This window comes from Physeter macrocephalus, chromosome 8 (genome assembly GCF_002837175.3).
Source record: "Physeter macrocephalus isolate SW-GA chromosome 8, ASM283717v5, whole genome shotgun sequence".
In the NCBI taxonomy this organism is placed as follows: Eukaryota; Metazoa; Chordata; class Mammalia; order Artiodactyla; family Physeteridae; genus Physeter; species Physeter macrocephalus.
This window is the reverse complement of record NC_041221.1, coordinates 109,606,115-109,678,203: the sequence shown is the minus strand read 5'-3', so window position 1 is coordinate 109,678,203 and position 72,089 is coordinate 109,606,115.

Below are 72,089 nucleotides of genomic sequence, written 5' to 3'. Positions count from 1 at the left end.
GTATTGGTGAATTTCATCAATGGAATTAGGAAAACTGTCTTTGTCTGGAACCACTTCAGATGGTTTCCCTCTACTGTTCATGTTCTGCTGATCTTCTTCAGTCAGCCTGACCCAACACTTTTTTCATATAATGCTGTATAGCTGGGGTGACATGTCTTTGTACCAAAGCAGACAAATCTGTTGTTATGTTTGCAATTGCCCAAAGTTTATTTTAATATTAAAGTCTATCAACTGTATTGCAAGGGTGGCTTTGCTTTCCATATCAGCATAGACTCCAAAATGCCTGCCCTTCCTCCCCACTGCTCCTCTGAATGCTGTCTGCCTAGCTGCCACACATTCTCTGTCCTGGTCCCAGCAATGTGTGGCCAGAAGACTGATCGATCTTAGAGTTGAAAAATGGGTTGAATCATTGATGGCCTGATAGCTCATACATAAGGCAAAAAAGCATAGCGTTGGGCCCTTGCCTTTTATGTTTCACCACGGTATCCCCGGTACCTTGCACATAGCCTGCGACATATCAGGAATTTAACACACATTTATTGACTGGATTGCTGAATTATTCACAGCTGTAGTACCCCAGGGTTTCACTTCTTAACCAGGAAAAGCAACATGGAGATTAATTTTAAAAATCAAAATAAATTATACACTTAAACTTTTTCTTTATGCAAAGTTCTTTAAGAGAACTTCATTTCAAATAATAAATCACAACAGTTCTGGGATAAGACAGCCCAAGGAAGCTTCATTTGAATGTATTATGCTGTACTAACAGACCGAAACCCAGTTTCGGGCAGAGTTATATAATCAGGTTAGCCAAGCTCCATGTTAATCAGCAAGATCAAAAAGCCCTCACTCTATTACCATAACAATTTTTGCTGAAGCAATGCTGAGAACTCAGATCCTCTGCTAAGGAGCCAAGGCAATCATATTAGCATCCACATAAATGGACCACAAAAAAACAAAGTGTATTTTTTAAAAAATACAGTAGACGTGTATAACTGAGTCACTTTGCTGTACAGCAGAAATTAACATAACATTGTAAATCAACTATACTATACTTCAATTAAAAAAATACAGTAGACTATTCCCATTACTCTCTTTTAATCTGTCTTCACATTACATTTTTCTGGATAAAACCCAACATTCCTGAGGCAAAATTCGTCATTTAATTTGGAAGAGCTCACTGAAAAATTTCAAAAATGTAGGTCTAGTAACCATCTTCCTTTTGCCCCTTGAAGCATGATGGTACCTGAGGTTTACAGGCTCACTCTCAGCCTCATGCCAGTCTCTTTTCACTTCCTTGCTCACCTCAAAAGAAGCTTGTTGACCATAGGCAGACGGCCATGTTTTTTTTTCCTGAATATGGATACCATGTTCTATTGTCCCCCATGTTCACCAGGCTCTCTGATGTCTCTTTATATAAGGACACTAATCCCATCATGAGGGGCCCATCACCATGACCTCATCTAACTATTCCCCTCCCAAAAGCCCCATCTCCAACAACTATCACATTGGCGGTTAGGGCTTCAACATATGAATTTTGGGGGGACACAAATATTCAGTCCATAATAACCACTGAGCAACTGCTCTCCAGGCCAGTAAGGACAGTGACTGTACAGCATCCCTTTAAATACCAAAGGCCAAAGCACTCCCTGGGCCTAGAGGTCTCTGCATACACAGAACCAAAGGAGGTCATAATATCTGCCACCATAATCCTCTAGGGTGCTCTGAAGTAAGATGTATACTTTTAAAAATCTGAATATTTAGTGTTTAAAGGTGGCAGAGCACAGATTCCAAGTGCTTCTCTTATCAGAAAAGCACAGGAAACAAGTGGCAATTTGACATCTTTATAAAATACATCACTGGGAAAACCCTGCTTTCAGAGAGGATGCTGCAACAGAAAATCTACCAAACATCCTTGCTCTGCTGGGTACTTGGCTATAAGCTAGGGCTTTAATCCCATTTTCAAAGTGCCACCCAGGTTTGGTTCCAAAGCCTGCAATTAATGCACTTATTCACCAAAGGCACTATGCCACCTTCCCATGGGCCAAGCTCCCTGTGAGAATCAGGGAAACCAACATTTGGAACACCTGAAATTTACCTTAAAGATACTACAACAACCATGACAGCTAACATTTATTCAAAGCCAATAAGGGCCAGGCACTGTTCTAAGAACCTTACATATATTATCTAATATAGATCCACCCACAGTCTATGAATAGCAAAGTCATTTTTCCATTTTAAGAAAAAAGGTGGGGCTTCCCTGGTGGCGCAGTGGTTGCGCGTCCGCCTGCCGATGCAGGGGAACCGGGTTCGCGCCCCGGTCTGGGAGGATCCCACATGCCGCGGAGCGGCTGGGCCCGTGAGCCATGGCCGCTGGGCCTGCGCGTCCGGAGCCTGTGCTCCGCAACGGGAGAGGCCACAACAGAGGGAGGTCCGCATACCCCCCCAAAAAAAAAAAGAAAAGAAAAAAGGTATTTTCTCTCTTTTGGCTTCATTTTATTTTTTTTATTATTTTTTATTTAAAAATTTTTTTTTATTTTTCTTTTTTTCTTTTTTTTAGCTTCATTTTATAGACTTTGCTCATTTGCATAGAATAGTGGTTAAGAGCTGGGGTTTTGTGGTCAGATTCACTGAGGTCAAGTCAAGAGTCACCATGACCAGCTATGTGACCTCAAGCAAATTATTTAACCTAAGCTTCAGTTTTCTCATCTTTAAAATGGGGATAATAATATGTATCTCATAGAGGTGCTGTGAGAGTTAAATAAGATTAAAATATGTAGAATGTATGAGACAATCCCTGGTATATGACAAACTGATCAAGAAATGTGAGCAATTATCTGGTGACACCTCACAATTTTAGTCATTTGGAACCCATTTTGGACAATTTATTAGGGAACAAATATATGAGAGAAATGTGTACCTCTCGGGTTCTGAAAGGTACCTGTTAAAATTACCAATTCTTTTTTTTTTTAATTTATGAGCTGTTTTTTTTTTAATTTTTAAAAAATTTATTTATTGTTGGCTGTGTTGGGTCTTCGTTGCTGTGCACGGGCTTTCTCTAGTTGCAGTGAGGGGGGGCTACTCTTCGTTGTGGTGCGAGGGCTTCTCATTGCCGTGGTTTCTCTTGTTGCAGAGCACAGGCTTTAGGCGTACGGGCTTCAGTAGTTGCAGCAGGCGGACTCAGTAGTTGTGGCGCGTGGGCTCAGTACTTGCTCCGTGGCATGTGGGATCTTCCCAGACCAGGGATCGAACTCATGTCCCCTGCATTGGCAGGCGGATTCTTAACCACTGCTCCACCAGGGAAGTCCAAAATTACCAATTTTTAAAAAACAAACCTTTGGCACCTAACCAGTGGCTAAATTTTCATCGATAGTTTTGTACTTAATATCAGCATTACAGACAATAAAAATAGCCAATTAGGTCACGGCCAAAGTTATGTTTCTCTGAGTATGGAATATTCCATTAACAACTCACAGTCTTTGGTTATCAGGTTTGATAGACTTTGCTTCCCTATTCTACTTGGCCAACTCCTATGTCCAGAGGACACCTGGCCTTCCTAACACCTGTGGCTGGCACCGTAAGGAAATCTGCACAGCCTGCAAGTGGCGGCAGCAAGGGCTGAGTAGATATGATTTATTCATCAGACTTGTGCTCTGGCCACCCTAGACACCCCTGTTTTCTACATCCAGTTCTTTCTTTTCCATCCTTCATTTGAATGCCCGGGCCCTCTCATCACGTCACAGGTAGGTGATAATGCAGAGTGTTTAGGGGATCCTGAGACATGTATTAACAGTATTTTATGAGTGGTCATTAATCTTTCATTTATGTGGATTGTTTAGAGAACACTGCCTAATTTATTACCTTCAGTTGCGCGTCCGCCTGCCGATGCAGGGGAACCGGGTTCGCGCCCCGGTCTGGGAGGATCCCACATGCCGCGGAGCGGCTGGGCCCGTGAGCCATGGCCGCTGGGCCTGCGCGTCCGGAGCCTGTGCTCCGCAACGGGAGAGGCCACAACAGAGGGAGGTCCGCATACCCCCCCAAAAAAAAAAAAGAAAAGAAAAAAGGTATTTTCTCTCTTTTGGCTTCATTTTATTTTTTTTATTATTTTTTATTTAAAAATTTTTTTTTATTTTTCTTTTTTTCTTTTTTTTAGCTTCATTTTATAGACTTTGCTCATTTGCATAGAATAGTGGTTAAGAGCTGGGGTTTTGTGGTCAGATTCACTGAGGTCAAGTCAAGAGTCACCATGACCAGCTATGTGACCTCAAGCAAATTATTTAACCTAAGCTTCAGTTTTCTCATCTTTAAAATGGGGATAATAATATGTATCTCATAGAGGTGCTGTGAGAGTTAAATAAGATTAAAATATGTAGAATGTATGAGACAATCCCTGGTATATGACAAACTGATCAAGAAATGTGAGCAATTATCTGGTGACACCTCACAATTTTAGTCATTTGGAACCCATTTTGGACAATTTATTAGGGAACAAATATATGAGAGAAATGTGTACCTCTCGGGTTCTGAAAGGTACCTGTTAAAATTACCAATTCTTTTTTTTTTTAATTTATGAGCTGTTTTTTTTTTAATTTTTAAAAAATTTATTTATTGTTGGCTGTGTTGGGTCTTCGTTGCTGTGCACGGGCTTTCTCTAGTTGCAGTGAGGGGGGGCTACTCTTCGTTGTGGTGCGAGGGCTTCTCATTGCCGTGGTTTCTCTTGTTGCAGAGCACAGGCTCTAGGCGTACGGGCTTCAGTAGTTGCAGCAGGCGGACTCAGTAGTTGTGGCGCGTGGGCTCAGTACTTGCTCCGTGGCATGTGGGATCTTCCCAGACCAGGGATCGAACTCATGTCCCCTGCATTGGCAGGCGGATTCTTAACCACTGCTCCACCAGGGAAGTCCAAAATTACCAATTTTTAAAAAACAAACCTTTGGCACCTAACCAGTGGCTAAATTTTCATCGATAGTTTTGTACTTAATATCAGCATTACAGACAATAAAAATAGCCAATTAGGTCACGGCCAAAGTTATGTTTCTCTGAGTATGGAATATTCCATTAACAACTCACAGTCTTTGGTTATCAGGTTTGATAGACTTTGCTTCCCTATTCTACTTGGCCAACTCCTATGTCCAGAGGACACCTGGCCTTCCTAACACCTGTGGCTGGCACCGTAAGGAAATCTGCACAGCCTGCAAGTGGCGGCAGCAAGGGCTGAGTAGATATGATTTATTCATCAGACTTGTGCTCTGGCCACCCTAGACACCCCTGTTTTCTACATCCAGTTCTTTCTTTTCCATCCTTCATTTGAATGCCCGGGCCCTCTCATCACGTCACAGGTAGGTGATAATGCAGAGTGTTTAGGGGATCCTGAGACATGTATTAACAGTATTTTATGAGTGGTCATTAATCTTTCATTTATGTGGATTGTTTAGAGAACACTGCCTAATTTATTACCTTCAGTGGCAAGAGAGAAAATACTCCTTTCAAAACACTGGAAGCAGCTACCTTTCTGAATTCAGAACTACCACACCAACAGAAAGAAGCACAGGGGAATTTGAACAAATTGGCTGTCAGGTGTCAGCCTTCCCTGTCATAGCACATTTACTATTTCTAGATAATACTAACATAAACAGAAGCAGCAGTAAATCCTTTAGTCCAAAGGAGAATCACCATATGAATCTTTGGTCATTTATTAATGTCAATTCTTGGTACAAAATTCAGGAGCTCAATTCCCATGAGGGCCTCTAGCTTCCTACAGCACAAATTACATGCAAACACAGGCCAATTGTCTTAAAATCTGTGTCTGTGGTCTCCAGGAGAATTGGGTAGGAAAGGATAGTTTAAAAAACCTATGTATCCTTCTGAGAAAAAACAAAAAGTAATTCGAAGCACATATCCTACTAAGGGGAGGTGAACCTGCTGTATAGCGCAGGGAGCTCAGCTCAGTGCTCTGTGATGACCTAGATGGGTAGGATGGTGGGGGGAGTAGGAGGGAGGTCCAAGAGGGAGGAGATATATGTAAAATATAGCTGCTACACTTCGTTGTACAGCAGAAACTAACACAACATTGTAAAGCAATTATACTCCAATAAAAAAAAAGTCAGTTCTTTGGCCTTTGGCAATCTTTAGGAAGTGAGTCTATTAGCATCCTACTTTGAATACAGGTCACACGTGTCCTATCTGGGGACAATGCACTGAATTTCAATGGAACATTAGGAATAAAGTGGAAGATGCATTTTGAAATGTAACTCCCTCCCCCTCCCCTGACCCCAAGACTATTGATAGGTGACAAGAAAGAAAGAAATGAAGAAATGTATTTCTTATTGAAGTGCGCTTACCAACATCATCATCATTAGTGGATATTTCTTAATGTTCCACTCTGTACAAGTAAATTCAACAGTCCTTAATGTATTTAAGCACAGGCTTGAGAACACTAAATGGAAGATAGTTTAGAGACAACCAAAGGGATAGCTGGAACAAACAACCTCTAAAATTCTTCTCCAGCTTGAGAGTCTATTGTTCTGTTCTGTTCTTTACCAAATATAATATAAAAGGCAAAGTGTCTGCCCTTCAGCAGTTAATAAAGATGCGGTGGTAATCATCTTTAACCTTCTTAAAAAACTAAAAATAATATTTGGCAGCTTGTTATCTTGGTTTGTCTAAACTAGACATATGAAGGAGATAAGCAAGAAGGTTGATTCGGGGCTAAAGAATTCAAAGGAGAATTTAGGGAAAGTGTGTTAAAATGAGGAGGCACTGGAGTAAAGAAGGGTTAACTGAGTTTCACTTGACCCTGAGGCTGGCTCGGGGTTGGGGGGGTAACACCTATGGTCTACAAGACTTTAAGATTTTTTATAAAAGATTTGTTTCTCTTGGTATTTTGGATCAACTTATCCTTTTCTTACAAGGCACATTAATGGACCATGTATTCAGTAAGCCCTTGGTAGTCACTGATTTTTAAGTACCATAAGACTAAATGGGGATAATGCTAATCTGGACCTATTCTCTGTGATGAGAAGCATCATATACATCCTTTGGTTGGCATGCCCATAGGCATGGCCGTATTTCTTGGCTGAAAATTAGTCTAATCAAAATGCGAAAATGCTGGGGAAGGGTGGGGGGAGGAGGGGAATACACAAATAGGAATACAAAAATTGAATGCTGATTCCAGCTTCTTAGCAAAAAATAGAATTATTTTTTATTCCTGAAAAGTTGGCACTTTCGTTTAAGCTTTTAAAAGGTGGTAGGTTATACTAATTTTCCAATGTTAAACCAAGCTTGCATTCAAGAGACAAACCCAACATAGTCAAAGTATGTGATATCTTGTTTATATAGTATTGATTTTGGTTTGCTAGTATTTTGTTTATGATTTTTGCATCTCTGTTCAAAAGTAAAATTGGCCTATAATTTTTCTTTCTTACACTGTACCTGTCATGTTTTGGTATCAAGGTTATATGTGAGTCTATGTGAGACTGGAATTATTTGTTCTTCCAGTGTTAGGTAGACCTTGCTGGTGAAGTTGTCTGGGTCTTGAGTGTCCTTTGTGGAAAGATTTTTTTGAAATTACTGTTTTAATTTCATTCTTAGTTATAAAACTATTCAGATTTTATATTCCTTGAATCAGTTTTAGTAAGTTCTATTTTCTGGAAATTTCTTTATTTCTTCTAAACTTTTAATTATATCAGCAGAAAGCTGTTTATAATATCTTCTTTTTGTTTATGTTTGCAGCATCTCTAGCAATGTCTGCTTTTCACTCCTGATACTGGGTATAATAATCCCTTATTTGGCTTGACTGGGTGACATAATCTTGACTCAGTTGCTATATGTGCAAATTAGAGGCCTCTGGATGCCCTATTCCTGCTACAAACATGCTACGCCTACATAGCCTATGACCTCAGCCAACAAACCCAAATATTGCTAATCAACAGTGCCCAGGGGCTTTGCATTCCTAATACTGGACCAAGAGAGTTCATGGTCTTCTTTTCCCCTGACCTCAACCTGGAGAGCCTTCCTGGACTCCATGCTTGATTGGGTTGCCTGTTTAGCAGTAAAACTTTCCCACTCAGTATTCAATCCTTGCTCTCTAATGGTCTTTATTTATTTATTTTCCTTTAACAACTATTTGTTCCTTATCTTTTTTCACTTTAGCATTCTTGCCAGGAAGTTATCAATTTCATAAATCTTTTAGAAAAACCTATCTTTAGTCTATACTATGCCTCTATATTGTGTGCTTGTTTTCTATTTTATTGATTTTGGTTATCTTTATTATATCCTTTCTTCTCTTCTATTTGTGTTTATTTTGCTGTTCTCTTTCTAAATTCTTGGAATGGATGCTCAACTCAGCCCTTTTTCTTTTATCTTCTAATATATGCATAAAAAGATATAAAATTTCCTCTAAGTGCTGCATTTCAATTGATATTTTCATAATCTTTCAATTCAAATTATTTTGAATTTCAATTCAAATTATTTTCATAATTTTGTCTTAGATCGAGGAACTATTTCAAGGTATGCTCTTAATTTCCTATCATATGGGGTTTTGGTAGTGTTTTGATTTATAGATTCAGTGCATTATATTCAGAACACATGGTCTATGTTATTTCAGTCCTTTTAAATTTGTTGAGACTTGTTTTATGGCCTGTACATGATCAAATTTTACAAATGTTCCATGTACACTTGAAAAAGGAAGTATATCTCATAGTTGTTGGACAGAGTCTGCTTTATATGACCATTAGGTCAAGTTTATTAATTGGGTTGTTCAAATCTTACAGAGCCTTATTTATTTTGGCTTTTGTTTGTTTGTTTTGGTCTGCTTATTCCAGCAATTAATGAGAAATATTCTAATAATCCTTCGTAATGATTATGGATTGGTATATTTCTCTTATAGGTGTCAATTTTTACTTCATGTATTTTGAGACTTTCTTTATTGGGTAAATACAAATTTAAAATTGTTACATCTTTTTGGTGAATTTAATCCTTCACCATTTTGTAATTTTTGTGATATAATAAAAAATATGTATTGGCTTTTGCTCCCTTTTCCTGGCACAGAGCTCCTAAAATTCTTGGAATTTCCTGAATAAGAGTATCATTTGTATACTAATGAGATGACTCAAACGGACTGGAGAAGGGGAGTTATAGGGGCAAGAGACTGAGTTCAGCCATCAGCAGTTGATTTAATCAACCACGGCTACAAAATAAAATCTCAATAAAATCCCCTTAACAATGGGGTTCAGGAGCTTCCAAGTTGGTGAACACATCTACGTGCTGGGAAGGTGGTGCAACCCAACTCCATGGGGACAGAGGCTCCTATGTTTGGGATTCTCTGGGTCTTGCCCTATATACCTCTTTATCTGGCTGTTCAATTATTATACCTTTACTATAAACTGTAATAATAAGTATAGCACTTTACTGAGTTCTATTGTCATTCTAGAAGTTATATAACCTGAGAAGGGTGTTGTGGAAGCCCCTGAATTTGTAGTTGGCCAGGAAGAGGTACAGGTAGCCTGGGGATCCCCTTTGTGGGTGATGTCTGAAGTTGAGGCAGGGTTGTGGGATTGATGCCTTAACTTGTGGGGTCTGTGCTAACTCCAGGTAGCATCAGAGTTGAACTGAACTGTAGGACACCTGGTTGGGTCAGAGGATCAGAGACTTGGTATTGGAGTGATCTATTTGGTGTCAGGGAAAAAACCCACACCCTACTTTTGAACTTAAAGACAAGTTTGTTTCCTATTATTATATTCACTCCAGATTTCTTTTGTTGAGGAAGGCTTAACATACATTTTGCCATTGTTTTTCTTTCAAGCTTTTCATTGTTTTTTTAAAAAATATTTATTTATTTATTTATTTATTTAGGCTGTGCCAGGTCTTAGCTGTGGCACGTGGGATCTTCATTGCAGCATGTGGGATCTTTAGCTGCGGCCTGTGGACTTCTTAGTTGCGGCATGCACATGGGATCCAGTTCCCCGACCAGGGATCGAACCCGGGCCCCCTGCATCGGAAGTGTGGAATCTTACCCACTGGACCACCAGGGAAGTCCCTCATTGGTTTTTGATTTATCCCTTATAAACAGCCCATAAGCAGATTTTTACAATCCATTCTTACCACTTATGTCTTTAACTATAGAATTTAATCTATTTACATTTAATTGAAATACTAATACAAGGATTAATCTCTTTTCATCTTATTTTGTTATTCCTATATGTCTACTTGTTCTATATTTCTTTCTCTTTTCTTGTCTTTTGAAACATTTTCTCATTCTATATTTTATATCTATAGGTTTGAGAGTTAAATGCTTTCTATTTTACTGATTATGATAGACGTTACAACATACATCCTTAATTTATCAAAATCTAAAGTTTATCTATATCTTTACCTAGCTCTGGACAATATAAGAACCTTAGAAAACTTAAAATCTATTCATCCCACTCTCAACCTATATGCTTCTATTGTTGAATATTTATTTTCTCTTAAAACTCCAAGAAAAGTATTATTGTTTTTTACTGTTTATTTAAGTTTATTTACATATTTACCACTTTCTTTATTCTTCTTTCTCCCTTCCAACTCAGAACTTCTATCTGGAACCACTCTCATTTTGTTTTAAAGATATCCTTTAGAATTTATCTTAATGAAGGTCTTCTCTAGGTTCATGTTTGTCTTTAAATGTCTTTATTTCACCCTGATTCTTGGAAGATACTTTTGCTGGGTATGGTGTGTTAGCTTGTCAATTACCTTTCTCAATACATAGAGGACAGAGGAATGCCATTGTCTTCCATTATTCTTGAGAGTCTGCTCTCAGCCTAACTGTTGCTCCTTTGAAAGTAATCTGCCTCTTAAAAAAATACTTTCCTAGATTTTCTCTTTATCTTTGGTGTTCTACAGGCTCACAGTAATGTGTCTAATTATCTACTTATGTTACTTGATAGGTATATTTCTTGTAATTTTTCCTGCTCAGGACTCATTGGGATTTTGGAATCTACTGGTTAGCATCTAGTTTTCAAAAATTCTAAGCCATTACTTCAAATGCTTATTCTGCTTCATTCTCTTTCCTCTTCTTCTGAGAATCCAATTTTATGTTATGTCTCTCTTTCATATTTTACCTGTTACATGTGTTTCTTCCTCTGTGCTTTATAATGTCATCTAACCTTTTTCCTATTTCACTAATTCTCTCTTTATTTCTAACTAATTTGTTGTTAATTTTAATTGTTTTATTTCAACTATAACATTTCTCATTCCTAGATGTCCATTTGGTTCTTTTTCAAATCTGCTTGGTTTTTTGGTTTTCTTTTTCTACCTTAGATTTTCTTTCTGAACATAGTAAACATAATTACTTTATATTCTGAGTCTGATAATTCCAATAAATGAAATCTTGGTGGCTTTGTTTTTTATGTTAATTCCTGCTTGTGGTATGTAGTCTCCTGATATACTTAGTAATTTTAGATACTGAGTTGCCCGTATTCCTTGGAAAATTATTTGTGGAGATATTTTTAGAACTGCTTTACTCATCTCCAAGGCAACTTCTCTTAGAATACTCTGAGGGTTGTGGACTTCTGGTTCAACTTTACACAGAGGGTAGAGCCCTCTAATATTCTAGCACTTGAAATAAGGGTATATTTTATAAAATTCCCTACCTGATCAGTCCTTGGAATTTGTCTTCCGTTCCCAGAACCCACAAGGTCATGTAATCCAAAATTCAATTTTAGCAGGTTCAGACAATAATCTCAAGGTGAAAGTGGCTTGATGCTCCACGCTTCCTCATTGACATATTTTAGATTCACAAATTTTACTATTTCACTAGATATTCAGTGTGTTAAAGGAGGGCTTTAAAACTATAGTCATTTCAGCTTTACAACCCCTTTCAGCTGGAAGATACATCCTGATATCTAATCATGTTACTTGATATGGGAATCCATATTTGTTCTTTAAAATATGACTTGTGTGAATTATGATGATGTAAACTACATATTCACAAATGGGCCATGCCTACTTTTCTTTTCTTGAATAATCTTGTTTTCCCTAAAATTAATACTTTGTATCTTTGTTTAGTTTTCTATGTATCATGAATTCAGCCTCAGTTTCTTAGCTAATTATCTAAATCTCCTCTTAATAATTTAAGATGCAGAGATATTCCATCAAATTTAGTCAGAAAAACTTCTCCTGGAGCTTTTTGACCTCCTGTAGTCCAGACTGGTTCCAAAGACCATTATGCTTCACTTCTAACTTGTTTTCACTCTTTGTTTCATGGTTCCATGTATTTTTCTTCCTAGGTTAACTCCTTTTTTTTGGAGGTCTAGTAGATTTCTAAGAAATTAGGCATGGGAAATAAATTTTCTGAGACTTTGCATGCATGAAAACATTCACATTTTATACTTATACTTCATTAATAGTTGGTAAAGAATTCTAAGTTGGAAACAATTCTTCTTCAGACTTTTGAAGACAATGCTAATTTAATGTCTGTCATTGTTTTTGAGAAGTCAGAAGCCATTCTGCTTCCAAATCTTTTATATTTGTGCTCTTTTGTTTTTCCTCTGAAAGTTTGAAGAATATATATATATATTTTTGTCCCTAGTGTTATGAAATTTCACAATGATGTGTGTCTTAAAATTCTGTGGTAGGTGATGTTTGGTCAGCCCCTTCTATCAGGAAACACATTCTTCAGTTTGGAGGACAATGTCATGAACCATTTTGTTGATGATTTCTCCCCCTGTGTTTTCTTTACTCTTTTAAGAATGCCTGTTATTTGGGTGGTAAACAACCTGCATCAGCCCTCTAATTTTTCTTATCTTTTCTTTCCTATCTTAAATTTCTTTGTTTCTCTGTTTCTCTTTCTAGAAGATATTCTTATCTTTATTTCTCATTCTTTCTGTTGAGCTTATAATTTATGCTATGTTTTTTCCAGAGCAGGTTTTTTTAATGTTTCTCTTTATCCTGCTTTTTTTTTTATGGATACAATATTTTTTCCTGTATTTCACAGTATATTAAAGAGGGACTATTTTGAGTATTCTCCGTGCAGAGTCTCTGTTCCCTTTAAGTTTTTCTACTTGTTTTGGTCTCTATCTTTCATTTTAGAGGAATTCCTCAGATGTCTTGGTGCTCCTTGGTTGATTGCTCCTTTGGGCCATATGATCTGTTCCAGCTCTAAGATCTCAGTTCCCCATTCCCCAAATTATGGAAGCCTATCAGGCTTAGCTTAGGAAACACTGATCTGTGCCATACTGTATGAATTGGGACTTCATCAGACCAGGCATACACAGAAGTGAAAAAGACAAAATGTTTTTCCCCTGCCTTACCTCTTTCTTCCTTCCTCAGGTTTCTTCCACAACACTAATTCTCCCCCTTCCCACCTGTTCTTCAGAATCTCTCCCTTGGATTCCCCTCATTAGAGAGCCAGCTCAAGTAAAAAATCTGATCATTTTACTAACACACAGTATGAATGACTGATAATGCTAAATATATTCTCTGGTGTTTGCCTTTTAAAAAATGAGGACAAAAGCATTCCTTGGGATAAACCAAAGGAATAAACTCTAAGAGTACAGCTTAGTCAACAACAAAGCAAATCAGCAGAAATGTATAAGAAGATAGACAACTTGCTTAATAAAAACAAACCTGGCAATGGAGGGAAAATCTCCACAACAGATGATGTAACAGAAACTCATAATCTCAACTGTTATCATCCATAATTCACCTTCCCCTTCAGGATTTCCCTCTAACAACCCCTGCAACCATTCCCAGGCCATGAAGAGGCACAGTTGTTTCCCCTCCGACATTGTGGCCCAAGAATGGACAATTGTTCTTCCTTAATACCACAAACAAAGCAAAGTGGCAGCATTCATAAAAGATTTTATAAACATCAAAAGAGAAATTAACATAGAAATGGCATGAAACTCGATAATCAGGCATATCAGTGGAGATTTACTTTTTGTGGGTACTATCCCTATCCCATCCTAATTCCCGGTCCAGCCTATGTTATGATATTATCCCAATTCCCAGCATTTAAGAGCATAAAACTAGATAGTCAAATTCCTCTTATTCCAAAAGCAAGGGGCAAAGGCTCAAGAAGTCACCTCCTACTCTGTTGACTTAAGACTTTCTTCTGACAGAAGCTGCAGACTGGTGGGTATGAACTATATCTGGTCCACAGTTATATTTTGTTGATTCTACTCAAAAATCATTTTTTAAAAATTTAGTCATCAGTATTAAAAATTTGGAGAGATCATATTTTTAAAAAGTAAAAATATTTTCTGGTATTGAACACACACACATATATACACACACACAAACACACACACACACACAATGTCTGGAAACATTTGGCTCCCATTCCCACATTTGGCTGTAGTTGAGCATTGGCTGCCTCCTTGCAAATGGGCACGTGTCCTCCAGTTTGCTGCAGCCTCCATCTGGTCAACTTCACTCATATGTTGTCTACCTGCCCTCAGTAAGCATTTGCAACCCTTTCTTTTGAGCTACAGTTCTATATCTGAGGACTTACTCTTTCCCAGGTGATGGACTGGGAGGAACAATCAGAAATCACCTTCCTGTTCAGGGGAGACCCCACCCATCCCAGGGCTGTGGCCTTGTAGACCTAAGTATATATCATAAACTATAGTCTCAATTTCATACACGAGGTGGACACTAACAATGGGGTCCTTTTTTATCAGGGTTTTTGCCCAAGAACCAGTACCATCTAGTGGCAAGTCTGGAGATAGATGACATTTAAGTACTATGTTGACATACAAAGGGCAAGGTGAAAAGGTTAATGTTTACATCCATAGATTCTAGACCTAGTTACTGTTATCCAAATGAGATTAAGTGAAAAATCCCTTGAAGAATAGTATAACCTAAGTTTAAAAAAAAAAAAGGCAAAGTGTAAAGTGTTAGAAAAACATAAGCATTTTGAGTGTCTTGGTTGTGGCATTAAAGCAACTGAAGTAGGTGAGATTGGTAACTAAATGTACTCGTTAGGAGTTCAGGGAGTGCAGAGTTCTAAATCTCTACCTAGAAATTCCTAATAGAAAAACAAACAATCCTAGAGGTTGGAATTCTAAGTTTTTGTTAATACAGCAAGAGAAAAAGAGGAAAGAACACGGCAGTGTGAATTCGCAGAACAAACTAGGAGGCAGGAGAGCTCCAGTCTAGGACCAGCCATGCCACCAACTAACTCTGTGACCTAACAGTTATTATTTAATCCTCCAGTTCTCCATTTCCTCATCTATACTAAACAGATGGTGAAACTAGATGGCATTTAACAGATTCTCTGGGCTGTAGTCTTATAATTCAAGGGCAAAATCTTATCAAGTACTCTAAATCTTAAATCAGATAAATCAAAGAAAACATTATAAATACCAAGAGAGAAATCTGACATAGTAATTTTTTGCATTAAAATTTATCTAGAACTGACTGATATGTATTCATAAATGAGAGCTAAATAAATACACAAGGTATCGGATTAAATTCTCCTTCAACTAGATATTCTTGTAGGTAGCAAACTTAAATGGATCAACTGGAAAGCATACAAAATTCTTCCAAAACAACCATAAAGATTTAACTGATTTAAACAGTCATTTATTAATGCTCTTTCATTTATGTTCTCCAACAAACTTGCAGTAGTCTTACAAGAGATAAAACAGGAAGCAAAATAAGCCTTCCTGTGCTTTTGTGCTTATAATGTTGAGTGACAGTTTCTCTAGAATGAACAATGGACAATGAAATAGTCTGGCCAAACTAAACACTTTCTGCGAGCAGACTGAGCCTTTATCTCAGCCAAGTAATCATTTTTATTCTATGAAAAGTATCTAAAATCATGCCAAGTTGTATCACTGCCACTGAAATTGGAATGGTTTCAACATCCCATAAAAACAGTGACACTCTACCAAATGTAAATCAGATAGCTAGTGGGAAGCTGCCGCATAGCACAGGGAGATCACCTCTGTGCTTTGTGACCATGAGAGGGGTGGGATAGGGAGGGTGGGAGGGAGGGAGACGCAAGAGGGAAGAGATATGGGAACATATGTATATGTAAAACTGATTCACTTTGTTGTAAAGTTGAAACTAACACACTATTGTAAAACAGTTAGACTCCAATAAAGATGTTAAAAAAAAAAAAACAGTGACACTTAACGAACTGGTGCAGTTAAATCATGCTAGAGAGAAACAATTTTATTGGGTTCTATGTGGTTCAAAAGATACAATCAACAAAGGTAATCACTGGCACCCTTCATGCCAGGATTACCACATGAGACAAACACACCTGGATTTCCATGAACTCTTTGTCTTTTGCTGACTAAAATGAAGTGATTAATGCCACTGGGAATGAGGCTAAAATAATATATTCAAAAATAGCAGCATCAAATAGCTTGAAATGCTGATAAAAGACAAAATCAGAAGTAAGACAGAACCAGTTTGCACTACTTGAGACATCACTTTACAAGAATTTAGACCACCACAGAACAGTGTATTTTATTACATGAGGTACTAATCTACAAGAGAAATCTAAATTATTTAATATCTCAAGAAATACCTGAGAATCCACTGATCTTACACATGCTTGCTTAGAAGTTTAAAAACAAAATACATCATATTTTGTTTCTTTGTTCTGTCTGCAGTGACTTCATAATGGAGAGATGAAAGCCAGTGTACCATAAATAGAATTTGACATCTTAAGTGCAGAATATTTAAACTTTACATGCACACACACATACAGAATTGAAGTTCAAATATACCCAATACAGAAACATTTCCATTCTGATAGATAAGTAACATACAAATGACTCTTGATCATTCTCACTGTCTCAGATGATGTCAAAAACATTTGTTGTCTTTGGTTTTGTTAGCTGTTTTATACTTATATTTTAATATGTGTGTTCAAACTTCTGAGAACACACAACACCTTAAATAACCAATGAGGACATAACTTGGTGATGCTGGGGATGGGGGATAAATGATTTACGATATCCTATCCCACTGCCTTGTTCAGAAGGTCTCTTAGTCTGTTCATGGCAAATGACATGACTTCTCAGGCTAAACCCAAACAGATTTTCTCTCTATTTTAGTGTTTCACACTTTCCCTGGCTTAGGGAAAAGGAAAATGTTTGGTTTTAATGGATGCTGCTGATCTTCAGGTTACTATATCTGTGAGATATATTAAGGACATTATTATGTTACATCCTTAATTACGCTCATAATTTGAAAGCAAGATTTGCCACATATAAGCTGCTGCTGGGTAATCAAGATTTTCCTGCAGGATTGCTTCCCTGTACATGCTGAGTTGAAACCTCTATTCCTTTTTGTTTTTTTAAAAACTATCAAAGCCATTGCAATAGCCATTCCAGAAAGTGCCTTTGCTGGTGACCGTAACAGTGTTTGCGCAGCCTTAGATCCTCTTCATTCCTTGACCCTGATGGACTCTGTAGGTTATTATCTGGTACCAGAGTGATTGTCAGCTCAAATGTCAAAAGCCTTAAACAGCCCAAGAAAACAAACTAGAAGAGAAAGAAGCTCCAAGGTTCATACACTTTTAAAGAGATCCTTTAATACAGTGTTTCTCAGTCTTTTCCACCAAAGTACTCCAAGGCAGATGAGAGAGAGAGAGAGAGAGAGAGAGAGAGAGAGAGAGAGAGAGAGAGAGAGAGTGTGTGTGTGTGTCTGTATACACACACACACATATATATATATATTGTCTGGTTTCTGTGGCTAGGACTTCTAATACTATGTTAAATAGAAGTATTGATAGTGGGCATCCTTCTCTTGTTCCTGAATTTACCGGGAAGGCTTTCAGCTTTTCGCCACTGAGCATTAATAGTTGGTTGTAGGTTTGTTATAAATGCCCCCTGTTATGTTGAGGTATGTTCCCTCTATATCCACTTTGATAAGAGTTTTTATCATGAAGGGATGCTGAATTTTGTCAAATGCTTTTTCTGCATCTATTAAGATGATCATGTGGTTTTCGTCTTCCCTTTTGTTAATGTGGTGTATCACATTGATTCATTTGCCTCTGTTAAACCATCCTTGCAACCCGGGAATAAATCCAATTTGACCAAGGTTTACGATCATTCACTGTATTATTGGATTCAGTTTGCTAATATTTTGTTGAGGATTTCTGCATCAATATTCATCAAAGTTATTGGCCTGTAATTTTCTTTTTTTGTAGTGTCTTTGTCTGTTTTCGTATCAGGATAACGGTAGTCTTGTAGAATAAATTTGGGAGTGTTATCTCCTCTTCAAATTTTTGGAATAGTTTGAGAGGGATTGAGAAGGATAGGTTTAAGTTCTTCTTTATGTGTTTGGTAGTCTTCCACAGTGAAGCCATCCAGTCCTGGACTTTTATTTGCAGGGACCTTTTTTTTTTTAATTACAGATTCTACTTCACTTCTAATGATCTGTTCAAATTCTTTGCTTCTTCTTGACTCAGTCTTGGCAGGCTGTATGTTTCTAGATATTTGTCCATTTCTTCTAGGTTGTCCAATTTGTTGGTCTGTAACTGTTCATAGCATTCTCTTATGATTTTTTTGTATCTCTGTGGTATCTGTTATTTCTCCTCTTTCATTTCTTTTTTGTTTATTTGGGTCCTCTGTCTTTTCTTCTTGGTGAGCCTGGTTAAAGGTTTATCAATTTTGTTTATCTTTTCAAAAAACCAGCTCTTGGTTTCATTGATATTTCCTTTTGTTTTTTTTGATTTCTGTTTTATTTATTTCTTCTCTGATCTTTATTATAGCCTTCCTTCTGCTGACTGTGGACTTTGTTTGTTCTTATTTTTCTAATTCTTTTAGGTGGTAAGTTAGGTTTTTTTGTTTTTTTTTTTTGCGGTACGCAGGCCTCTCACTGCTGTGGCCTCTCCTGTTGCAGAGCACAGGCTCTGGACGCGCAGGCTCAGCGGCCATGGCTCATGGGCCCAGCCGCTCCACGGCATGTGGGATCTTCCCGGACCGGGGCACGAACCCGTGTCCCCTGCATCGGCAAGCGGACTCTCAACCACTGCGCCACCAGGGATGCCCAGTTAGGTTGTTTATTTGAGATTTTTTCTTGCTTTTTGAAGAAGGCCTGTATCTCTGTCTAATTTCATTTATCATAATACCCTCAAGGTCCCTCCATGTTGTTGCAAATGGCAGGATTTTCTTCTTTCTCGTGATTGAATACTATTCCATTGTACATATATACCACATCTTCTTTTTTTTTTTTGCGGTACGTGGGCCTCCCACTGTTGTGGCCTCTCCTGCTGCGGAGCACAGGCCCCGAATGCGCAGGCTCAGCGGCCATTGCGGTACGTGGGCCTCCCACTGTTGTGGCCTCTCCTGCTGCGGAGCACAGGCCCCGAATGCGCAGGCTCAGCAGCCATGGCTCACGGGCCCAGCTGCTCCGCGGCATGTGGGATCCTCCCGGACCGGGCACGAACCCGCGTCCCCTGCATCGGCAGGCGGACTCTCAACCACTGCGCCACCAGGGAAGCCCTACCACATCTTCTTTATCATTCATCAGTGGACACTTAGGTTGTTTCCCTATCTTGGCTGTTGTGGATAATGCTGCAATGAACATGGGAGTGCAGATATCTTTCTGAATTAGTGTTTTAATTTTCTTCAGATATATATCCAGAAGTGGGATTTCTGGATCATATGTTAATTCTATTTCTAATTTTTTGAGGAAACTTCATAGTATTTTTGACAGTGGCTGTACTAATTACATTCCCACCAATGGTGCACAAGGTTCCCTCTTCTCCACACCCTCACCAACAACCTATCTCTTGTCTTTGATGATAGTCATTCTAACAGGTGTAAAGTGATATCTCATTGTGGCTTCAATTTGCATATTTCTGATGATGAGTGATGTTGAACATTTTTTCATGTGTCTGTTGGTCATCTGTATGTCTTCTTTGGAAAAATGTCTGTTCAAGTCCTCTATTTTTAATCAGATAGTTTGTTCTTTTTTTGCTATAGAGTTGTATGAGTTACTTACATATTTTGGATATTAACTGCTTGTCAGATATATGGTTTGCAAATACATTCTCCATTCTGTAGGGTGCCTTTTCATTTTGCTGATTGTTTCTTTGCTGTACAGAAACTTTTAAGTTTGATGCAGTCCCACTTGTTTATTTTTTGCTTTTGTTGCGTGTGCTTTTAGTTGTCATATTAAAAAAAATCATTGCCAAGACAATATCAAGGAACTTTTATGTCTTCTTCTAGTAGTTTTACAGTTTCAAATCTTACATTTAATTTTTTTTAACCCATTTCAAGTTAATTTTATGAGTGGTATAAGATAGGGGTCCAATTTCATTTTTTTGCATGTGAATATCCAGTTTTCCCAACACCATTTATCAATGAGACTATCATTTCCTCATTGAGTATTCTTGGCTCTCTTGTCAAGTATTAGCTAACTGTATATGCGTGGGTTTATTTCTCAGCTCTTGATTATGTTCCATTAGTCTATGTGTCTGTTTTTAATACCACTACCATACTGTTTAGATTACTATGCCTTTATAATATAGCTTAAAATCAGAAAGTACAATGCCTCCAGCTTTGTACTTCTCTCTCAGGATTGCTTTGGCTGTTTGGGGTCTTTTGTGGTTCCATACGAATTTTAGGCTCGTTTTTTTTTATTTCTGTGCAAAATGCCATTGGGATTTTGATAGGGGTTACAATTAATTTATAGATGGCTTGGGGTCTTTTGTCTTGCCTCATATTCATAATACTTGCACTAACTTCTTAAGGGTAATTCCCTATATATATATCACTTATCTACTGCTATGTAACAAGCCATCACAAAACTTCGTAGCTTGAAAAAGCTGCAACTTACTGTTTCTTGTGATTCTGGGGTCAACAATTTGGGCTGGGCTCACCTGGGCAGTTCTCCATCTTATCTCACCTAGGATCATTAACGTGACTTGCAGTCATCTGGTGGCTCAACTGGGGTTGGAGAAACTATGATGTGTGCATTCATGTGTCTGGGGCCTCAGTGCTGGTTACTGGCAGGGCCTCGATGCTGGTTATTGGCTGGGCCTCTCTGTGCGGTCTCTCACCATTTGTTAGTCTAGCCTGGACTTCCCTTCATGGTTGCAGGAATGTTCCAAGAGGTGAAGCAAGAAGCTGCAAGGCATTTTGAAGCCTAGGCTCCAGAACTTGCACAATTTCAATCTTGCCACATTCTGTTGGTTGAAATAAACCACAAAGCCACCCTAGATTCAAGGGGTGTAGGAAAAGAGCTGCAAAATATTGTGGCCATATTTTTCAATCAAGGACAGCAAACCTTCTCCTTCTTTTGTCACTTTAGCAGCAAGTGTCACAGTGAAGGCACCTACTAGACACTAGCTGAAATGAACTCAATGTTCTGGTACTTTTATTATATCCAGCTTGAGACTATAACCTCAAGATAAGAATAGATTTAAAGGAAAAAATTAATCTTGAAAAGATTGATCTGTAACTCATTACTTGGACTAATTTTCTTTTAAAAAAATGCCTAGGTCCAAACACATGTCTTATTTGAAAGGAATAGTTCTACCTCAAAGAAAGAGGCCCATGCTTTGAAGACTGACAATAAATCAGCAAATAGTTACTAAACCTAAGACTAGGTACTATGAGTACCAAACAGTTTTGCTCATTGATATGTTAATTTATTGATCAAACGTTCATCCAGTGTTTGGCATGTGTGAGGCTCTCTGTTATTCACCCAGGATATATAATCTAGTTGAGAAGAAAGAAATATAAATGTACAATTATAACACAGGATGGTTCATAATTACAATGACATATAGGCATAGGATATAATAGAAGCACATTTAAAAACCAGAATGCATTAAAATTTTTACTATTTGGTTTTATGACAAGACACACGTGAATCTCCTAGTTGCAAAATATATGTGTACATGTCAGTTTAATGTAGCATTATTAAAGCCTTTTGAGGATTGCAAGGGTATATATTGAATGAAAAGATAGGAGGCAAGATTTACACATAGGACCATGTGGTGGCCATCTGCTCTTTTTACCTGCCCTGCATCCATTTACGCTTCTTGTGGTGACAGTACCTTGATTCCCTCCCTCCTTTCCTCAACTCTCAGTCTGTATGATGTGGATAGAAACAACTCCACTCCAATCTTATAGGTTGAGTGTGTGGTCCAGGCCTGGCCAATCAGACCACTGCATTCTTCTGGCCACAGGGACTTGTTCAAGGATAGGTATATGACCCAAGAAGACCTAATGAGACCAATTTCCAGGATTTTTGTGGAGCTGCTGTGAAGAGAAAAATCACTCTTTTCTCTTGTAGTTACTCAACAGAATGGGAGTAATCCTGGGGCTGCTGTAGGCTACAACAAGGAGCCTGAGAATAAAGCTATTTCTGAGGGAAAGGGCTGAAACAGGGAAAGAAGACTGATAGCATTTGAATCTCTGGAGCTATTCATGCTAGATCTAACTGCCTAGATCCTCCAATATATTCACATTTTCTCTCTCTCTCTCTCTCTCTCTCTCCTTCCTCCCTTCTCCCTCTCCCCTCCCTCCCTCTCCTTCTCCCCTTCCCCTTTTCCTTCAAAATATTAGTGTTGAGGGTTTGTGGCTTGTCACCAAAAAGCTCTAACTAATATAGTACAGAAGACACAAAACTCAAAACGTAGGCTTGAGGAGAATGTATCAATTAGAAGGCCAGCATTATTGAAGCTAAGCATCCATGTGAAGAAGTAATGGGGAACAAGATGGAGTAAGGTAGGATGAGCCCACTGGATGGTAAGGAGTCTTGACATCCAAAAGAGTTCAGAGAGTCTCTTAAGTAAGCAAGAGAGAATCAGTGCATTTTTACCATAAGTACGTATTTAAAATATTTGGAAGTCATAGCAGCATCAACTGGAATTAGACAAAAAGAACTGTTAGAAGGAAACTGCAGTAATTCAGAGGATGGGGAGGAAGACCCAGACCTGGACCATGGCAGGTCTAATCTGAGAAGTATGAACAGGTGAATCAGTGGGTATTAGGAACTGCTCAAGGCCAGGAAGGACAATGATTAATAAAAAGGGATACAAGTGGACTAAGTTAATCAAGAACTAAATCTACTTAAATTAACTCTAAAAACAGTCAATCTATGGACAGTTGTTGACAGTATTCTCAGTATGCAACAGAAGAACATTAACATGGTACCTATTATTTAAAGAATTTAGAAGCCTCTAGGAGTAGGATAAATTAAATAAACATATTGTTAACCCTATGACATAGGGCTTAGAGTATGTAAAAAACTACCAGTACCACCAACAAAAAAACAAACTTCTTGAAAACTTCAACTGGGCTAAAAATTGCTGTGACTTTAGTCTGGTTTTATGCTAACTGGGCAGTATTTTTAACAATGAAACACTCTCAATGAGTGATTTTATTTAAAAGACTCTGTTTTAATTATTAATTTCTCATCCAGAGTCCATAGAGGGCTTAAACCACATTTGATTCTCTAAATTTACCAGCCATAACTCTACATACTAGTGTCAATGCAGCTGAATTGGAAAATGCCCTCTGTCTCACTTAATTTAACCTGTTTTAAGAGTTTAGAAAAATATTTATAGACAAAACCCCAACAATATTTAAGAGTACCATTCATTCTGAAAAAATTGGGATGTTTCAGGACTAGACAGGTTTTGCATATATTAACTAATTTTAGTTTTAATTTTTTAAAAGCAAGATACTAAACCAAAATTCAGGGGGTTGCTTGTCTCTTTAAATGTGCCAAGGAATCAGGATATCTCCTTACATTTCCTTCCTCAGACTTGTGGGGTTTGGAGTCCTTCCTGTCTAACTGTGTATTCTTTGATCTAACTTTTTACTTTGAGTTCCATTAAGGAAAATTCTTCCTATTAGTTTCTCCAAGAAACTTCAGTACTTTATATGATCCTTTTGGACCACAGGGGCACTATCAGAGCAGTAATTAATGAAGCTGACACATCAGGTGGGAATATATACCAAGGAAAGGCCAATAAAGCATCGTTGAAGATACAGGTTATTGGAAACTGTGCCCAGAGTTCTAATCTTAGCATAAATTAAATTTAGTTGCATTAATTAGCAGATTTTAATGTCTGTTGTCTTAAGCAATGTTTTAAAACCATGGGGATTTGATTCAAATAAGTTCCTGGGCTCTCTGAGACCTGACCAAAGGAAGAAAAACAAGTGCTCCCAAAGATATGAAAAGCACAGATCTCATTAGGCAAGCTTGCAGGCTCATATCAGCTCTCCGCAAACAATTCAGCCATTTTTTTTTTTAGCGGTCATCACCCTGAAGCAGTACCTCTTTCACTTAATTCACACATTTGACAGGAATATGTAGAAATCATGTCTAAAGTTCACAGCTTAGTTGAAGTAAAAAACTGTTTATTTAAAAGGGCATGTTTGAATAAAGGCTCTGCTGGAATTGCTAACATATATAAATACCTAATGCTAGGAATTTTTTAAAATTCCAGAGTCTTCCCTCATCACAAAGAAAATTGAAAAAAAAATTTAAATCACAATTTTTAATATGTGATTTAAATTTTAAAAATTTTTAAAAAATTTTTTATTGGAGTATAGTTGATTTACAATGTGTGTTAGTTTCAGTGTACAGCAAAGTGCATCAGTTATACATATACATATATCCACTCTTCTTTTAGATTCTTTTCCCATATAGACCATTACAGAGTTTTGAGTAGAGTTCCCTGTGCTATACAGTAGGTCCTTATTAGTTATCTATTTTATTATTTTTTCCCTTTAAATAATATTTTATTGCATTTTCCTTCACCTAGTCATTTTATGGGAAGTAAGAGCCTGTTCTTGTAGTTATCTATTTTATATAGAGTAGTGTGTATATGTCAATCTCAATCTCCCAATTTATCCTTCCCCCCCAAAATGAAAAGCTTTTAATCACAAAATTTTAAAATGAAAATTACATATAATTATAATGAATCTAGATTATTTATTTTCCAGTGGAAAATTAGGTAGCATACACACAACCTTGTAACTATTCTGGCATAATGCATGCTGTCACTTTGCTGCCAAAGAGATGGGCTTCTCTAACAGGCCTTGTCCTCAGATCCCTCCTCAAGACCCTGGGCACCATGTGTCTGCGATTGCTGGAAGTGGTCTCTGGATGGCAGTGTTCTTATTAGTTTGCATCTTGGTCGTGAAGATGAAGTTTATAAGCAAAAGTTGCAGGGGACTCAAAGAATTATCTTTCAATAAGTGATGTCTTAGTGTTCTCAACTCCTTAGTAGCTCTGTGGCTTAGAGCAAATCACTGAACTTCTCTGAGCCTCAGTGCCCTCCTCTACATAAGGAGGGTTCTATTCTAAACTTGGAATGTAGTCACAAGGATTAGAGATGATAATGATAATTAACGTAATGTTATTGTTTATTGAAAACCTAATGTGAAGAGGCACTGTGTAAGAACTTTACAAGTGATATCCCACTAAGTCCTTCCAAATACCCTATAATGCAGGTATTACTACTCTACTTTTAGAGATAAGAGAAGTGAAGCTCAGAAAAATCAGGAATGTAGCCTAAGTCCCACAGCAACTCAGTGGTGAACATGGGGATTTATCATTTTAGCATATAATACAAGTTCCTAGAAAACTGCCTTGTGCATAGTATTGGTAATTTTTAACTTTTTTTATTATTGCTATAACTATTAAATTTTATATAGCTGGTGCCTGAAAGACAAAAAATTTTGAGTATTATTTCTAAAATGACATAAAATGATACAAAAATCTATTAGGATTTAGTTGATGAGATATCTTAATTTTTCCCCAAAGTATATTTGAGAAAGGTCAAAGAGAAGATCTGTAAATAAAAGTTTAAGGTCAATTAAATGTGGGGAATGCTATGTATTTTATTCTTCTCCTGGAGATTCACAGGAAACATTAGCACATTAAAGACTCCGAGATGTCTCGAGTAAACTCTTCATCTAATTTAACCCAAAGTTTTCAAATGTATTTGTCGAAGAAATTCTTTCTTCACATAATATTTATGAGCATCTCTTGAAATCAGTGTTCTGAGGAAAACATTTGGGAAAAATGAATCTATCGAAACTCCTCTTCCAAGTAGAGCCTGTAATGTTTTGACAGGTCTTTTTCTGTCAACTCGACTCCCTGCCGTGATGTGCTGTGAAATGTTAGGGCTGACAATAAAGTCTTTCTGACACTTACGTGTTAAACCTAGGTTTTTCTCAGGCTTTTCTCACAACAGCACAACATTCTTTCTACTTCTCTTCACAATGCAGTCACAGGTGAAATCTCAACCCTTCCCTGAAACTCCCGCTCACGTACTTCTTAGATCTCCTTATGGACCTTATCTTCTGCACCATTCAATGGCCTCTAAAGTTTCACTGACTCTAATTTAAACCTTACTGCTACCTAATTTGTCATGTGCTTATGACTCCACAATGAAACTGCAAGTTACTTAGTGTCTGGAACTATGCATTGCACTTCTGTGAAGCCCTAAAAGAGCATGAACACAGTGCATTGCTCATTCATTCATTCAACAAATATGCACTGAGCAAGTCTCATGAGCCAGGCACTGTTCTAAGTGCTGGGGTATAGCAGGAGCCCAGCAAGGCCATCAGTATTCTAGCTGAACTTTTATTGCACTGGGGGAAATGGATAAATAAGTGTTCAAGTAAGCATATAATATAATATAATGTCAGATAAGAATTAGTGGTATGAAGCATAAGGCCATGGGAAGGAGTAAACGAGGAGCGGTTACATTAGCTTGGAAAGGCCTCTCCAAAGAGGGAATATTTAAGCTGAAATCTGAATAACAGGAAAGAGTTAGCCATGCAAAGAGAACGTCAGAAAGAGAAGGTCACAAAGAAGAGTGTTTCAGACTAGAGGAAAAAGCCAGGGCAAAGGTTGGCGGCCGGCTAAATTTGCTAAGTTAGCGGAATAGCAGGAAGGTCAGTGTGGCTGGAGCCTGCAAAAGAAGTCAGGGGAATTGCTATGAGATCAACTTAGAGTGGTGGGAACGGGGTAGACTGCGGTAAGGAATTTGGACTTTATTTGAGTTCATATGGAAGCCATGGAGCACTGTAGGCACAGGAATGACCTAAGCATGTTTTCATACTGTTAAAAGACCACTCTGACTTCAGGGTAAAGAATGAAATGTAAGGAGTCAAGGGAGGAATCAGGGAGGCCAGTTACAGGCTCTTTTAGTAGCCAAGGCAAGACATGATGGTGTCAGAAAAGGGTGGTGGCAGGAGAGCCAAGGAAATGGACAGATTCTGGAAGTACTCTGGCAAAAGAGGCAATGGAACTTGCTGGCTTGAGCAAACTAGTGGATGGTGATATTTCCTAGGTGGCGATATCTGGGACAGAAACGACCCTGGGAGGAAGGGTAGGGAAGGGAATCAAAAATACTTTTTTGACCATGTTAAGGTTGAGTCGTCTATAAGATATGCAGGAATATGTGTCAATTTTACCTGATTCTGAAGCTCAAGGGAAAGGGCAGGGCTAGATACATACATTTGGGAGTCACTGGCACAAAAACAGAATTTAAAATCATGAGACCACATGAGATCATCTAGGGAGAAAATGTAACTCCAAGGCACCTCAAAATTTGGAAGTGGTCCAGGAGAAGAGTAAAAAAAAAAAGAAAGAGAGGGAGAGAGACAGAGAGAGAGGGAAGCCAAAACAGTATGCAGAAACCCAGGAGAACGTCGTGTTGAGAAGCCCAGGAAAATACACTGCAGCTGAATGAAGGAGTGGTCAGCTGAGCCAATGCCAAAGGTCTAGATGAGGACAGAGGAGGAACCACTGGGTCGGACAATGTGAAAGCAGTAAGAGCAGGGTCAGTGGAGTGCTGATGACTGGAGCTGAGAAGAGTGAGCTGAAGGAAGAATGAGAGGTAAGGACAGATAAGCATTCAGTGTAGACAGACTCCTCCAAAAGTTTAACTGTTAAGAGGAGCAGAAAAGTGGGGCAGTAGTTAGAAGGCACATGCCGTCAAGAAGAGGCTTCTCCATGGGCTTCCCTGGTGCTGCAGTGGCTGGGAGTCCGCCTGCCGATGAAGGGGACGCGGGTTCATGCCCCGGTCCGGGAGGATCCCACATGCCGCGGAGCGGCTGGGCCCGTGAGCCATGGCCGCTGAGCCTGCGCGTCCGGAGCCTGTGCCACAACAGAGAGAGGCCCGCGTACCGCAAAAAAAAAAAAAAAAAAAAGGCTTCTCCTGACCTCAAGATGGGAGATACTAGAGTTTATCTATATAGAATCAGAAGGAAAGATTAATGATGTAGAAAAGAGAGGGACTGATGGAACACATAAAGCTTTGTTGAATTATTATAGATTTTTAAATGTATCTGATTCACATTAGACTGAATAGGAAGTTGTTTTCCAACAGGAGTGTAATTGTGACAATCTGCAGGAAATAAAACTGAGTGGCAATAATAATAACAATATTAACTTGCATCTAGGGCTTATAGCTTATCTTGCTATGCCAGGCATCATTTCACGTGCTTTCCATATATATTAGCTTCTTTTTAAAAATTTTTTAAATTTTCTTTCTTTATTTTTGGCCGGGTTGGGTCTTTGTTACTGTGCGCAGGCTTTCTCTAGTTGCGGCGAGCAGGGGCTACTCTTTGTTGCGGCACGTGGGCTTCCCATTGCGGTGGCTTCTCTTGTTGTGGAACACGGGCTCCAGGCGTGCAGGCTTCAGTACTTTTGGCACTCAGGCTCAGTGGTTGTGGCTCGCGGGCTCTAGAGCGCAGGCTCGGTAGCTGTGGCGCACGGGCTTAGTTGCTCCGCGGCGCGTGGGATCTTCCCAGACCAGGGCTTGAACCCGTGTCCCCTGCATTGGCAGGCGGATTCTTAACCACTGCGCCACAAAGGAAGCCCTATATTAGCTTCTTTATTCCTCCAAATAAGAATAATTGTTCTCATGTTATACTTAATGAGGAAACTGAGATACAGAGAGATTAAGTAACTTCTCTAGTGCTGTGTAGGCAGTTAAGTGACAGAACCAGGATTCCCACTCACATAAGCTGCCTCTGAAGCCTTAACTACCAGGATAAATTGGTAAATGGTCTTATGTGTGCTGGCATTTCCTCAGTTCATGATACGTTTTACGATTCACCTCCTCTCACTTACCTCTTCTTTCTCTAAGGGTATGTGGTTATAGAAAAGGATAAAAAGGAATTGTTTTTCAACTCTTTCTTTAGTTGGGGCAATCTTATGAGACGGTCAAACCAATTAGATGTGGGCAGCAATTCTATCAAAACCGTTCCTTTCAAGATATTTTATAAACACCACACATTAAAATACAATTTTCAACAGTTAGTATAATTTTTTTTCATACAAGTATTCCTTCTGTAAACACATTTGATACACATTTATATATTACTTTAATGGCTATATGGTATTCAATTGTTGAGACATACCACAGTTTACTTAACCCTTCAAATATATATATGTGTGTGTGCTTATGTACTTATAGAAGAAGTCCAAGTTCTTGGCAGAAAAATTAGAAAATACAACTTAGCAAAAAGAATTCTACTCATCCTTTCATTTAATAAACCAATTCTTAGTTTCCATTTTACATGATGCAACCATTACAAATCATGCTTTCTTTTTTTTTTTTGTGGTACGCGGGCCTCTCACTGCTGTGGCCTCTCCCGTTGCGGAGCACAGGCTCCGGACGCGCAGGCTCAGCGGCCATGGCTCACGGGCCCAGCCGCTCCGCGGCATGTGGGATCCTCCCGGACCGGGGCACGAACCCGCGTCCCCTGCATCAGCAGGCGGACTCTCAACCACTGCGCCACCAGGGAAGCCCAATCATGCTTTCTAATGCTATTTAAAAGCATGAGGAAAATGCAGAGGAAAAACTGCAGGATACAAAATTATATGGAAAGTATGTGAAAAAATATGTAAGAAACAATTAAATCACACATACACACACCACATGAGAAAGAGAGGGAGAAACGTAAACAGTAGTTGTTATTTTTGGGTAGTAAGATATTAAGGATGATTTTTGTTTTCTTCTGCTTGCCTTTTTTTCCTTATTTTTCTGTAATGAACATATACTAATACTCAGAAAAATGTTAGTTCAAAAATTAAATATTTCTACATATTGCACTAAGAGCATATGAATTACCAGATATCTAATTTGCATCTAAAATGGAATCCATTAAGATAGCAAGGCATAGGGGATAGGAGGGCATTTTTATTATTTCAATTACTCAATAATAATGCTCCCAATTATTCCACTGCCCAGAACACCATTCAGGGTGTGCATGTCTCTGTGTGTGTGTGTGTGTGTGTGTGTGTGTGTGTGTGTGTGTGTGTGTGTGTGTGTGTTCTGTGGGGCAGTACAGAATCATCCAAGCTAATTAGTATGTATTTAACAAATGATGGACAATTAACATGGAGCTTCGCTTCTTGCCACTAGATCTACCGAGTGGAGAAAGAAACAGAGAGGGAGATCCAGGAGACATTTCCAAGGAAAAAAAGTTCCCTAAAGTATAGGCAGAAAATTCAGATACTCCCTGTATCCCTTGGTTCAGGCTATCCCTGAACCAATGCATCTTAAAGATGCATTTTTTCTTTTAAACTTTTTATTCTGAAAATTTGCAAACATACTAAAAATATGTATATTTGAGTTCTCAAAAACATGTACAATAAACCCCATGTTCCCATCACTCAGCTTCAGTAATTATCAACATTTTTCAGAATTTTCTTTCTAGTTGCTTATCTTGCATTAGTAGAAAACAATAATACTTAGGAACAGGAAAACAGTTTGTAGAAACATTTTTACACATTAAATTTAAAAAATATGGTTAAAAACCTCACTGTGCAGATCTGAACCAAGCTTTGAAGAAGTCCCTAAAGAGTTTCTGAGGCCTGCTGATTCAATTACCACCTTTCTCATCCAGTTTGCCCTTCCTCCCCAATAGCTATTTGAGTGCATTATTATACTGGGGAAATGGAAGAACTAAAATAAAGAAAGCAGTAAACCAGGAACTGGGAAGCCACAGGACAGAACTGGGGGATTAGTAAGTGCTCACCCAGAGCAAGTGTGGTACAGAGGACAGCCTGGGGACAGGCAGGCATCAGACTGGGCAGGCCAGTCTCACGAACGTCACGAAGTGGGGATAGGGGTGCATTATCAACTGTCATGGGGTTGTACCTACCCAAACTGTTGTCACTGCTCGTGGGCCAGGAAGCAATTCTGTCTCTCAGCTTCTTCTTTTTACAGGAATTATCTGACTTCTCAGAAAGGCCTACTTCCTCCTTCCTAATTTCTCTGACGAGCTGCATGCGGCACCTTGTAAAATCCTGAAAGGAAATCTTCCCATTTTCATCAGCACCCAGTTGGTTCATGATCTCAGCCACAGACTCTTCCATATTCAATTGGCGACAGACCATCAACAAGTCATTTCTACAGAAGGGATTGAACAGAAAAACGGCTTGTTAGGAGAGACATTTAAGCTAGAGAAAATAGTTAATGAAAAAAAAAGAGTATTTCTTGCATACATCCACACGTAGGAAACCTGCTTCCACATTTCTCATTGCTTCTGGAAAAGTGCTAAGTGTGCAAAAAGATCTGTTCCACCTGGGTTATTCTAGACAAGAACTCTATTATTATTTGGAACAGTGAGGCAACTTTAAATCCTTTGTTCTCTTTTTTCTTCCCGTGTCCTTGCCCTTTCCTCCTTTTCTTTCTTTCGAAATTGACAAAGCACCTGTAGAGAGTAGCATTGTTACCTAACTGTAAGATAAAGTTTCAGAACATAGAAAAGATATTGTTTCCACTCTTGGCAGAGTTGAAAATCTCCTCAAATTGTAAAGGAACAAGAAAGATTTTAACAGGCTTGACTTTCAACTTTCTGGACCAATCAGCTAATTTTAGTACTTCTTTAAAATGCTATTTAATCTCAACTTTCATGACTCCGAGCTCACCTACCTCTGTTTTTTCCTGATTTTCTTTGAGTATTTTCCACCTTCTCATCAGCAATTAGTAAACCCTAAGCCCTAGAGCAGGGATCAAAATCCCAAAAGTCTTCCAGATCTAGGACTTAATGTAGATGTGTGAAGTGGGTGGATTTAAGACAAGAGGGGTTTCTGGAGTCTGTGGCTGGACTAGAGAAGTATATTCAGCCTACATGTTCTCAAGTTAAATAAAGAGAAAGAAAAAGAATAAAAAAGAAACAAGAACAACAACACTATGCTGGCCAAGAACATTTATCTGGAGGACATCATCTGACCCTGAACATATAAATCTTGTTCTTTTCTCTCTTTCTAAACTCTTTGGGAAAATACTTTGTTCAGATTGCTCCAACTCTAAGTCTCAATAAAGGTAAAAGTATTATGAATTTAAGAGCTGGAAGAGATATTAGGAACTGGGCCATGGTCACAAGAACAGCTAATTAGTGCTCCTGTCTCAACACACCACCAAACCCAGTCATCTGGAGACCATGACCAATTTGATATTTGCTGATACCTGAAACCTAACCATGAAAAGACCAACCCTTCTCCAGTCACCCTTCACAAATTCCTTCTGGTCAATGCTAGTATGATTCCCCAAGTTCCCTAGGCTCACAGAATTGTAGATATTTTTAATATCTTCTCATTCACTCCATTTTAACCCTAATTCCCCCCATCCTTGTCCCTAGTATCCAATCTCTCATCAAATTTCTGTTGGTCCTGTCCCTGAAATGCTTCTATACTTACTCTTTATTATGTTTTTCAATACTCATAACATTCTCCAAAACCTTCTCAGTTTATACCAGGTCTATTACATTAGCTTCTTTAGTTGATCACCTTGCTTCCATATGACATCTCATTTTCGTGTTTCATAAAGAATTTTGACGCACAGCTACAAGTTTTAGTTTATCTTGTTTGTATGTCTGTGTATATACGTATAGTATATAATGCTTATGTGTATATATTTATGCTTTTATTTGTAAGATAGATGGATGGGTAGATAAATAAATATACACATATGGAAGGAAGTATGGTAGATTAAATTAGTCCTAATTTTTCATTTCCCTGTAGAACTGTTATATGTCTATACCCTTGCCTTGGCTTTGGGGCCAGGGACACTCATGGTAGATATGATCTTTCCCATCGTTTTAACTTCAGGCTTGACATCTAACTTAGCCTCTGGGATGTATGTGTTTATCTAGTTAATCCCCTACTGGGCTTGTCCCCTTTTGCTTCTGCCATTATTATGAGAAGAACAAACCGAGGTAGCTATTAACCCTCTAGCCTGGGCCCCCAAATGAGACACTTCAGCTGATCTGCAGACCTGTAGCATAAGAATCACTGCAGCTGACCCAAACATATGTAATCAAGAATAAATTCTTATTGTTTATGCCAATGAGATTTTGTGATTGTTCCCCAGCAATAGCTAACTGATACATTGGAATAATTTTTTATCTATTCATATGTTTATTTTTTTGCCCTTTGCTGAATACAACCTCCCTGATATTCAGCTGGATTCATCCAAGACAGGAATGATTATGATTCCTGTAAAACAGGAATGCAGTACTGTTTATGTACTGTTTACATAACAGTAAAACAGGAATGCAAACAAAAAGAAAGGGCCAATGTTCAGGTTCTACATCTAAAAAAAGAATTTCTTTATCATGTTTTTAGACAGTAATCTTAAAAATTAGGCTTGGTGGGAGATAAATAAGTTTTCTAAATTTCAAAAGTTCACATAATAAGATGTTAACACTAATAGTTTCTGAATAGTAGGAATATGGTGTTTTCATTTTCTTATTTTTGCCTATTGTATTTGTAACTTTATAGAATGTACTATACTACTTTCATAAATTGCTATGTCATTTTATAGGTTTTAAAAATGAGGATAATAATAGCACCTATCTCTTAGGGTTGTTTTGAGGATAAATGAGATGATGCATGTAAAGCACTTAACACAGTTCCTGGCACGTATTAAGTACTCAATAAATAGTAGCCATTATTATGATTATTTTATAATTATTGATCATAAATCTTTAACAATGCCCCAGCTTCACGATTAAGTCTTTAAGTAATTAAGCACAAACTGCTCAGGGGAAAATAATGCTTATTGAACTGAACTGACTCCTTCACTAAGTGGAGCAGTCTATCTGTAGAGGCTCGCCTTCCTCCCTGCCTGTGGCCCACTTACACTTGGGCGCCCTGGTGAGAAACCCAAGCCTGTCCAAGCTTGAGAAGCCCCATTCCACAAAAAGCAGCTCAAAAAAGGATTTGTGTTCTAGAAATGTCAAATGTCAACTCAGAGGAGAATGTATAATTTTGCATTATTATTTAAAAAGTGTGGGTCACTGAGAGACTCTCATAAAAGGTCAAAAACAAAATACAGTACATCCTACTAAATTAAGTCAGACAGTAATCTTTAAACAGCAGTGCTAGTTTCTAAGAACTAAATGAAAGCTAAAGTTTCTCAGTATAGAAACACAGAACTAGCAAGGACAACTAACAAACCTGCAGGGGGAAATGCTATTATCCCCATTTTATAGATGAAGATGTGAAGGCTGAAAGAGTTCCAGAGCTAATATGTGGCAGAGCCAGGAATCTAAACCAAATCAGTCTGATTCCAAAGCTCTTGCCCTTTCCATTCTACCAAACACCGCCCTGGATGTCAATGATACTTAAACTTTGGCCTCTGAACACAAATAAGGACAGCGATAATAGGAACAGCTTGATAATCAACAGTCGTTAATGAACAGTACTTTTATCTTAAACCAGAAAGACTACATATATGTGCTACCCGACTATGTTAAATACAGATAAGAATAATATTACATTTTGTTATCAACATGAGAAAACAGTTACAAGAGAGAGAAAGAAAAATTCCAGGGAGTTCCCTGGCTGTCCAGTGGTTAGGACTCTGTGCTTTCACTACAGGAACTAAGATCCCACAAGCCGAGTGATACAGCCAAAAAAAAAAAAAAAAAAAAAATTCCCAAAGCTCTCCTTTACATATAAGAGCAAGCCCAGAGAACTTGATCACAGTTTCACTATCAGCCATTGTGCTAGGGCTGTTTCAAACAGCTCGCAATGAATTACACGCTCCTGTGACTACGCCCCTTTGCATTGTGTCTTTGCCTTTCCTCACATCAACAGATGGAGGCTATTTCCCTGACCTTGAATCTGGGCTGGCCTTGTGACTTGCTTTGACCAGTGGAATGTGGCAGAAATAACTAATATTCTAGGATTCATGAACACATGGCTTATCATGCCTTGTAGTTTCCACTTTCAGCTCAAATCCTTCCAGCTTCATGCTGGCCTTGTCGCCCACTCAAGGCCACAAGTGGTCTCTTCCTTCTTCTAGCATTTAGCACCTGTACCATTCATTCAGTGACTATATACAGCCGTGGGACAACTTTTAGATTGTTATACTAAACTTTCATTTTTCTTTCTTTTTTAAAAAAAATTACTTTCACACACTCGTCTTATCTTCCCAACCTGACCACAGGCTCCTGGAAGCCAGTGGCCATGCATCAATCTCCCTTAAGATCCGTGCAGCAACCAGCACGTCACCCTGTACACAAAAGAACTCCATCACATTTGTTTTGATAGATGGATTTGTAAACTCTCAGAAGTTAAACATGATCATTCTTTTGAAGGGGGACCCCACTTCATTTGATATCTTCCCACAATACCTGTCTTTGTATCTTCCCACAGAAGGCAGCAGCACATGGGATGCTCAGTGAGTATGAATGACCAACGGGCACCGTAAAAACAAACAACAACCTTGTAGCCTTAGTGACAGAGCAACATGACAGTTTCTCCGCACTAGGCCAGGAATGTTTCTCAGAGGAAGACATAATAAGCAGCAGTTGTCCAAAACTAATATAGTCCAGTGGAGAACTACTTCAGTAGTAGTAACATCATCATATAAAGCACCTGCCTTTAAAATAAAAACCAACAAACTTTTGTATATTATTTCAGAATATACACCCATTCATTTTAGAAAATGTAGACAAGTAAGAAGAAGAAAATACAAATTACATGCTACCTTTCTACCCAGCAATGACCAGAGTGAACATTTTAACTAATTTCACAAAATTATGGTAAACATTTTTTCCTCTAAGTTTCCTCTAAATAAATAAATTTCCTCCAAATAAAATTTTCCTTTCATCATTGCTACAACTGCTCTAGAAGGTGTTTCATATTTATTCATAATCATATATGCATATCTTATCTTCAGAGGATATAACCATGAGGAATAGATTCCGGTTTAGCAGAGGAACTGGTCAAATCAGGTAATATTTGGCTCTGCAGAGAACACCAATCACCAGGCAGCACTGAAGATCAATGCTTCTAGCTCAAAACTGCATGGTTTTACAAAGCATAGCTATTACTTTCTGTATGTAGAAGTCTTTTGGTCTCTTGGCTATTCTTTTTCTTTTAACTTGTGAAGAAATTGAGTAGGAAGTGAAAATTCAATGAAGCTATTCATCATTCAGGGAAATTCACAGCCTAACATCAGGAATAGATAACAGGAAAGATGGGCTTAGGTCTCTCAAGCTCAGATGCAGAGAAAAACACTATTCTTCCCCACAATGATACTAAACCCCAAACCCAGTCTGAATGAGGGCTATGTGAAAGCAATTGTTACTCTGAGGAACGGTTAGATGCTTCTGTTCACAGTTCTCAACTAACAGACACCTTTGGAACTAATAGGTATGCCAGAAATAGCTGATTATGAAAGAACTCAAAACAAGTCTAAAAGTTCATTTTGCCTCTGTAACTGTTCAATTTGAGTCACACAAAAATGTAATTTAGGGGACTCTAATTTCAGTTCCATAAATATTCAAAGTGTGAAAAATCATAAATAAGTCATTAAAAAACAGGCTTCTGGGCTACAGCTGGTAATTTCTGAGTATAATTGTTGGAGGGAGCAAATGCATTTGCCTTTCACAATTGCTTCTGAGTTTATCTGATCTAAAGTGAAGACAAAACGAACAACTAAATAAGCAAACAAGCTTATCGTAAAAAGGAGAATAGGGCTTCCCTGGTGGCGCAGTGGTTGAGAGTCCGCCTGCCGATGCAGGGGACACGGGTTCGTGCCCCGGTCCGGGAAGATCCCACATGCCGCAGAGCGGCTGGGCCCATGAGCCATGGCCGCTGAGCCTGCGTGTCCGGAGCCTGTGCTCCGCAGCGGGAGAGGCCACAACGGTGAGAGGCCCGCATACCGCAAAAAAAATAAAAAAGAGAGAATAGTTGATCGATCTGAAGGACGTCAACAAAATTCAGAAAGACAGTAAAGAGATGGGAGAAGCTGGCTAGTATGCTGCATGATGAGAATGAGAATTGGGGCTGCCAACAGTGGGGCTACCTTACCTTTCAGAGCATGGAACAAATAGATGTTCAAAGGTGATAAATCAGGATACTTACACAGTGGTATAAGCACATTATGGAAAAAAATCATCAAGAGAACTAAAAGCACAAGTGGTAAAAAACTGTACCTGGGGAGTGAGCTTGGGCATTGAGAGGTGGATGGGGCAAGAGACTTGTGTTTTGTCATGTGCCCTTCTGTACCATTTTATTTTATTTTACCATGTGCATGAATTATTTTGATAAAAGTAATGTTTTCAGTTTTAAAAAATCAAATAAGTCATTAATCTGAGCTATAACAGACAAAAGATTAGTATTTAAATATACAACAAATTCCTACAATGTAATAAGAAAAAGATAACAACTCAGTTGAAAAATGGGTAAATGATAAGAACAGAAAATTAACAAAAAATGGCAAAGATGTGGAAACAACAAAGATGTGGAAATATTCTCAACCTCGATAAACATACGGAAAATGCAAATTCAAGCAAACAATGGGATACCATTTTAATAGGTACAGGATTGGCAAAAATGTTAGTCTGACAATACCAAATGTTGACAAAGAAGCAGAAACTTTCATGCGGTGTTGGTGGAAAATAAAAACTGGTACCACTTCTTTAGAAAGAATTTTGGCAACATCTAAAAAAAATGCACACCCTTCAACCAGAAGTATGACTTTTAGTTACATATGTTAAAGAAACTTATGCAAGGATGGAAGGAGACATGCACAATATCTGTAAGAGCAAAGATTTGGAAAAAGGTTAGTATTAACAATCATGCTAATAAGAACAGCAAACATGCATCAGATGCTTACTGTGTGCCAGGGCCTGAGCTAGTCGATGCGTAAATTGAGGAATCGTCAGCTAATGAAATATGAACAGAGTTTTCAGAAGAAATACATTTTTAATATAATTAATAAATCTCAAAAACAGCAGTGAGTAAAAACCTCAAGAATAACATGAACGACAGGATAGTATTTATCTAAAGTTTAAAAATATACCAAAAAACACTATAAATTATATATGAATAATAAAAACAAAGTCAGGAAGCAAAAAAATCAACCATAAAGGTGTGAGGGAGAGAGGGGAATAGAATTGGGGAAGGGTATAAAGGGGTTTTAACATGCATTTCCAATGTTATATTAAAAAAGCATACGCAATATATGACACAATGTCTACATCTTTTCAATCTGGGTATGGATACATGTGTGTTTACTATATACTTTGTAGTTTTCAATATTTAAAATCTGTCTTAAAAAAAATCTAATGTATGAAAGGCAACTTAAAACAAATTTGGTCTGAGGCCACGGTTGAAGGATAAGACATTTAAAATGAGCAATGTCATTCATATCAGTAAGCACTTGTAGGACATGTCTCATGGAGTTGATCAAATTAGATGATCCAAAATGACACTGTTCATCCTTACAGGCTATAGAGCATCTGATCATTTTCCTGGTATGATTTTTCTAAAAGAATTACTCATTGTTAAACAGTCTAATCTCTCAATACAGTTTTTCAAACATCCCTTGAGAAACATCCACCAATTTTTAGCCCCACCAGCAGTGTTTCAGCTACCCACACTTGTTTTACATACTTTTCTGGAGAGCAGAATCAAATTCCCCATCTCTATGGTCTCTCTTTCTTTTCTGTGAAGGCATTTATACCACACATTCCCAGAGACACATTTCTTTCCTTCTCTTCAGCACTCAGTACTGACAGCTGCCTTTTCCTTGAATCTCCTTCCTTCATGTGTAACAGCCCTGTCTTCTAGTTTCCCACCTCTACATGACTGCTCCTTCAGAGTTCTTGTCCTTAAATATCCATGTTACCCAAGGCCTTGTCCTTTCTATTTTCTCACTTTATAGACTCTCTATAGCTGATCTAATCTAAATTTATGGCTTTATCTATCACTAGGAACATTGACTCCCAAATCTCCCTCTCCAGTTAAGTAGTAATCCATTTTGACTGTATAGCTACACTTCAAGGTCATACATTTATCTTGAACTCAAAGTCCTAAACTGAATTCATCATTTTGTATCCCTTTACAAGTTGACTCCTCCTCTCTACATAAATTACACCATTGGTCACCCACAGCAGAAGTCTAGAAATTTTCTAAGTTGCTTCCTTCTCATTTATTCCCCCTGCAATCAGTCACCAAAAATAGTGTCTATTGTTCTAAATGGCTCTCATATCCATCCTATCCTGATCATTCTTAACCCTCATCATTTTCCACTTGAATTACTATAATGGTCACCTACTGGCTCTCCCTCTTTCCAACTGGTAGGCGACATGTTATTTTTCCCTGCTTAAAATCCTTTCTTTGTTCCCCTCAAGACTTTCAGCTTCATACCCATGTTTCTCACTTCATAGCTAAGGCCCTATCTCTCTAGCCTCACTCTCCTGTTAAAGTAGGCAACCCGCATCCTAGCCCACTGAATTTCTTTTAGGTTCCATAAGAGGCATTGTTGTTTTACATGCCCATACTTTGTATATATTTAGCCCTCTGCTTGGAAAATCCTCTCTTTACCTTTCTCCAAATGCCAGCCCATTCTTATAATTCACTTGAATAGCATCTCCTTCAGAAATCTTCCCTAAATATCTCAGGTAACTCCCAGTTTAATCTGATGCCCCTTCCCTGTGTTACTAAGTCACTTGTGCTTGCTTTGATTACTTACCCCATTGTACAGTAATTATTGATTTATTTTTTTCTCTCTTCTACTAGACCAGAGACTGGTAACTAAAACCTACAACCAAATCCAGACCATTGCCTGCTTTTGTAAGTCAAGTTTATTGAAACCCGGCATACCCATTTGTCTATGTATTGTCTATGGTTACTTTCTCACTACAACAGTTGAGTTGAATACTTGTGACAGAGACTATATGGCCCGTAAAACCAAAAATCTTTACTATATGGCCTTTTATTTAAAAGAAGTTGCAAACTTCTGTACTAGACTGTAAATTCTTAGAGGAGAGGGTTCATTCTTTGTTCATCTTTGAATCCCTAACACCTGGCATACAAATAGCTGTTAAATAAATAAGTGGGTAAATAAAATGTTAGATTTGAGGTAAAAGAGGTGGGGAGAGAAGTTAATGAGAACCTTCAATCCCATTTCTTCTTTGCTTTTTGCATACCCCAATTTATAATCACAAATGAAAACAAAACAAGTTGATACCATTAGGTTTTTTTTTTTGATGTGGACCATTTTAAAAGTCTTTATTGAATTTGTTACAATATTGCTTCTGTGTTATGTTTTGTTTTTTTGGCCTCGAGGCATGTGGGATCCCAGCTCCCTGACTAGGGATTGAACCCACACCCCCTGCACTGGAAGGCAAAGTCCCAACCACCCGACTGCCAGGGAAGTCCCCATATCATAAGGTTTTAAAATATCTTCTAGTGTATATGAGAGGCTCTGTACCCTTCAAGCTAGTAATCTAAGCCTTCTTTGCTAATGGTACTCAACTCTGACAGCATATCATGTTCACCTGGGGTGATTAAAACATATTGATGCTTATGTTCCATTGCTGACAAACTAAATCAGGATGGGGAGGAGGGGGCAGCATCAATATTTGTTAAAAGGCTTCCTAAGTGATTCAGAGTAGAACTTCTACACCAACAGTCTGAAGGGACGAGAGCTTTGAGGCAACTCAAAAATCTTAATTTAAAACCAACCAACCAAAGAAACACACTAGATTTTGATAAGTTATATACTAGTAAGATGAAAAGAAAGAGATATTTTAGAAAAGTTATCTACAGAGGTGGAAACAAAATGATTCCTACTTTAGCATTTAAGCTCCATGAGGATGGAGCATTTTGTCTCTTCTGTTCACTCTTGTATTCCTGATACCCAAAACAGTACCTGGCACGAAACAGGCGATCAGTAAACAAATGATGAATGTATGAATAAGTTTTTCATTTCCTTTCAGTCAGCCAGAAGCCCCAGAAATATTCCAGTTAATTGAAATTTTATACACAAAGAAGGCAAACTGGCAAATATAATATTCAGTTAATCAACAGACAACATTTTTTAGGGGCATAAACATTACATTCTACAATTTAAAAGAGTGTTTTGATTTTAAAAAGGGAAAGCAAAGAGACATTGCTGTGGGCAAATGCAGCCCAGCCTCTAAAAAAATTCAATATTGACTTTTAAAAAGGTTAGCTGTCATCTGCAAACTCATGGGAAGAGAACATGAAAAGCCATGAAGGAAAGATAAAATTGGTGACATTACCTAAACAAACCAAATGCCATACAACATGCATCCTAAGGAATTAACAGAAATCGTCTTGGACCTTCCCTCTTAAAGCACTAAGCACGCTAGCCCAAGGAAGAATATCTGAGGCTGGCTAATTCTCTCTGTTTCCTTGTTTCTTCTCTCTCTTTCTCATAAAAAATACTACTAGAAATTATAAAGCTGTTGGCCTAATTTTTATAACTGAAAAAAATGCTTTTGGTTGAGGTTACCAATTTGAAAAAATACAGAAAAATAGGAAAGACAAAACAAAAGTCAAGATTGAAAGAAGACACACTTTGTCGTCGAATTTATATTGTAAAGATTTTCACTCCTAATGGAATATTTGAGATATAAACTCTTTGGAAAGCCAGAATTTCCCATTACCAACTTTCTCAATATTGTCTATGTTGAAACCTATTTTAACTCCTGGGAATTAATATTTACAGTCTTGAGTTGCGCTGTTCAAAATGGCAGTCAATACACACAGGTGGCTATTTAAGTTTACACTGAAATTAACTAAAATTAAATATGATTAAAAATTCATTTCCTCAGTTATACTAGCTCAATAGCCACATGTGGCTAGCGGCTACCACACTGCACAGAACAGTCATAGAACACTTCCATCATCACAGAACGTCCCATGGGATAGTACTGGGAAAATAAAATAAAGAACAATACCCTCAAAGGCTTCAGGCAATAGTATCAGTCAAGCAAGGGAATTGTTACAAATGTCAGTTATTATTTCTAGGTAAAGAAGGAATGACAAAACTGGATATATAAAAAGTCTGAATATAGAAAAGCCATTATGTCATAAAACAGTTTTCTTTGCAGCTGATTTTCGAGTTTGGGGTTCACTCTTATTCACAGGACACACAAAAATCCCCACTTTTTGATTAAGGAAATCTGACCAGATTCAAATTCATGTCCGATACACTACCCACCGATGAAAAAACATAGGTTGAAAGATTTATCAGACTTTAGAAGGCAGGTGGAAGGATGCATATATTTCCTAGAGGAAGCACTAGCTTTGTCTTCTTAGATTTAAGTTATCGTAATAGTAATTCTTTCTGATGTTTAGCCTGAACTTCCTGAGAGTTCACTGTAACAATGAATAGCCAAGATTAATCAATGATATGATGGTTTCCCCTTCTCCAGGTGAAACATCAAGAGTGACTAAAAGCCAATACTCAAGAATAAAGCATCTACAAGCAAGTAAAATACTACTCTTACATATTTTTTAAAAGCTCTTTTATTCTATAATTCTTTTACATGTGACTCCTAATACTCTTACTCTTCATTCTTTTGGCAATCTCTCAATTTGGCTTTTCCCATCGATAGTCCAGTGGGAGAAAATATTTAATGTGTTTGCCCTTGGATTATTATTTTAATCAGTAAGTTAACATTCTTTATTAAGCAAGATTCAGCCTACCTTCACAGTGAATTGTTAAAAGCTTCTTAAAAGAAGTTTCTGCCATTCCTGGGGAAAAATACTCATTCAGAGTACCTATGATTCAGGGGCTGTGCTAGGTGCTTTAGAAATCTTATTTCATTTAAGCCTCATAATAACTTTTAGAGATATTATCCCCATTTTACGGGGTCTATCAGTTCTGTGTAAAAGGGAGCTTGTCCCAAGTTCCTGGCACCGTACTTGGTCCATCACAGGTACTTCAACAAGTTGGTGGATGCATGAATGAATAGAAGGTAGCTCTTCTGTAATCTCAGTGACAGACACAGAACCTTGTAGTGAGCACTCAGAAAATCCTTACTAATTGAATATACTAACAGTAATGGTCAGTATGACAAACAGTTAAGTGATTCTTAATATGTAGATGTTCCTGCAAAACCCCACTAAAGCTAAGCAATTGACTCTCGATCCAAAAACTACATAAGGCAGTCATGTCTGAAAGATATAGACAGAGAAGATACACGGAAAAGGCTGATAGATATAAGTTTGGGGGCAATAAAAGAATTTGGGAAGTGTGCCACTTTTATAAAAACTTATTTATAAGTGTATATTAACAACATCTCAAGAACAGTTATCCTTTCAGATTATTTCAGATCACACTTTCATGAGAAAATTACAGCACACACATAACACCATTATTATAAAAAGACAACTGCACCCAAATTTTTTCATCAAGGCAAAAGATTTATATTACAACACGTATTTAACATATAAAAGACACACAACCTGCTGTGAATGATAAACTTATAATTATATTTATTTTTTCCATTGTAGAAAAGGAATACCTAAATGTGGTAATAGGAGATAAAGCAAAAATTTTCACCAAATGCTCTTAAGTTCAATCACCAAGGCTAACACATTTTTAGGCTAGGCTCCAAATGTGCCCTTAACCCCTGGCAAATGGAAGTGACCCACCCACAGGGTCTGTCACCATGAGACTGAGGCTCAGCCACCCTGGAGGCCTCCCACCCACCCCTATTCTTTTCAGTCCTCTGTCCCATGGTCTCATTCTCTCTCTCATCTAACATCCCTCAGTTCTTCCTGCTTCACGTGTCATGGGGACATGTACGTCTGGCATCCTAACTTCCATCGACTCTGCTCACACCCAGGGAAGGCTTGTCGCATCCACACTCAGAATAGGAGATGTTGTCAATATTTATTCTGGCTCCTTGAGTCTTCCTTTGGCCAGGATAGAAACCCAAACCTCCTTCTAAGGATGACACTGTGGGGCTTGCAAATTTCCCCCAATTTTATTATGTATATGCTCTCCACCAGCACTTAAAAACATTCAGCACACAGAGATTTTTTTTTCTCAGTGCAAAGCCACTGTGTTAAAATTGTCCTAAATATCTTCCAAAGTACTTTAGTTTTAGAAAATGACAGTAAAGGAAAAATAATATGGGAGGAAATTCTATTTACATTTTTCTTTGAAGGATAAAATAAATTGCAGGATTCTTTTCATGAATAACTTTCTTATTCAACTCACTCTCTCAGATTCTAATTAAAATATCATAATGTGAAAAGCCAAAGCCTTGTAGTCTGATCACAGAAATGAGAAGGGAAAGATTTAATCCCAGTATATGCAGCAGCCTGAGGCAAGAAATTTTGTCACTGTGCCTCATTCCCTCACATCTTACATGGGGATGTCACACTTGTCCCACTATGAAAACAAGCCAGGGCAATGATGTTTAGAGCACCGCATCTGCCTTACAGGCTAGAGAGTCACCAACATTTGAAGAATTTTCGAGATAACTTTACAAAATCTAAACTGTAATAGATTGGTATTTTATAGAATAAAATAAAATGAGTTTTCAGAAAAAAATTTGTAAAAGATATAGAAAAATATAAGCTCAATTTTTTAAACTTAGGTTCAATTCTGTCATATGGGTTTGAAAGTTTCTGAACACGTATTTCCAATTCCTATGCTTACCTTGTTGCAGTCAGGTATGAAAAGCACCACTCTGTGGGCCACTCTCGGAGCGGTTCTGTTTTCTGGATATCATGATGTGACTAAAGCAATCCCTGACTCCATAAACGAGAGACCAACATGGGATGAATGGTACCAAACAGCAGCAATGCCACTATCCTTGGTAGCTCACCACCTTTGTTTACCTGGACTTATCATTCTAAGGAACGTAAGTACACACTGTGATAACGTTTAACTCTATGTTCAGTCTTAGTGAACACTGGACTGGGAAATCACCTACAGAAATGCCATCATAGTTTTATAGTTTATAAATATATTTATATTTTAAAATACAATATATAAATATAAAAATATATTTCTATAAATATATAAATGCATTTATAAATATAAATATATTTAAATCAAAATAAATTTAAAGCTAAGTTTTTGAAAAAAATCTCTCTCAACTAACCACAGTATCATATATTTAAGTAAGCACTGTGAGCTAGGTGCTTTACGTAATTGAACAGAATGGGTTCTTTATGTTTTAGAAGTTTGGAATACAGACTATAGCAAAGATTACAAAATAGTAAGCACGGGGAGAAAGATCTGTAGATATAAAAATCAAAGGGAGCTCGTTCTGCTTTGTGCCTGAACCTGTCGTGTTATGATGGTGGCTTAGGGAGAGGTGGTAAAGTTCCAACAGAAGTCATAAAAAGCTGTTTGGATAAGAAGGAGAAGAGGAAATGAAGGAGAGGAACCAGAATAGGGAAGGAAGCCGCAGAGGGAGAGGGCTTCGCACACCCGCTGCCAACAGTGTCCCAGGGAGAGCTGACGGGGATCCAGGCCCAGGAGAGCATGTGACGTGGGGCTAGCAGAGAGGGCTCAGGGGTAAAGTGATAACCATAAGACATCACCAACACTCTAGCGTTAAAGGTCAAAACTTCAGTTTGGGGGCTTCCCTGGTGGCGCAGTGGTTGAGAGTCCGCCTGCCGATGCAGGGCACACGGGTTCATGCTCCGGTCCGGGAGGATCCCACATGCCGCGGAGCGGCTGGTCCCGTGAGCCATGGCCGCTGAGCCTGCGCGTCCGGAGCCTGTGCTCCGCAACGGGAGAGGCCACAACAGTGAGAGGCCCGCGTACCGCAAAAAAAACACCCCAAAACAAAAAAAACCTTCAGTTTGTTTCTCTATTTGAGGGTGGGAAGATTCCTTCCTATGTTGATATTCAAATTAAGGAAAATAAACTAACCCCTCTAATGCTTCTGCATCGCCTAAACTCTGAAAGGCTCTGAAACATCAGTAACCCCCTTAATCCCCGTGTCTATGGGGAAACGCATATAAAAATAAGCCTATTTCCTACTGAGGCTTAAGCAACGACCTCAAGTAGTTGGAAAAAAACCACAGCATCCAGGAGTCTTGAAAAATGAGTCCCGATCACAGACAGAAAGCCAACCAACATAACACAAGTGAACCCAGAGGCTCGGGACAGTGACTAGACTCAGAAAAAAACACCCTTCGTGACAAAGGCTAGGTCTAGGATTTAAAAGCACATGCCACTCTTATACCCTGCTGGGGGGAGTATAACTTGTATGACAGCTCCTGCACTTTGGCAGTATTTGTCAAAATTAAAAATGCACAGACTGTTTGATCCAGCAATTCCATTTCTAGGAATGTGTCCCACAGACATGCTGATGTATGCAAAATGATGAATGTACAGTTATTCAATGCAGTCCTGCTTGTATTATTAGCAAAAGATTGGAAATCATCTAAATATTCACCAGTGGGGGTCTGGTAAATAAATTATGGTCAAGCTATACAATGCAATGAACACTAAACAAACTTTAAGAAGAATAAGGCAGCTATGTATCATGATGGCACAATTTCCAAAATAGGTCAAGTTAAAAAAAGGCAGGTGAAGAGCGGTGAATAAGTTATATGACCATATGTATAAAAGCATAAGTAGAAGGTATCCTTATGCACTTGATATGCACAGATTATCTCTGGAACGACACCGGAGGAACTGTTACCCAGGACTGCCTCCGGAAAGGGGACTGTGTCTGGAGGACAGAGATGAGAAAGAAATTTACCCTGCCTTCCACCTTTTTGGGCACATTGTGAATTTTGATTTATGTGCACATATAAGGTCTTTTTTAAAAAGCTACATACCAGGTCTTCAGAATCCTGGTATCTAAAGAGCAGTGGTAGAGAAAAGTGAGCCAGGAGTTTAGCTTTGTCACCCAGTATCCCGCCAAGAGGAAAACCAGATGCCTCCATATCGTGTATCAGCTTACAGGTTATTCCAGTTATTATCCTGTCAAGATTTTTTAGTAGCCTGCAGTTCACATTTGGTCTTGACAACAGTTCATTTCTATTGTCCAAAACTCGTTAGTAAATCTTCAGTAGGTAACTTATGTAACAAAGACATCACTCTACAAGATATTAAAACAAGACTTAATTACCCGGTAGTTGGAGAGAATTTGAATTCTTTTCACTTTCCAAACTTTGTAAAGATAGAAAAATGCTCAAAATCTACCAGGCAAAGTGATTTGGGGAAAATGAGTCATACGATACATACTGTGGTTTTTGCAAAGCAAAAAAATTAATAAATGACATTATTTTAAGTATTTACCTTCCATCTGCAAGACTATATTTTCCTTTTGAGCATTAGTGTATGATTTTCAGTGAAGGGTGTCATTTTACTTCTGAAGATTTAGAAAATCAAGATGCTCTCTATGGTCCATCCCTCTTCTAAAGAAATATAGACAATTCAAGGGCTAATTACTCCAAACCAGTGTATAAATTAAAAGTACACAAGTTCATCTTAGAAATTACAACCAGGAAAAAAAACATTTACACTTGTTAAAAGCCTTACTTCTTGCCTGCCCTATCTAATGTGCAATTTGTTCATCCTGAAAAATTATGGTGAAGTTAAACACAAACAATACTTTCTAAGTTAATTACAGATACATCTTCTTCCCTGCAATTTACATCTTAGAATCCAGCTCTATGCTGTTTTATTTCCTTCCAGCTGAAGGAAAGGAGTTGTCAGATAAAATTGTCTTGCATGTGGATATTTGCTTTTAGCCAAAAAAGCTGCCATAAAAGCCTCCTTCTCGGGGACAATGAAAATGCAACTTGCAGATAAAATGGTTAAACAATTGCGCGTTACGTCTAAATCATCACAATAATTCTTACCAACTGAAATTTGGTAATTTTAAAGAAAAATAAGAAACATGTGCTCTTCACTCACTCCCAGCCCACTCCAGTACTCAGAACAATTTATATATCAGATCATGAGGATAGGGATGTTTAGGTGGTCTCTTGTCCCTTCCGCAACACGTAGACCAAAGGGTTCACACACAGTAGACACTTAATAAATGTCACCTCAATAAGTGACTTTTTAATATATTCAGCAGGTTTTTTGTTTTAAGTGAAAATATTTAATACATACACCTTGATTACAGAATATACAGAGAATTCTTATACATCAATAAAAATATAATAATAAAAAAACAGTACAAAACTGAGCAAAAGATGAACTGGCATAGAAAGCAGAGGATATCCAAATGGACACTAGGAATATGAATAGAACCTCAATCCCATAAGTAATCAGCAAAATTCAAATTAAAATTGTCAATTGATTACCAATAGAATGTCTCATATTGAAAATAACTACATCTCCAAGTGTGGGGAGGGGGTGGAACACATAGAACTCTTTATGCATTACTAGCAGTTAACATGCTGGAACACTACCAGCATTTACTAAAGCTAACATATGCATAGACTGTGGCCTAGAAATTCCACCTTAGTTATAAAGCCATGTGAAACATATGATATGTTCTTCAGAAAACAAGTTCAAGAATGTCCCTGCACATACCAAAAACTGTAAACAACTCTATTTTTTGTCAACAAGACAGCGGATAAAGAAATTGTGCTATACTCACACAATGAAATTAAGCCATGGAAATGAATAAACTGCAACTACGTGTACAAACATAGATTATTTGGTGCTATGGATTCCACATGAAATTTTCTTTCCATTGTATTATTTTGTGATAATAAATAAAGCATATGCTAATTATAAAAATTTGTTTATAATATAGGACATAATAAAAGCAAAGAAAAATTATCTATATTTTTGGTAGTATATAATGATCATATGTCCTGTTACAAACATGTACATTCTTACAGACACTGCTCCAGGTATATATATGCACAGATACATAGATAGATAAATAGATCAACATTTGCTTGTATATGTTTATGTAATGGTATTTATTTCTCAAATTGCATATCTCTGTATCTATCTCTCCATATCTTCCCCCTAAATGGGATCATGCTGAACGTACTGTTTTGTAACCTGTGTATTCATGTAGCCAAAAAATCATAAACATCTTTCCATGATAATAAGTCAGGCTCTGCATATGTTTTAATACTAACAAGGTATCCACTGTATAGCTACAGCATAATACGTTTTACAAGTCTATTTATTTGTTTTTTTCCATCATTTTTATCTTATAAGCACTTGTCTGACTACTTCCTTAGGTTAAAGGTGGAATTGCTGGGTCAAAAAAAGCATGCTTAGAAAAGACTTTCACACATGTTAAACAGCCTTATAGGAAGGCTGAATCAATCAATCTTACTTTTACCTGTATGTATGAGTCTTCCTTTTTTTGTCACACCTACACTAACACTGGGTATTCTCTTATTTAAAAATATTTTCCAAAACAAAAGGAAAAAAAGTGTCTTGGTTCTTCATCCATTAAGGTTGACCAAGATCAAATTTTTGATAACACTTTTGGTGAGAGTATGGGGTAACAGCAACTGTCTGGAGTATAACCATAATTTGCTTCAATCTCCACGGAGAAAGTCTGGCCACATCTATAAAACTAAAAATACATACACTACTGTCCTGGCAATTCCACTCTTAGGGAATTACCATACTGATACATTCTCATATATGTCAAATGACCTATGTATAAGGATTTTATTGCAGCATTATTTTATAAAGGCAAATGATGGGAAATAATTGAAATGTATGTCAATAGAGGACTAGTAAAATGAATTGTGGTACATCCACATAATGAAATACTAGGCAACTGTTAAAAAGAACAAGGTCTCAACTTTTCTGTATGCTTAAAAATTTTTATTTAAAAAAATGTTAGGGGAAAAAAATGTTAGGGGGATAAAGAATGAGGCAGATATATATATGTATCCATGTGTAAAAATTTACAAGAATAATGGTTATGTGAAAAAAGCAAGGTGTAGAAGATTGTGTGTAATATTATGTAGGTATGTATGTTATACATATATACACAGATGTATACGTGTAGGCATGTATATGTATATACACACCCACGTTCATGGACAACCATTAAAGGAGTCCATAAAAAACTGGTAATGGAATTCTCTGGTGGTCCAGTGTTTAGGACTCGGCACTTTCTCTGCCAGGGCCTGGGGCCTGGGTTCAATCCCTAGTTGGGGAACTAAGACCCTGCAAGTCGAGCTGCGCGGGCAAAAAAAGAAAAAAACAAACTGGTAATGGTGTTTGCCTTTGAGAAGGAGTATGGAGCAGCCGGAGAAGAGCATGGGAGGAGAGAAATATACTTTTCATTGTATATAATTTTGTATTCTAGAATTTTGTACCATGTGCATATATTACCCGTTCAATAATAAACAATTTATGTCTCATTTTAGTTTACATTTTTCAACAACTAGAGGTTTGAACAAATTTTTTTTTTACCTATTGGCTATTTGTATTTCTTCTCTTATGAATTGCCTTTTCATGCTCTTGACTAAGATATATCTTTCTAAAAACTCCTATAATAGTCTTAAAATCCACAAGCATTTTGGGCAAACCTATTTATAAAGCAGAACTGCTTGTTACTATGCTACCAGTGGCCATGCTTTCATTTAGGGAAAAGCTGCTACAGTTTATACCATTATTGCTTAAGCAATCGATGACTTCCCTTGGCACCAGGGCAGCAAGGGAGGTCCACTGAGGCACAAAGCAGCTTTTGCATTTGAAAAGCCACAACCATGATGAGCCTTGGAGACAAAGAATTTTCATCTTGGGGATCTAAAAGCCAATAATCATTAGTGTACATTTTTCTAGGTTTATGATGTCTATGTGTAATGGACAACATTAAAATGTCATACTAAGGTGAAAAGAAGAAATAAATCTTCCTAGTGTCATTTAAAAAAGAGAGTAGGGGCTTCCCTGGTGGCGCAGTGGTTGAGAGTCCGCCTGCCGATGCAGGGGACACGGGTTCGTGCCCCGGTCCAGGAAGATCCCACATGCCGCGGGGCGGCTGGGCCCGTGAGCCATGGCCGCTGAGCCTGCGCGTCCGGAGCCTGTGCTCCACAACGGGAGAGGTCACAGCAGTGAGAGGCCCGTGTACCGCAAAAAATAAAAATAAAAAATGGAGAGTAGACTCATATATTACAGAAGTGGGACGGCAATTGCATGCTGCTTTTGTGGTCATTTTTGCCCTCGTGTATTTTTTCAGGTACAGAATTTGAAACAACATGGTGGTTCTGTCCAAGGCTTTCTTCTTTTTTCCTTTCTGTCTGATATAGGTTCAGGTATGATCTCAGTTTTCAAATACAGTAGGACAAACTAGAATGAATAGGTAAACCTTTCCAAGGAGTCGGAGGCCCCAGTCTGGCAGCACTTTCCTAATGTTCTGTCAGCCTCCAGCTATGTGAAATGTCTTCACTGATTTAAACCTCGGTCTGGCCACGTGAAAAGGGAATTTAAAATATCCATCTCAGAAGCACATTGTGAGGATTAAATAAAATAACGTATATAAAGCTCTGGGCACAGTGCCTCACACAAGGAAAGCAGCTAACGAGTTGTGATGTGATCATCATCATCAAGAAGATGAACACAGAATGTGGCCATTTGTCAAAGGTGAAGGCAGAATAGACCATAAACCACAAATGAGTCTACATACAGCAGTTCTGGGAATATGGGTCTTTAAATATTTCCTGACAAGCTGCAGACAAACAGAACAAAACAAAAATCAGCGACTTGCACACTACCTCAAGCAGCACCTCTTCCTTGTCATTTCTCTCACAGAGCATCACAACTGGCACAACCTACCAGAGAGGGACACATATTTGGAGGGAACCAAACAATAAAGGACGTAAGGGTAAGAGCCTAGCAGAGATGAATTCACTGGAAAACAGTTTGGCAGTTCCTCAAAATTTCAACATAGAATTACCATATGACCCAGCAGTTCCACTCTAGGTATTTATCCTGAAAAATTACCTGATAGGTATGGGGTTTCGTTTGGGGGTGACGGAAATGTTCTGATATTAGACAGTGGTGATGGTTGCACAACGTAGTGAATACATTAGAAACCGCTGGCTTGTACACTTTAAAATGGCAAAGTGTATGGTATGTAAATTATATCCCAATTGAAAAAAAAGAAATGAATACATTGATGGTGCCAAAGATTGCCCATATTTAAGATTAATATTGTAATCTTGAAGGATGATTTTATGTTGTCCATGGAAAAAAAAGCAAATGCAACAACACAGCACTAAAAGCAAGTGAGACACGAACTGGGAACAGTTCGAATAAAGAAAAGGAAAAAAGAAATCTGATAGGACTATTCACAAAGTCTCTGTTATGTGGAGATTATACCAAACAACCCAGGAAAAATATTTTTGCCTTTTCCCTTGAGCAGCTTTGTGAAGTCTTTCAGTTTACTTAAAGGGCTAACACTTCAAGCAAGGATCATCTTTGTGAAGCAAATTTTAATATATAAGCCTGTCAGCAATTCTTTTTCCCTCAGAGACATTACACTAAAGGGTCCCCAAACCAGAGTTGGGGACAAAAACTAAGAATCAGTATGACAGTATGCCCAGGGGTGCTCCTTCCCCTACACACCAATATGTTTGTGACTATGAAGAGGAATCATTCTGTTTTCACAATATAAGCAGGTTTTTCATGACAATGATAGCTATGAAGGACAGCAGCACTACTATTTTCTGTTTTGTTTTTGAATTGGAGTATAGTTGTTTTACACTGCTGTGTCAGTTTCTGCTGTACAGCAAAGTGAATCAGCCATACATATACATATATCCCCTCTTTTTGGATATCCTTCCCATTTAGGTCACCACAGAGCACCGAGTAGAGTTCCCTGTGCTATACAGTAGGTTCTCATTAGCTATCTATTCTATACATAGTAGTGTGTATATGTCAATTCCAATCTCCCAATTCATCCCACCCCCGCCTTTTCCCCCTTGGTATCCATACACTTATTCTCTATGTCTGTATCTCTATTTCTGCTTTGCAAATAAGATCACCTATACCATTTTTCTAGATTCCACATATACGTGTTAATATACGATATTTGTTTTTCTCGTTCTAGCTTACTTCACTCTGTATGACAGTCTCTATAAGCAGTTTTTTTCATGTCAGTGATAGCTATGAAGGACAGCAGCACTACTATTTTCTGTTTTTACCTTCTACATTGATTTTTTTCCCCCGCTTAACTGCCTTTCCAAGGATATATCAGTCAATTAGTTTTTTTAACTCTTTGGAATCAACTGATTGCAAGCACTTAAAGTTAAATCTAACACATTTAAATCTCCTAAAAATACTTACTGACTTTATACTATAAGCCAGTAACTTGAACTTCACAAGGATCTACAACTAGTAGAAATTTCGTAAAGTAATTTTAAATATGATTTTTTTCCTTCTGGATTTTCCTGCAATAATTATTTCAACAAACTGCCCTACAGCTATTGCTCAGGGAAAACACTAACTTTTACTCTAATTTCACAACAGTACTAACTGGTCAGTGAAATAACCTATTATATGGGTCAATCATCTCTTATTCACACATATTGAGTTTCCTAGGCAATATGATTCTAACTGGGTATCAGTAATTTTTAATCCCCATCTGTTAATTATAAAAGTTTACCTTTTCCAAGCTCATATATACAAGACCCTGTGGCTCAGTTGGGTCAGATTCTATAATAAATACATTGCAAGAAAGACCCAGATTCTTTTTCTGTGACCCTGTCTGCCAGTCTTCATTTCATTTTCTTCTTTATTCTGCTGAATAAACATCCAAGTAGCTAATGTATAACTTTGGATCTAGCTAACTGACTCCTTCCCCATTCCCTTTGTCAGTTAATTTCTACTTTTACTCATTTCCACACAATTTTTCAGCCTATAGGGGTATGTTGGTGAATGTTTAACAATGGGTTCTCTGGGGGAAATAAGTCCAGATTTGAAGCATCTGCTCATTTCCATACTATAAATACTTCTGTCACTGCTGATTTTAAACTATCAATGTCATGTCACTGAATGTGAATTTGGGAGAGATGTGCAGTAGCACACCGTGATATAGTTTTTTCACCAGAGAGATTCAAGAGATGTAAATAACCTCAAGAATATAGCTAATAGTAAATAATCAGGAAGTGATGAGTTTTGAGTGTTTACTACCTCTGTTGTTAACGTAATTTACTTAATTGTAAGCTATGTGATTTGATTTTTAACAATGATCATGTTTAACAATGGCCTCACAAAATTCCTGAAAAATTAGCAATTGTTTTCTGTGAGCCAGTATGAGCCAGGTCCAGCACACTGCTGGTTACACATTGCGATCAGTATGTTGTGACAAGGTCAGGCGCGACCCAGCTAATTGCAGAGGACCTGGACCGCATGAGGAGTGTTAGGTGCACCTGGATGAGCCCACTGGGGATGCATAAGTATGGAAGAGGCAGATTGCGCTAGGAAAATCTGACATGTCACTGTAGACAAGTAGTATCAGTGGGTCCTACACAAAATAACTAGGATGAACGACAGAGACTTGCAGTTAAAGGTGGTGGATTTAATATGCTCATTTATCTTGTTTCCCTTCGATCCTTCCTGAAGCCACTCTAAAAAGATAACAGAATAAAAAAGAGTAAAAAATTATGGTCGATCCTCATTATTTGCAGATTCTGTATTTGTGAACTTGACTACTCTCTAAAACTTATTTCTAAACCCAAAAAGCAATACTCATGGTGCTTTCACTGTCATTTGTGGACAGGCTCAAGGTGGTGAAAGTTTTAAGCCTCCTATGCTCATGTTTTCAACTGAGGTTGAACAAGGTGACCCTTTCCCTTCTTGCTTCAGCTCTCACAGTGTAAACAAGCATCCTTTCCACTGTCTATTTAGGGAAACATTTTTTCAAAGTTTGGTGCTTTTTATTGTTGATTTTGCTGTTTAAAATGGTACCCAAGCAAACCACTGAAGTGCTGTCTAGGTCCCTAGGCACAAGCGGGCTGTGATGCACCATATGGAGAAAATGTGTGTGTTGGATAAGCTTCATTCAGGCATGAGTTATCGTGCTGTTGGCCATAAGTTCAATGTTAATGAATCAATCATATATGTTAAATAAGCTGTCTTTAAACAGAAGTACATTGAACACAAGGTTATGTGCTGATTAGTTGACGAGATTTGCAGGTACCTAAACCCTGTATTTCTCCTTGGAGCAATGGTTCAGTATTTACTAATTCAGTGTTTGGAGCGACTTCATAGAACATAATTTTTGCAAATGATGAGAACTGATTGTATAATGTCAAGGACAGATTAGAACTCAATTTCAGAAGTCACCAAGCAGAGGGATGAGTGGATTTAGCTCACCAGAGAAAGCCAGAGTGAAGCAACACCTTGGACAGGCTCAGAAACAAGAGAGCCAGAGAGTGAAGGTAAAGCCCAAAATAGGTGGATTAGTTGAAAGTGTGGGTAAGAAGCTGTGAGATCCCTATTTCCCATCCCCAACCCAGCATAGTCAAGTCCTCCCAACCCAGCATAGTCAAGTCCTCCCAACCCAGGCAGAAAACTAGAGGTTTATTTTCTACAGAAGTTGATCCCCAATAGATTCTTGCCACCACTCAGAGGATAAGGGTGCTGTCCTAAAACCAGGGAGTTAAATGAAGGTCCACATGTTGAATGATAGGACCCTGGGCTCCTTTTCCCCTCCTCAGCTCTGAGAACCCTTGCTATTAGCGTTACACCATCCAGGCTGAAAGAATGTCCCTCTGGGGATGCTACCTGGGCCAAAAGAAAATACTTGTATATAATAGGCAGCTATGGTGAAGCCCACTGACCAAAAAGTCTTCCTCTCCTAAATACACACATACATACACACCCATACATTATTTCTAAGTAGCTTTGCTGCACCTTACTGTTCAATATGAGGAGATAGCCAGCAACAACTGGATGATGGAAGAGAGCATCTAACATAAAAGAGGGGGACAAAAACGAACAAAAAAAGAAAAAAACAATTCAGAGGAAACAAAGAAATAACGGTGGAACAAAAGAACACTTCCTCAAAACTATCAAGGGACTCTGTATAGAGTTAAACGATGATATAACATTCATGGAACAAGAATAGGAAGATTTTTAAAAGATACCCAGAGAATAACAACATAAAAAATTTTTGGAAATTAAAAGCAGAAACTAAAATTTTAATAAAAGAAATGAAAGGTAACTTTGAGAAAATCCAGGAAATAAGACAGCAACACTAGGAAGAAAAAAAAAAGAACTGGAAAATATGAGAGATAAAGTAAAATTATTAGATCATTTTAGAATATTTAATATCCAAATTACAGCAGTTCCAGAAAGAATGACAGAGAAGATAGAGAGGAGGAAACTATCATAAATGTAAGTTTTTAAAATTTCCCAGAACTGAAGGATATCAGTTTCCATAAGAGAGGGTCCTTCATGGGACCAGGATAATGGACTTAAAAAAAAAATACAGGGAAGGGAAAAAAATAAAATAAAATAAAATAAACCTACACCCGTACTAAGACACATCAACATGAAATTTTGGGCAAAGAGGATTCTAAAAGCTTCCAGAAGAGAAAAAGAGAAACAACAAGAGCTCTCATACAAAGGACTGGGAGTCATAACAGAACCTACTTTTTGGATGGCAACCGGATGCTTGAAGACCCTAGAACAATCACTTCAAAATTCCTAGAGAAAATAATTTCCAACTTCAAATTCTATGCCCAAACTATCAATCAAATGAAATGGCAGACTTAAGACATTTCTCAAAACATTTAGCTGTCATGGATGCTTTCTTGGGAATCTACTAGAGGAGGGATCCACCAAAAAGCATTCACAAGAAAGACAGAAACACGGTATATCAGCTGCATATAATCAGTGACCAAGTAAAAATGGCATTAGCTAGAAAGTTGACTTTTCTCCTGTGTAACAAGAAATCTGAATATCGATCTAACAAAAAATTATAATTAGGAGAAGGGGTAAAGGGGAAGTAGGTACGTGTTTGGGGAGGGACACTAAATCAACATATTCCTTTGTAGAAAATCAATAAATAATGTCTACATTTGAAGTAAAATGGAAGAAACAGCAATATAAGCAAATTATAAATTATGGAGGCAAATGAAAAGAAATAGTTGACAGTATTGTAAGTTTTATACAGAAAAGAATGGGAAGTAGGGAGGGGTGGACAGAACAGTGCTCTTTTTCATTATGAATCTCAAATATCTACCTGATATTTTAAACCATGTATCTTTGATCAAGCACGTGTGTGTGAGTGTGTGTGTCGGGGGGTGGACCGGGAGGCGGAGGCCAGGCCAGGGATCTGGTGTCATGGGAGCTGGCAATGATCTGAAGCCCACAGCATTCGTAACTAAGTCTGTCAGTAGATGGTAGAGCCCCAGCCACCAGGCAGAAGCTCAAACCTAGAATTTCCCTCCCTAGAGGGGAGCAAATAAGAACTAGGCAGGCCAGGTTCTCCAGTGACTGAGGGCTGGTAGGTTTCCAAGGCAGGGAGTCAGGCCCAGGAAACAATGTAATATGGGGACTTGGGGATGGGAACCAGGACAGTAGGCTCGAGCCTGTATGGCAGACAACGTGAGTAGATGCTGAGGCCCACAGTGCTTGGGACTCACTCTCTACCTATGTCTTATGAGAGCTAAGCACCGGCTGAGCCTGGAAGACAAGGACAACAAGGGAAGCAAAACTATAATAGACACCTGGGTAGCCTGACAAACACCAAATCAACGCCAGCCTCTAGATCTGAGAGCTGCAGGTCATTCTCTTCCTTTACAATGTCTGTTAGTCCCTACCTGGGTGCCATATGTAGCCCAACAAAATCTACCCCGAGGACTAGTTAAATTGTGCTACATCCATACAATAAAATAATATGCAGCCAATGAAACAAGCACTGAAGTTTCCTGGGAAAGCTTTCTTTCCAGATATGGATGCCACAATTTCCTACTTCCTTTTTCCATCTTCTTCATGCCTGGAATATGATACCTAGAAATGCAGCAACATCTGCATGGGCAGAGCATCTTACAACCCAGTGGCAGCAGGTATTCTAAGGATGGCAGAGCATAAAGATTAAAAAAAAAAAAAGATTCATTGAAGGCATCACTGAGCCACCTACCCCAGAATTCTTGATGCTTGAAATAAAGTAACTAAACACATTCTTAACGGATGTGCCTTCCCAATACGATGGGAATGGATTTGATTGGAAACTATAACTTCTTTTTTAATATTTCAGAATCTCAAAATTTACTCCTCTATAACCCACTGGGAATGAAAAATGAGTGCAATATTCTCCCCCAGGATTCCTGTTTGGAGTAATTATCTTTCCGCAAACAAAATCCACAAAATTCACCCTCAAATGAAATTGCCTTTGAGGACCCTGGAGAACTCAAAGTGTGCATACTTAATCATACATTGCCTTATCACATCCTAATTGGCATTTTTTCCTATCCCTATTGTGCGGATGGGAAAACTGAGGGACATACCTCCCCCAGGTCCAAACAATTCATTATGATAATAAATTACAAAACATCATCCTGAAAAACTTGCTAAAAATAATTTTGAATATACCATATAAAGGGTATTTATAATCAGTTTAAAAGTTCTTAGCCAATTTAAATGAACTGCTTACTTTGGAAAAGCTATAATAAGAAGTTTGTGTCATTTCACTAAAATGCAATTAAAACAATTAAAAACATTTCCCAAGTGCTTATGTGGATCACTGCTGATACAAGCTGCTGCTGTTCAGGAGTTGATTAGAGAGTTCCCACTGATTTCTCTACATGGAAGAAGCATATTGTTGACACCCTGTAAGAAAATCAAGTTATTCAATTTAATGGATCAGTACAGAAAACAAAACGCTGTTTGCCAAGCAGAATATTTTGCTGTGTTTGTGTTTCCTCTGATCTAAACTTGCTAGCTTTGAATGCTGCTTTTAAACTAACACCCACAAATGGCATTTGATATGGCCTGCTTTATTCATTAACACAAAGTGAAGATCATTATGGAGTCATTTTGAAAGGTAATTTGGGTTTTCTTATTTAATTAATCCATTTCACTTAACCTTCCACTATTTTACTCTCTGAAAGTCCTACAACCATTACTAACACTCTACAAATAAGTTTTGCACTATTAAATTTAAGAATTTAGTGTCCAAAAAAATTCTCAGCAGGAATATTATTATTAAATGAGTTCATTAAACCTAACCACACCAATTAACAGTCAAGTGTTGAGGTACACTTATACAGCAGTGGACCACCTTCCACATTCATAACACCTCTGCTGATTCTAGTAAAAGAATTTAAGCAATCTCAGGGAAAAAAACGGCCAGGAAGGTTACAGAAACTACAGGTACCTCTGTGGAAATCAGCTCCTCCAAAATAAATGTCCAGGCTTGTCTGAAACTGGCTCCTCATCACATCATCTATCAGTCATTTTCAACTAAGTGTACAACTGGTTCTAGCTCCTCCCTCCCTTATGCTTGTAATGACATAACTGGAAATATTGTGCATTTTAGTTTTACATTAATTACTAGTCTTAGCTAGCCGCAACCCAGAATTTTCAGAGGGATCCTACATATAAAATCTTTAGCCTCTAGCACAAGGATGATCTTTTAGCCACAAGAAAAAAAGTGTAGAGGAATGTCAACAGATTTTAATGTATAACTAATGGCTCCTTGGTCCCATGCAGTGGATGCAGTGATGCATCACCAGACCACCCCCCCCCCCCTTTATGGACTGAAGCTGCAAGAAGTGTTACCTTCTTAAGGCTCATGACTGAGTCCCTTCCTGGGAATTTCCCTCTGGGTAAGGGAGCCAACTTGTCCAAAGTTATGCCCCTTCCCCAGAGGCAGCCAATACCTAATAACTGGTTGACAAAGGCCTGGCCCCCTTTCCTCAAATCTTGGATATGCTAAGGGCCATTTTACTTCCAGGGCTTCCACTAAGATTAGCTGAGACATCTCTTGTAAATGCATTACAGTTCCACATCTCCATCTGCCTAATCCTGCTTCTTTCAACTCTCACGCAGGTGATCCCAAACAAACCTTCTGCACCCAAATCTCTGAGTCTGTTTCCTGGGGAACCCAACCTAAGACATCCCCATTTGAAGAACCCAAACTCAAGAAAGGATTTAAGGGGAATCCTATCTACATAGTTTGGCTTTCTGTAACAAATTAAATTAACTCCAACCAAACACAGTTGAACTTTCTAGATTTAAGGGTTCAAGTCTTCATAGTCCATGAGACATTAAATGAAATTTAGACCTCCCATTAGAATAACTGTCTTTGAAGCCCCTAGGTTCACATATCTTAAAATAATAAGAATTCGAGCAGGCTTAATTGTTTCCCAGTCTCTAGCTACTAACCTAGAACTATTAGGTAGGTATGCTGGGTCAGAACTTACTATCTCTACTCACACTATACCTAAGTATCCCACTATTCATCAGCTCTCTTTTACTTACTGGAGAAAAAAACTTTATGTATACTTTTTTGGGAGGGGGGGTGCTATGGACTGAATTGTCCCCACCCCCAAATTCATATGTTGAAGTCCTAACCCCCAAAGTAACTGTACCTGGAAATGGGGTCTTTAGGAGGTAATTATGGTTAAATGAGGTCATAAGGGTAAGGCCCTAATCCTATAGGACTGTGACCTTCTAAGAGGAGGAAGAGAGAGAGACTTTTTTCTCTGCCATGAGTGGTCACCTGTAACCCAAGAAGAGAGCTCTTGCCAGAAACCAAGTTGGCTGGCACCTAGATCTAGAACTTCCTAGCCTCCAGAACTGTAAGAAAGTAAATTTTTGTTGTTTAAACTACTCAGTCTATGGTATTTTGTTATGGTGAAGATCATTATTAGTTAGCCCAAGCTGACTAAATTTGTGGGAGGGGGTAATGTAAGTAAACTATAATATGGTACTATTCCTCACAAATGCATCTTTTGTTTTCTTCTTAGCTCTGCTTCTCTCCTTTTTTTTTTTTTTAAATAAATGTATGTATTTATTTATTTATGTATTTTTGGCTGCTTTGGGTCTTCATTGCTGAGTGCGGGCTTTCTTTAGTTGTGGTGAGCAGGGGCTACTCTTCCTTGTGGTGTGCGGGCTTCTCATTGCAGTGGCTTCTCCTGTTGCGGAGCACGGGCTCTAGGTGCATGGGCTTCAGTAGTTGTGGCTCATGGGCTTAGTTGCTCCACAGCATGTGGATTCTTCCCGGACCAGGGATCGAACCCGTGTCCCCTGCATTGGCAGGCAGATTCTTAACCACTGCGTCACCAGGGAAGTCCCTGCTTCTCTCCGTTTTCTCAATTTCTTTTCTTCAGCTCCTTTTTTTTTTTTTCTCAGTGTCAGTGCCCTTAACTCGGGGGTATACAGAATATACATATAAATCAATGGCATACATTTTAACTTTCTGACCCTGGCTGGACCAGCTAATGTTGTCTGTTCAGGATTCAAAGGCTGCTGAGTGGTAGCCTAAAACCTATTCAGAGAAATTCAGAGGGAGCTCCACATAGTAAGGAGCCCTTAGAATCTGGAGATAAGGCAGCTGAGTGCTAAATTAGCAAACATACAAACAAATGAATGAACAAAGCAATCAACACTGTGAATGAGGTTAGCCACCTATAGAAGTAATACATCCTGTGAGAGAATCCTGTGGTTATGGAAAAATGAAAACTCAATCAAGGCCACATCTTTGTATACTCAGATATGCAATGCAATTATAACAGGTACTGTGTCTTTCAAGAATTTTGTTAACATGAATTAGCTCAGCTGAGCCAGGTCATCTCTAAAGGAATGATAAATCTAGTTTCAGACCATGAAGTTTCCATTAAGGGACGGAACCGAGTAAAGCTCTTTCTGCGTTGACAGTTGAGACCAATTGGTTAATAACCCTTGGTTATTAAAATAACCTTTGGTTATTTTAGGGGACAATATTGAGGTGAGCTGTGGCTGGATCAGAGAGGAGCCTTGAATGCTAAACTTAGATGGGACTTTATTCTGTATGCAACCAGGGCCCAGCCCGGCTAGGGTAGCGACAGGAGTGTAATTCTATGTTGAGAAGATGACTCTGGCAGCCTACGAAAGCCAGGCGGAAAACTGGAGTAACAGGAAGGGCAGTAAGCTACCCTAGTTGCTGTGGATGAGGATTTGAAATGGCTGAGGGAAATGAGAAAGTATGTATGTGAGAGGCACTGCAGAGAGAGTATCAACATGTCTTGGTGACTTTGTTTGCAGAAGCCCATGGAAAAGAAAGAAAGTTTGGGGGTCTGACTGACTGTGGAGAAAGAGAGAAGCAGCTGGTACAGATGTCAGATGACTTGCTCATCATAGTGTGTGGCCGGAATCGAAGAGTCAGCAGCTGGAACTGACTTGCAAAGTGGTTGTGAGTGAGGGGCGTGGCCTCTGGAGAGAAGCTGGGCCGCAGGAATGAGCATCAGAGTTCACAGTGCAGGGCTGATACTTCAAATTATGGAAATGAATATGAACACTGAGAGGAGCACGTAGAGAGAGAAAAGACGGAGAGGGACCAAGTCTGTGGAATGCAAAAGGGTGAATGATAGGAAGAGCAGTGGTCTGAGGAGAAGAAGAGCCAGTGGTGACATAGGAGGAGGAGGAGGAGGGAACGTGAGTGGTCTCATAGGAGGCAGCGAGGCCTCAGGAGAGTAGAAGGTGTGATCATCTGCTGAGGGAGTGAGGAAGGAAGGGGAGGAGCCTGAGATGGTGAAACGAGGGGGAAGCAATCCACGGGATTAAGATGGAGCTGAGAGGGGCCGGAGAGAAGACTCACTGAGAGGTGCTGAGGGGCTAACCAGTTAGATGCATAGGGGTGTTTGCTAGGGCTGCCGTAACAAACTGACCAGCTTAACCACCAGAAATTTTTTGTCTCACTGTTCTGGAGGCTGCAGGTCCAAGATCAAGATGTTGGCAGGACCATGCTTCTTCTGAAGGCAGTGGGGAACGACCTGTTCCAGGCCTCTCTCCTGGCTTCTAATAGTTAATTGGCTTGGGGCAACATAACTCTTATCTTCACATGCAAGTATCCCTGTGTGCGTGTCTGTGTCCAAATTTCCCCCTTTTATAAGGACACCATCATATCAGTTTAGGTGCTTACCTGACTCCAGTATGACTTCATCTTAAATAATTATATCTGCAATGATCTTATTTCCAAATAAGGTCCCATTCTGAGGTACTGGAGGTTAGTACTTCAACAGATAAACTTGGGGGCATACAATTCAACTCACAGCAGTGGATGAAGGGCTTTCTGAGGCACTAGGAAAAAGGAGGCGGAGGTGCTGTTCAAGGACCCCTGGGCACTGACTCTGAATTCTGCCCACCCCCCGCCTGCAATGGGCCATGAAGATGTGGCCCTTAAAGGGGTCCACTTTGAGGCAACAGCTTAGTAGTTGAGAGCCTGGGCTCTGGAGCTGGAGTGTCTGAGTTTCAAGCTCAGTTCGGTCACTTATTTATCTTGTGACCAAGGTACTAAAACTGACTTTTCCTCAATTTCCTATTTATAAAATGTGAATAACAATAAGATCTATCTCATGGAATTATGAGAACTAAACACATTAATAAATAGCACACCTAATGAGGTCGGTACTATTATTTTTCTCATTTTATAGATGAAGAAACCAACATTCATACAGGTTAACTGACTTGCACAAGATGGTGCATCTAGTAAAAGAGTTTATAGAAATCAAAAATTCACATAATGATTATGTTTTATTGCTTTCAGTGTTAGCTGATGCATTTGCCCATTAATGGGATATCAGCATTTAAATAAAAGTTTAAATTTAAAGAAAAGAAAAATAAAACCTTTTCCTTAATCTATCAAGTTTTCTTCTGGGCAGGGTGATAGAGGGTAATTAGCTATAATATCAGTTACAAAGAGAAGGCTCAAGAATACAGAAGAGTGGGATTTCCCTGGTGGTCCAGTGGTTAAGAATCCGCCTTCCAATGCAGGGGATGCGGGTTCAATACCTGGTCAGGGAACTAATATCCCACATGCCACGGGGCAACTAAGCCTGTGCACTCTAGAGCCCACGTGCCACAACTAGAGAGCCCACATGCTGCAACTACTGAGCCCGGGGGCTCTGGAGCCCGCGCACCACAACTAGAGAGAAGCCCGCACACCGCAATGAAGATCCTGCGTGCTGCAACTAAGACCCGACGCAGCCAAATAAATAAATAAATAAATAAATAAATAAAAAGAATACAGAAGAGTTAGAAGTGGAAATAAAATTTCCAACTTCTCATTTTCAAATACAGAATACTTACCAATACAGAATTTGAACAAGCCAGAGAATAATGAGATAAGAAAATTAAAATTGAATAAACTCGAAGTTAAGTCAGCTTCTATTTCTTCTTGTCTTTTCTTCCATTTTCTCCAGTCTATGCTATTCTTGAGAATCTTAAGATATTATTGAAAGAAGCGCATATGGGGTAAAAGATTTCCAGCATTTCCATCAGCTTAATGCTTTAAAAATATTTTTCAAGTGTTCCTTAAAAGTTTATCTTTATTGCTGTCTACAATGACAAACATCCAGTGTTATGTTTACCCTTAGGAATAAAGCAGCTAAAACAATTTTATTTTGGTCCCAGTGCTATTATCTTACAGAGGAAATAAAGACAAGCAAAGGCAAACACAAGAGAGAGGTAAGGAAGACAGCTTCTTGCAAACTGGGCTTTCCCATCTGTGTGTCCCCTGGCTGCCCTCTGCACAAGCCTCACACACAGTCACGCACTGAATAAACACTGGCTGACTTGACTGACCGGCACAGAAGGGGAGGGGAAAAAAACCATTTTCCTTTATTATTCCTTTATCCTTTTTGTGTTCTGTGTAGTCCAAGGATAAAGACAGTGAGGTATGAGGTATTCACTCAGAATGGCAAATAATTACCTTGGGATTATGGAGGAACAACATACCTAAAATCCTAAATTGATGGGGTCATCGAATATTTGCATTTCACGAAAATCTGGGCGACAGATGATACACACACAGTCATACATAGACATACATACAAAACACTTGGAGATAAAGCAGAAATACTGCAGCACTCATAATGCTATCTGGTTTTGCTCAAAATTCTCTGAGCATACTTCTGAAATCAACTCTCCAGTCTCCCCCACCCCTTTGGTCCTCCTCTGATTCTTCAGATGCTTTCAGTACAAAGAGCTCCTTATCTACTCCCGAGCTATTCCAGAGCTCTGACTAAGGCATTTTATTATTGATTAGATTGCTCCTGGGTACAGAATGAGTGGATAAATGTATTCTGTGAACTCTGGTGTGGGGTGAGGGGCAGGAAGACCCCCAACTATTGCTGCTTCGCGCCGCATGTCTGTTCCTTCAGTGCCTCACGGGAGTCTCTTTGAAGACCATCCCATAGGTTGATGAAGTGTCCTAAAATCGACACCCATCAAGATGGGTGATCTTGCTAGCATCACCCATCTGTAAGACCTAGTGATAGAGCAAGCAGAAGTCTGAGGATCTGGGAAGGAAAATAGTTTTCATATGTGGAATGCCTAAAAGGAGACCCACTCCTGGTCCTAGGGCTCTGACAACTCATTTTGTGACTTTAACCAAATGATTTGTGCCTCTCACCCTTAGCTTTCTTATTGGCAGGAAAAAAAAAAAGGCATTTTCTCTAGAAATTCTTAAGGTCCTTTCCACATCCAGCACTTTGTGACTCTATATCTGAAGAGATGGGTCCTCAAGGGCTCCATCTGCCATATGGTGAAGCAAAAGAGCTGAGGTAAGTTAAGAACACCAGATATGGAGCAGATAAATCTGGTTTTAAATCCCAGTGGCCCCATCTTATCAGCAGTGTGACTTTGGGAAAGTAAGTTGCGTTCTTCTCTGATTATCATCTGTGAAATGGGGATGCACTACACACAATTACTGTAAGGATTAAATGTGGTAATTCCTGGCATATTACCTCTTCTTATCCTAGGACTGCATTATGTCATAATGGTGTAGAGCAGAGCCACTCTACTATATTGGGCCCAAGTTATGTACAAAATGACATTCACTATAATGTAGATCTATCTTAGAACATTCCAGAGGGATCCTGTAAACAAATTAGTTTCAAGTATCTACTGAACACTTTTCTCAATACTACTGGGCACGGTGGGGAAGCAAAAAAAATTAGGATATGGCCCCATCTTTTAAGAAATTTTTATACTTGGAGAAATCACTATAATATATGTGAATGTTGTTAAAGTATTAAACTTATACAGTGGCTGGGAGGTGACCCATGGCAGGGTGTGGGGACAGTACCTTCTAAGACCACAGCACTTGAAACCAAAGAACAGATACCAGGAGCATAACCTTCAGTGGCCAAGGATCACTCTGGGTAGACATTCCACAAGGCAGGGCCAAGGTCTGAGCGAAGGAAACCATCAACAAACCAGGCTGAAAAACCCAAGGGATCACATGGAAAAGTGGGAACCAAAATTCACTTTGTAAAGGTATAAAGAGCCCAGGTGACTGATCAGGTAGGCAGGCCAAAGCTACGGGGTTGGAGAGAAAGACTAGTGGTGAGGAACTGGCTCAGGGTGAGTTTCAGTCAAGCCTGAGACCTGGTTGTGTCACGTGGCTAACAAGGAATAGGTAGAGGGCTGCATGGAGGTGATGAGATATTTGCGGCCCTGAAATAAGGGTAGGAGTTATACAGGTAAATGTAGCTAGGGTAGATAGGAAAGGGAAACATCTGAATAAAACAGAGAAATGAATGACTCTAGCAAGGAACAAACCTTTATTATATGAAAAATGCCACGGGGGAGACAGGGATAAATAAAACATGGCAGGTGCTCTCAGAAGGTCTCTCAATGCCCTGGGCTACCTCACAATTGATAGGACTAGGAAGCAAAATCTAACGGTTAGTCACAAATTTTCTGCTAGAGATCATGCTGATGAGAGAGGCAGAAGCAAAATCCTAGGCTGGGGTCACAGATAATCAACTGATTCCATCTCTTTGAGCCTCTGTAATCACATTTGTAAAATAGGGACAATAACAGTATCTATCTCATAGGATTATTGCAAGGAACCAATGAGATAATGATGGATAGTGCTGAGCAAAGGCTAGCACACAGTAGGTGCTTAACTCATGTTAGCTGTTATTATTGATGGTCAGTTTATCACATCTGAGCCATCACTGCTGATGCTGCCTTCATGTATACCCTCATCTTTTCTCACCCAGTCGCTGTGACAGCCCCCTGACTGGTCTCTCTATTTCCAGTCTAGCATTTGCCTCCATGTAGCCTCAGCATTCTTTATTAGAGACAAATCTAGATATTTCATTCCTCTGCTTCAAATTCCTAAATAGATCTCCACTGTCCTTAGGAAAAAGTACAGATTCCTTCAGAATCTCAGGCCCTTTGGCATCTGGTTCCTGCTATTCTCTCCTGACTCCCTCCAATATTATACTTTCTCTATGTTCTTCACGTCTCTCATCTCGGAGCCTTTGTATGTCTTGCCAACCCTGCCTCTATTGCCTTGTCCCCTCTTTTCGGCCTGGCTCTGTCTTCGTTTCAACCTTCCCTGACTTTCCTCTTCACCGCATCCCCAGTCAGGCCACAACACCTTGATCTCATTTTTATCACAGGTGCTTAACACTCTACAGTGCAGTTGTTCATTTACTTATCTGTCTCCCCAGCTAAGTGTTTCCATGACAAATATCACATCTTATTTGTCCCTGGATTCTCAGTGCACAATGCACTGTAGGTCCTCAATAGATATTTGTTCAAAGAAACAAGAAAGAAAGAAGTGACTACCATATGATCCAGCAATCCCACTCCTGGGCATATATCTGGAGGAAACCATAATTTGAAAAGATACATGCGCCCCTATGTTCAATGTAGTACTATTTACAATAGCCAAGACATGGAAGCAACCTAAATGCCCATCCACAGAGGAGTGGATAAAGAAGATGTGGTACATATATACAATGGAATACTACTCAGCCATAAAAAAGAACAAAATAATGCCATTTGCAGCAACATGGATAAACCTAGAGATTGTCACACTGAATGAAGTAAGTCAGAGAAAGAAAAATATCATATGATATCACTTATAAGGACCTACTATATAGCACAGGGAACTCTACTCAATACTCTGTAATGACCTATATGGGAAAAGAATCTAAAAAAGAGTGGACATATGTATATGTATAACTGAATCACTTTGCTGTACACCTGAAACTAACACACCATTGTAATCAACTATACTCCAATAAAAATTTTAAAAAGAAAAAAAGAAAGAAATGGAAGGAAAGAAAGAGGGAAATAGGCAGAAAGAGAGAGAGAGAAAGAGAGAGAGAGGAGAAGAGAGGAGGGGAGGGAAGGGAAGGAGAAAAGTAAAGAAAAGGGAAGGAAAGAAAAATGCCTATGTCTTTAAAGGGAATAGGTAATAACTCATTTTCAGTAAATTTGTCAGCAAATGAAGAAAGTAGAGAAATAAGAGAGAATGGAAAGAGAGAAGAAGAAGAAAGAAATAGAGCATTTTTATTAGGAGAAGTTTAACATAACATAATTACTATGGTTGATAATGAAAGAACCACCTCTTTTTTCACATTACTGTTGGAATCGTGGTGTAACAGGGACAAAAACTGTTAAACTCATGTCTACGAGTTTACAGCTTCTTCTCTTCTCTACCCCCATCCCCACTGTGTATTTGCAGATTAGGTTAATAAGGCAGGTGAATAAGCAAGAAATTAGATGCGGAATTAGAAACAAACAAGGTCTATGAGTAATAGAGGAAAGGGAGTGGTGTAGAACAGGTATTGGTAAACGTTTTCTTTAAAGAGCCAGGTAATAAATATTTTAGGCTTTGAGGGCCACATGTGCTCTCTGTCACAAATACTTTTTTATTTTTGTACAACACTTTAAAAATATTAAAGCCATTGTTATCTTGAGGACTGTACAAAATAGGTTATAGGTCAAATTTGGCTGGAAGACCATAGTTTGCACATTCCTGCAAGGAGAAGGAAGAAAGAACAAAGAGCCTGAAGGCTTGGAAAGAGTTTTACTTGAGAATTGAAAGTGAGGGATGAGAAGAGAGATATTGGGTAGCTACAAGGGAAAAGATACTGAGACATTGGAATTATTAAAATTGTATATGTAGGTTATGAGCTGGATCTCTTTTGATGTTCTTCAAGAGTTACTGGATTGAATTTCTTTGAAGGAAGAAAGAAGAAAGAGTCAGAATGGCCATCATCAAAAAATCTACAAACAATAAATGCTGGAGAGGGTGTGGAGAAAAGGGAACACTCTTGCACTGTTGGTGGGAATGTAAATTGGTACAGCCACTATGGAGAACAGTATGGGAAGGGTAAGCTGGGACGAAGTGAGAGAGTGGCATGGACATATATACACTACCAAATGTAAAACAGATAGCTAGTGGGAAGCAGCTGCATAGCACAGGGAGATCAGCTCAGTGCTCTGTGACCACCTAGAGGGGTGGGATAGGGAAGGTGGGAGGGAGACACAAGAGGGAGGGGATATGGGGATATACGTATATGTATAGCTGATTCACTTTGTCATAAAGCAGAAACTAACACTCCGTTGTAAAGCAATTATACTCCAATAAAGATGTTAAAAAAATAAAAATAAAAATAAAATCACCAAAACAACAAAAAAAAAGAAAAAAAAGAAAGAAGGAAGCAAGACTGGGCCGTGTGGACCCCAGATTTATTTGGGTAACAGTTGTATGTTCCACATCTAGACCATACAACCTTGAGGATAATCAAAGGAAGGATGGGATGTGTAGCCATCTGTATGGTGTTTGGCCGTCAAACCAGTGCCTGGTTTCATTACTGGAGCTCAAAACCCATCTATCTCCTTAATGTTCCTACTGATTCCTGGCTCTTTTATTTCACTAATGAAAAAGCTTCTTTTGTTCATCAATTATTATAGCTCTTTTAAGTTAAAGGCTCATTTAGTATTATAATTCTCTATACTGGAGGCCTTGAATTGGTTTCTAGGCCAATGACCCAATGGCAATAATAACAACAATAATAATGTTAAAGTGGGCTTTAGATTGCTTTATGTCACTTATCCTCACAATAACCCTATAAAGGAATTACAGGTGTAGATGAGGAAACTGAGGCTCAAAGCATTTAAGTAACTTATTCAAGGTCAGGGCGAGCCAAGGGTGGAGCTGCATATTTAACTATAACATGACATGATGCATAATCTTGAATCATTCAATCTCACTGAATGACCACCTTGGAATATGGTCCATTTTTCATCCCCACTCTCCAGAAAGGCTGGAGCCACCTTCTTTGTCTCTCTGAGTCATAAATTGGGTCTAGGGAGTCTTGGGAACCTGATATAATTTGTAGTAACTGGTCCAGTCCTTCCTTCACCCTCCTTTTCTCAGCTTTGATTAAACCTCTCTCCCTGAGGGTCTGCAGGTATCTGTGTCCATTATGATCCCACTTTGATTTCTCTACAGCTGAACTGAGAGCTAGAAGAGGTCTTAGAGATATCTAGTCCCACCAACCTCCTTTGACAGGTGAGCGAGACCACATGTTCAACATGAATACCTTCTGACATTCACTTAGAGTTGGTTCATTCCCCACGGGTTTTTTTTAAAGATTTACCTTTTTTAAACACTTAAGCTACTATTAAATTGGCTAGAATTCAAACAAACAGATCCTCCCCACATTCTCTCTCTCCAGATCTGCTCTCTCAGAGTTGGAAGATGCTACCTCCGAGACTGTAAGACACATGGGGTCTCTGTGTTCGTGCCAAATGTCCTGCAGTGTCTGCAATGCCGAGGGACAGCTTTCTGAGACAGAGGGCCAGCTGCCTCTCTCCAGGGCAATCTCTGGGAGAGGGCCAACAAATAGCTGTGGCTTTTGTGACCTTCTTCAGGAGTCCTATGGGCTGGAATCTGGCCATTATTTGGGGAGGTGGAAAGGGGCTGGAGGAAGGAAGGAAAATGAAAAGTGCCTGGAAAGTAACAGAACTGAAGTGTGGATTTCACCACTGCTGTAAATAAAATGAGGAACACATATGACATCTCACAACAGGATGTTTCTGTCATTTGCCTACTATCAGCTTCCAAAAGTTTTTAATTATGCTGAGGCTTAGAGCCCTTTTTTAAGAGATGGAGAGTCCCTGGGGTGGGCGGGCAGGCAGCGCCATGCTATTAGCGGGGCAGTGGGTCTGCCTCTCCTTTCTTCTGCTTTCTGGTGCATAACCTCGGAAGGAAGAACATATGGGGAAGAGCTGTGTCTGATAAGGACATATAACTCGTGAAAATATCATGGTTTCAGACACAACTGGCTTCACATCAGAAAAACTTTCCAAGGTAAACATTTTGTTTAAATCTTAAACTTAAGTAAAACCAGACACAAGAATACAGTCTAAGTAACAAAGAAAGGCAGTGATATCCTCAAGTGAAAGGGAATTCATACATGCTTCCCCAGACTGTCAGACCCTGACACAGAAGGACAGCTGTAGGTTCAATGACCCCTGACGTCTTTTATTTCTCAGATTTGATACACTGCCTTCAGCTGTGATGCATACAGACCCCAGATTCTTAAAACTTTAGCCTTTATATTGATATTAGGAATAAATGCTTTGTTTTACATATTAAGGATTTCCTCTTTAATGTTTTTTTCCTGGCATTACAAAACTGTCACCTTAAAAAATCATTACTGTAAAGTCCTTAGATCTCAGTGCTCACAGGAAAGGAGAGAAAAACAAAAAGAGATGATCTTTAAAGAAATCTCCAAAGCAACTACACAAATGAAGGCATAGCATTTGATCCTGACCTTGTCAATCTTGTATTTGACTTATTACTCTCTAGTAAAGAAGGCTTGCAACATAGATTCAATTTTTAACTAATCCATTTTGTGTTACATATACTGTACATAACAGGTAAAAGTTAACACTGTCTGGCGCTCTGATTTACTGTTAACATTCAAGCACTCCT